At 34.7% G+C, this 72,089-nt stretch overlaps 3 protein-coding genes and 1 pseudogene across 4 annotated transcripts in view; 1 reads left to right on the top strand and 3 right to left on the bottom strand.

Moving 5' to 3' along the window:
• Positions 1-3,692, bottom strand: part of LOC132606802 (putative serine/threonine-protein kinase) — a 4,530-nt gene extending 838 nt beyond the window's left edge. The window contains exons 1-6 of the mRNA XM_060320431.1: positions 3,318-3,692; positions 2,041-2,159; positions 1,718-1,928; positions 1,296-1,533; positions 858-1,008; positions 1-86 (exon numbers count right to left, since the gene is read on the bottom strand). The exon at positions 1-86 is cut by the window's left edge and continues 838 nt beyond it. Of these exons, the coding sequence (XP_060176414.1) occupies positions 1-86; positions 858-1,008; positions 1,296-1,533; positions 1,718-1,928; positions 2,041-2,159; positions 3,318-3,381 (869 nt within the window). The 5' untranslated portion in view covers positions 3,382-3,692. The remainder of the gene's footprint in view (positions 87-857; positions 1,009-1,295; positions 1,534-1,717; positions 1,929-2,040; positions 2,160-3,317) is intronic.
• Positions 3,693-23,577: 19,885 nt separating this feature from the next.
• Positions 23,578-29,658, bottom strand: LOC132606803 (protein yippee-like). Of its 2 annotated transcripts, none has more exons than XM_060320432.1 (6): positions 29,503-29,658; positions 29,098-29,207; positions 24,603-24,646; positions 24,149-24,257; positions 24,008-24,063; positions 23,578-23,914 (listed from the first exon to the last, which is right to left on the bottom strand). In XM_060320432.1, exons 2-6 carry the CDS (start codon positions 29,191-29,193, stop codon positions 23,833-23,835), a joined length of 387 nt encoding a protein of 128 aa, XP_060176415.1. In that variant the 5' UTR covers positions 29,194-29,207; positions 29,503-29,658; the 3' UTR covers positions 23,578-23,832. The 2 variants fall into 2 exon arrangements, with proteins under 2 accessions (XP_060176415.1, XP_060176416.1); XM_060320433.1 differs by lacking the exon at positions 29,503-29,658 and adding an exon at positions 29,327-29,464.
• Positions 29,659-36,127: 6,469 nt separating this feature from the next.
• LOC132608181 (GDSL esterase/lipase CPRD49-like) lies at positions 36,128-48,040 on the top strand (annotated as a pseudogene).
• Positions 48,041-64,002: 15,962 nt separating this feature from the next.
• Positions 64,003-65,037, bottom strand: LOC132606800 (uncharacterized). Its single transcript, XM_060320430.1, has 2 exons — positions 64,780-65,037; positions 64,003-64,422 (listed from the first exon to the last, which is right to left on the bottom strand). Exons 1-2 carry the CDS (start codon positions 64,955-64,957, stop codon positions 64,295-64,297), a joined length of 306 nt encoding a protein of 101 aa, XP_060176413.1. The 5' UTR covers positions 64,958-65,037; the 3' UTR covers positions 64,003-64,294.
• Positions 65,038-72,089: the final 7,052 nt, after the last annotated feature.

Here is a 72,089-nt window from a genome sequence, read left to right as displayed (position 1 = left end):
AAGCGAAGCACTTCGGCTTTTGGATACTCAGTAAGCTCTGGATCAACAAGATCTAGAAGCCTCCCTTCTTCTCTAAGTTTCCATGCCTGCAACATTTTAAACCTTCAAAAAATCAGTATGCAAACCAATGTGAGGAATTAATACTTTTCACGTCCCATTAAGATACAAACTTTGCCTATAGGACAACTTCCAAGTAGAGGCGGAGCCAGAATTTGAAGCTTATAGGTTCAGGATTCTAGTCCTTTTAAGTTATTGGATTCTGAATTATAAAATCGTATATATTCAAGGGATTTCTTGAGACAAATACAGGGTATGGACCAAAGCTACTATATTAGGCCGAACCCGTAATCCGTATTCTAGCTCCGCCCCTGCTTCTAGGGATGGATAGAGGATTCGAGTTGCGGTAGGTTGATGGCCGGCTGAAATAGTTTTAAGTATGATCAATCCTTTGAATGTTGAGCTATTGAAGGTAAGCCCACTAATGGATACAGATATTTGTACAGCCGACTACAACTAGTTTGGCATTGAGGTGTAACCGTCTAATATATTGTCCTATAAGATCCAAGAACTTGTTCTGAGGTCCAGCAAATGCAAGTCCTTTAAAAACCCATCTCAAAGAAACAAACTCAGCCATTTTTAACTTTCTTCTTTATTTTTCAGTTAAATGCATTAGACAAGCTACTTCCTTTCTAAACATGAAATCAACAGATGACTCGAAGTTTATCCAACATGTTACAATAAAGTTAGGAGTTATGTCTACTTGAACCATGTTTAAGTAGAGGAGAGTCATTATATGATGATAACTAGCAATTTATGTGATTTGCATCTAAAAAGTTATTGTTCCTGATGAAACCTACCCATTCTACTAGTACCAAGAGATCTTCTCCAAATGCTTCATTGCTACTGCTTCTGCCACTTATAATTTCGAGAACAAGAACTCCGAAACTATAGACATCAGCCTTTTTCGTGAGCTGTCCTAACAAGGCATACTCGGGAGCAAGATATCCTCTGCCACAACAAGTAGATAACCGAAGTAAGAATAGAAAAGTAGTATCTCCTCTGTCCCATTTTATATGAAGGTGTTTCACTTGACACGAAGTTTAATAAAGAAAGGAAGACTTTTGCAATTTGTGCTCCAAAACAAGCCTTAGATATTTGTGTGGCTGTAAATCATCTCACAAAGTTAAATTGCTTCCAAATATAGAAAGGGAGTACTATGTTATGTGGAAAAAAAAGAATGGATGCAGTGCAAAATTGCTTGTACTTTCTCTTTAAAACTTTAAATTTACACTCACATTGTTCCAGCCACTCGAGTACTAACATGAGTGATATTATCAGGGAAAAGCTTCGCGAGTCCAAAATCTCCAATTTTAGGATGGAGATTTTCATCAATAAGGACATTACTAGCCTTAATATCTCGATGAACTATTGGTGGTTCTGCATCCTCGTGAAGAAACGCTAGGCCAGATGCTGAGCCCAAACATATAGCAGCTCTCTTAGGCCAATTTAATGGAATACATTTCCCTTTAGAACCTGCAATGGTAATTGTCTATGGTGATTAATGATGCACTTGGATGAAAGAAAATAAGCATATACTTGGGCCTTTTATTACCGAATTATTCATGCTCATTGGCTAATGCAGACTACTCAGACTCATTTGCTATTGTCTATATATGTTTATTTGGTTCAAATAAGCATTTAACTTTGTGAAAAGTACCAAGTAAAGCACTGGCAAGGCTGTTATTCTCCAAGTATTCGTAAACCAATATTCTATTGCCAGCCTCGACACAACAACCAATCAACTGAACAAGATTTGGATGTCGCGCATTTGAAATGATATTAATCTCTGTCAACAATTCCTTTGTCCCTTGTTTTGATTCAGCAGAAAGACATTTGATAGCTACAGGCCTTCCATCCCTCAAAACTCCCTGCGATCAAACAATCAAGTTGCTTAAGTAGTTAGTACACTAACTAGGATTTCATAGATGTATCAAACCAACTTAACTCATTTTTGTCTCTATATTTGCACTATAGTCTCACCTTATAGACAACTCCAAAACCACCTCCTCCTATTTTGTTTGATGGATGGAAATTCGCCGTTGCTGATCTCAACGAGTTATAAGAAAACAGCCTCACATTGTTGGTTGCAAGTTCTAATCCTTCAGAGTGAAAGAACGTTTAAGACTTGGAACTTGGAAGATGAAATTGGATGAGAAAAGAACGGGAGAACACATCTAAAGAATTTTGAGCAAGTACTCAAACAAATTACGAGGGAGAGGCAGGAGCTAGCTAGTCTCCTCTTCTCTTTATTTAGTAGTCTTGCCTAGTATTCACCAAATACCTTATTCTTCATTTTTACTACTACCTGTTACTTTGAGTGCTTTGTTTATCTTGCTATTTTTGCTGTCATAATTTTCTTTTGCATCTTGCTTTGATTATATTTCTTTTGAGCCGAGGGTCTATCAGAAACAATCTCTCTACCCCACAAAAGGTAGGGATAAAGTCTGGTAAATCTTATCCTCCCAGACTCACTTGTGGAGTTACACTGGGTATGTTGTTGTACTCAAACAAATTAACTCCCTTACAGTTCATACCATACATAAATTTTAGGTTTCACAAATTGGTATGGAAAAAGGCATTATTTTAATTTTCTATATATATATTCTAGGTGAAGTATTCAAACATCTAAATATTTAGCATCGGCCTCCAGGTAGAAGAAATAAACCAATTGTTGCTTAGACATGAGAATGGCATTGGCATCAGTCACTGAGATATCGATCAAATTAATGTAAAATCACAATGAAATTAAGACCAGAAGATCACCACATTTGGTGTCTTTGCTAGTATCATACATATGCTTCAGTCTACAAATGTCCATGTTGTTATTCAGAGTGCAACCTAAACAAGCTCCGTTTCCCATTGTATCGTTGAGGAAAGCGCGACACAGAAAGTGCTTAATATATGACAGCTTATGTAACTCCATTCTTTAACAACAATTTGACAGGGGTGAAGGGGTTTGGAGATTCATCTCATAGTGATTTCTTAAAAAAAAGAAATGAAAGACAGAGATGAATTTAACAACAAAAATTAAATATCAGAAGCTAGCTACAACAAATGCTAAATTCTGAAGGGTACAAAATGATTCATGTAAGATTGTAAGTGACTGATATACAAAACGAAGATATAAGCATATTTCTTCTCGATCTGGAAGAGACAAAAGAAGTCATCATGCTCATTAATTGTGTAGTTTGACATTAAAAAAGAAAAAAAAAAAACTTGAAAAGAAACAGAAATATACAGAAGGGGGATGGTCTTACCTTGTACTTGAGTTCCTCCGTTGTCCTTGCACGGTATAAAAGAACCAAAACAACTAAAAGCCATTCTTGAAATATTCAAACTTTCTAATACTAAAACCAAAACTAAAAAAGAGAAGAGGGGGAAGAAGAAAACGCAAGAATTAACTTGTAATTCAACTGTATAGGAAAAAGAAAAAAGAATTGAACTTGGAAAGCTCCAATAATATAGTTGTTCAATGTGAAAAGAGGAGCATCGTGGAAGACATATAAGTAAGTTGTACGAATTCACTGTAATTGGAGATCAGATACAAGAAATATCGCCGTGTACTGTGGAGTATGTTGTATGCAATATAATGAATTGAATACGACCACGAAATCACGAATGATATTTATAATTAATGGATGTTCAGTTTGCATCATCCCTCTGTGATGACAATTGACATATTCCTCTTGATTTTTTATATTTACTTTAATCACAGACGCTAATAATGGGGCCTGTAGGCCCTACAGTGTCCTTAGAGAATGGGTCAACGCAGAAGGTCATTTTCTCTGTTTATTTCTTTTTCATTTTCTAATAGTATCTGAATCAGCTTGTAACTTTTCTGATGTATTCATGATAATTTGTGACGATATATAGGTAAATATGTTAACTAAAGTTTGAAGCATATGACCCACACTGAATGTTGCAATTGAGATTCAAATTAAGAATTTATAATTTGTTAGAATTATTCCTAAACCTTAACCAGTCGATGAGTTACTTTGAGGTCCACAGAAAAGGTCATTTGTACATGACCACGAGCTTCCTGTGCCTCCCAAACTATAATTACTACCGTACTTTTTTTAAGTTTGGTGGCATGAAAATCTGAAAGAGCCTATAAAATGGGAAAGTTAATCTTTTTTGTTTCGCACTCCATGTTTGACATCGCTTTGAGATCGATTAATCTGAATTAGCGTCGAAAGTTTTTACTTTAGGGTAAAACTCTCCCTATCAAATGCTAGTTTAACCCCTACTCATAATTGACTTTAGTAAATAATTTGTTATAGTTATGTTGGGTGACCTGTTACAAACTATCTAACATGACCATATAAGTTATTCACTTCTATAATCATACATAGAATCCCCCCCCCCCCCCCCCCCCCCGGATACCTCTCAGTGTGTGGTATTCGCTTCGGGGGCCGGCAAATCCAGATTCACATCGAAAAGTTTCACTTTGGGGAAAAACATTCATTACTCAAAGATAATTTTATTTTCAGGATTTAAACTCGACATCTCTAATTAAGGATGGAGGAATATTTATCACTTATTCACTTTACCACAATCTTTAATGGTATATATGAAGCTTCTTGAACCAACTTAATTATATGTACGCGACATGACTCAACGTGTCAATTTGATTCACATATTAAAGCTTAACATCTCATCATTAAAAATAATCCAAAGTAAATATATGGAGTATATAGTAAATCTTAAAAAGTTTAAAATAAAAACAGGAAGTAGTAAAATGGCCGGTTCATGAACCTCATTTTGCTTGACATTTGACTCATTAAAAGTAAGAAAATGATACAAGGATTTATCGTCAGAAAATATGTGTGAAGAAAATATACAAGGATTTATCGTCAGAAAATATGTGTGAATGAAATGTGAACTGTGAGTTGATGACGTGAGTCGATGCATGCCTGCATTAGCTAGCTCTAGTTGGGCAAGAAATTGTAGAAGTTTTCTAGAAATGATTCTAATCCATATTGAATCAGAGGGCAGATTCTGTATTTCCTGTTTATGAGTTTTTGCACCAATTTTAAGTATATTACTCTCTCTGTCCCATTATACTTGTAATCTTCATTTTTTTAGAGTCAAACTAAATTAACTTTGATCAACATTTTAAACTATATTTTTTCACTATGTTGATACGAGAAAAACTGTAACTTGTAGTACTTTTGTTGTAGCTTCTGAATATATAAATTTTAATTTTAAAATGTTGAATTAATCCAATCCAATTTACCTTCGAAGATTAGCCAATTTGACTCTGAATAAGTGAAACATGACAACAAATATGGGATGGAAGGAGTATATTACAATAATAATTAGTGTCACAATAAAATATTTATAATTTTTTTAATACATATAAAATTTGAGCAAAATTTATTGAGTTCACGTGAATAAATTAGATATAGATCCGCTTCAAACAACAACGCTCCAAAACTCATTTATTTCACCCTTCATCGTATTTTGAATTATTGGGAAGGATAAGTGACCTAGTGAGAAGACAAAGTGAACATAAGACTGGACCAATGTGTGAATGTAGTCGATGTGTCTTTCAAAAGCGTCAAACTAATACCTATTTAAGAATGATATCACCAGCTGGAGAACACCTGTATTTTGTGACACTTTAACTTGAAAAAGATGGATACGACAATTATTTTATTGACTAATATTCCCTTTTGGACAATAAGCCTGTAAATAGTAAAAAGGAAAAATAAATAATGAGAGAAGCTTGGTGAATTGCTACCGGCACAATCCCTTGCTGATTATCAGAATCAGAGATAAGTAAATTAAGAGAGAAAAGAATTGGTGAATTTGCATAAGGCGACTTGATTAGGATGAATTTTATACGTTCAATAAATAACTAATTGTTTTCCATTCAAACACCATATGCACATAGAATTATTAAAACATTTACATATAATTGCACACTAATTTGAACTCATTAATTAATTACTAGATCATGAATTCGCTTATATGAAAGTGCACTCAATTGTTTGATATAGTAGTATATTTAGTAAAATGTTCTTTTACGGATGCTTATATCAAACCAATAGATGCATGACACAACAAGTTTATATGATTTAGTGTATTTACCTAATGAGGGCACCATTGAAAAATACCAAATAGGTAGTTTTTCAAATAACGTATAAAGACTTTTTTCTTAGTTCTTTTTGTTGCAACCATTTAAAAAGAGTCATCAAACAACATTATATTTGGTCGGGTACAGTGTCGGTTTGTTTTATTTTTTTATTGTTTTAGATAATGGCTTAAAACACCTGAACTTTTATTTTTTTCGTGAATTTCACGCATCAACTATCAACTATGATATCTTTTCCTATCTAAACTATCACAATCTATGTATTAAAAAAACACATTTAGTTGAGTAGTTGATGGTGTGTAGTGTACACTCTTTATATTTATTTAAAAACGGTGCCAATTGACACTTCATGTGGATAAATATTTTCACCTATGCGGAATTTCAGAAAATCAAATAATTTTCGTGATTTCTTCTCTAACAACACAAAAAAATCTAACAAAAAACGAAAGAGATAATGGTCAAAAACACACCTGAACTATCACTTTTTAGCGAGTTTCATACCCCAATTATCAACTATTCCCTTCATCTACCTGAACTGTCACTATTTATGCATTAAACACATCTCGAAGCTGACTAGGCCAAATATTTGATGACAATCTTCAACAGGCGTGCGGGTGCTTATTTTATCCATAAAAATTCATCCACATGGCATATACAACCTCTAATTGAGCTAACTAGTTTCATTTTTTTTTTTCTATTTTCACTTAATTCCTTTTAAATCCCTCACTTCTCCCCTTTTCTTTTTCATTTCTTCTTCATTTCTTAGTCATCTTTTCTTTATTTATTCTTTTTTAATCAAATTTTCTCCTTCACAAGAATTGTCATGACAACTAGAACACTGAATATTACAAAATAATGGCAACCACTTGTAACTGATTTAAGATAAAAACAAATCAGCACAACAACCGAATTAAGGTGTGAAATAAGATTTTCCGTTACAAAATCTAGAAAGTAATCTCAATCTTTATTTGGTTTTCAAATTGGGATTCTCTTCCTATCTGTAAAATTTATTGCTTCACTGTAATTTTTTTTGTATAAGAACCAGCCGTTCCTTCATTTCCCAATTGAGTTTCTCTTAAATTTGTTACTTCATTCAATGGATTCCTGTTTCTCTCCGGGTGTGGGTCTAACGGGCCGGGTTCACAATCAGATTTTGGGTTTTCTTTCCATGATAACAATTTCTTGAATTGAGTTATGAGGATTGAAATTGTATCCGACTTGCTTGAATTCAAAATTGACGATGAAGGCTTTGGTGGCATTTTTTATTGAGCCCAGAAACACAAGCATGGGAGAGAAGAAATCAAGAGAGAAAATTGGTTTGCTTTTCCGATTTTAAAATTAGGGTTTGTTAAAATTCAGAAAAGCAAATCATTTCCTCTCTTGATTTCTTCTCTTCCATGCTTGCGTTTTAGGGCTCAATCAACAATGTCACTAAAATTTGCACTTTTAGTTTTGAATTATGCAAGTTGGATACAATCTCAATCCTCATGAACCGATCCGAGAAATTGCTATCATTGAAGCCAACCCAAAATTTGTTTGTGAACCCGACCCTTTAGACCCACTCTCTGGAGAGAAATCGGAATCCATTATCGCCAGGGGATCAAATAGTTCTACGTTAGAGTTTTTCACCCAAAATTTATACAAAATTAACGTTCAGTTGATCTAGTTTTCGTGACAATTCTTTTGAAGGTGCAAATCTGATTAAAGAAGAAGAAATGAAGAAAAGGGGCTGAGAAATGAAAAGGAAGGGGAGAGGAGAGTGATTTAAAAGATTTAAGTGGAAAATAGAAAGGAAAAAAAAATAACAAGTAAGCTCAATTAGCAGTTACATATGCCATGCGGGCAAATTTTTATGGAAAAAATGAGCTTTCACGTGCCTGCTGTCGATTATTCTCAAATATTTGGCCTAGTCAACTTTGAGGTGTGTTTTAATACATAGATAATGATAATTCAGGTAGTTAAGAGAACAACGTAACTGATAATTGGAGTGTGAAACTCGTTAAAAAATGATAGTTCATGTATGTGTTTTTTGACCATTATCTCTATTTTTTCGTTTCATATCAAAGAAAGTAAACAAATAAGAAACACTTAATCAGCAAACATGGGAAGCTTAATTACGTGGCGGGATATTCAGCAATAAACTTCTTATAGTAATTAACAAACTGTATAAACATTTATTTACTCATTTTGTTATCAACTTGAAAATAAAAAGAAACCATTATAAACTCCTTTAAAGGAGTAGTTAATTCTAAGACTAGATTAGTTTTGGGACGAAGCTTCCGTTCCTCCATACTCAATCTTTAGAAGTATCCTTCACGAAATCGGTTACTTAAAAATTGTAAGATAATAGATCAAAGATTTCAAGGTTTTCCGATAAAAAATGATATGTATTCAATGTTGATATTAATTTACTCCCTCTGGTTCATAAATCATAATAAGTGGTGTTTTTACTTTTTCATTTTGATTCAAAATAAGTGATATTTCACAAGATTAAGACAGTATTTTTTTATTTTTTCCCTTATTTAAATAAATGAAGTTCTACATAACCAAGAAATCATCAAAGAGATATTTCTTTCTCAAGGCATTTGATTAAGGTATGTTAGTAAAAATACTTCTTACTTTCTAAAGTGAACAGTTTTTTCAGGGGTGTGCCCAAGCTAAAAACACTTCTTACTTAATAAGTGGTGTTTTTAAAAAACGAGGAATGTATTAACTTTTTTTCAAGGTTACCCTTCCTAATAAATGATCTAATATAATTTTCTATGAGTAAATTTGAGAAATATAAAGGTCAATATAATCGATAACATTTTCAATTAATGTTCAAAAATTGATTTTTTAATAGGTGTGCAAAAAAACTATAATTAAAAAAAAATCAACTAAAAAGGACCGGAGGGAGTATGTCATACTCTAAGGCCTCATTTGTTTGCATTTAATGGAGGTCTGAATCTGAATGGTTCGGACTATAGGTCATTAAGTGCATTTGTTTACATTAAGATCTAAGCACTTATTTGGTTTGATAGGTCTTAATCATTAAGATCTTGAACAAAGTCTTACTATCATTAAGAGGTATTCTATATGGATAATTTTTACCACCAGCTCTACCCAATCTCACCCCCACTCCCACCACCCACCCCAACCCTCCACTACCCCACCGTCTATACAAACCCCCTACCACCCACCCACCCCCACTCACCATCACCAATACCACCCCAACCCCCAACCCCCACCCCTACCCACCACCCACCCCCACCCCCACTACCTAACCCTACCCTTTATCCTACCCCCCACCAACCTCCACCCCATTCACCACCTCGCCCTACCCGCCACCACCCACCCTCCCGCCTACCCCCAGACCCACCGCACCACCACCACCCATCGCACCACCACTACCAATCCTACCACTGCCCCCACAATCCTCCCACCACTGCCCACCCCCACCCCCAGAACGCACCTACCCCACCCACCACCACTACAAAGCATCTCCGCAATTACTAGCCAACATAAATGTTTCATTTTTTTATCAAATAATATTTCATTTTATTAAATTTGTATTTATTTTCTAATATTTAGTTACTTTTTATTTCTATTGTATATTTATTATGTTTAAATCAATACATTATGCACATCAGATGTTGAAAAACAAACGGTCTTAATCATTCAGTGTTCAGATCTAGAGACAACATCTTAATCATTCAGATGTGCATTCAGAAACGTCTTAATCTAAATGAAAACAAATGAGGCCTAAAAGGGTAAAGCCCAAGTTTGAGTCGTGGCGTTTGTTTCCAAGAAAAGGTGCAAAATACTTTTGGCTAATTGTTTTTGTTCAAGTTTGATTGCGTTTGTCTGATAGTTTTTGCCAAAAGGAAAAAAGTTCAAAGTCTTGAAATTCCTTTTCTTTTTTGTTGTAAAAATTATTAGACAAACACGTTTGGCCAAAAAATTTCACCTTAGTTTCGGAAAAAAGGGGACCTATGGACTATGGTTTATTGATTGACAGATTTTCATAGTCTCTGGAAAACTAACACAATAGTACCACTATACCTCTATACGTATTGAACACACAACTCTCAAAACTTGAACAAAAATATGGAAGTTTTCAAATTACCTACTTTTGAAAAAAAGAAAAAGTTTCACCTTATAGTTTCGGAAAAATGGGACCATAATTGACCTACAACACGTACAGTGGTATTAGTTTCAGTCTATCTTTTTCTTTTCATAAAACTATAATGAGAGAGTAAGCAAGAGACCGTGAAATCAATCACTAAGTTTCAAACTAGTGATACAATAGTCTAAACCCAACATTTTAATTATTTGCCTGTCCATTTGGAGACATATTCAATCTCACTCCTGAGGGTGTGGGGGGTGGTTTCGGGAGGGGATTAGTTAAGCAGATACCATAATATTATCTCATTCATTGAATTTCTACCTTTTTTATGACTATTATAGTGGCTAGTTTAACATTTTTTAACGTGTGCCAATTGAAGTTAATAAAGAAACAAAAAAGTAAAAAAAAGGGACCTATGGACTATGGTTTAGTGATTGACTGATTTTCATAGTCTCTGGTTGAAAACTAATACAATAGGACAACTATACCTCTATTCGTATTGAACACACAATTCTCAAACTTGAACAAAAATATGGAAGTTTTCAAGTTACCTACTTTTGAAGGAAAAAAAATGGTTTCACCTTATAGTTTCGGAAAAATGGAACCATAATTGACCTGCAGCACGTACAGTGGTATTAGTTTCAGTCTATCTTTTTCTTTTCATTGGGCTAGATGTTTTAATCCCTCTTTTGTTTTCCGAAAATAAGGTCCCCTTTTTTTCCTAAAATAAGGTGAAATTTTTTGGCCAAACGCGTTTGTCTAATAATTTTTACAACAAAAAAGAAAAGGTAATTTCAAGACTTTGAACTTTTTTCCTTTTGGCAAAACTATCAGACCAACACAATCAAACTTGAAGAGGGATTTAAACACACAATCCTTTTTTTTTTTTAAGAAAGAAAAAAAAAAAGCATCCAACGGAAAGCAAGCCACAAGACTCATGAAATTAATCATTCAGAACACACTAAATTGAGGAAGATTAATTAAAGAAATAAACTAATTAGGAACAAGTCAGAGAATGAACGCAAGTTTAATTCCATTTCTAAAAAGGAAAATTATATTACACTTATTATACTAGTAATAATTAGACTCTCTTTATTTTCTACATGGAGAAATTTGACTTAGTCACTTTTTTTTGTTTGAAATACTACGCAACGCGCTGATACCTCTCTAATCAAATTTCAACCAGCACGTCTTTTTAATGAATTATGAAAATACTCTACATGAATTTTTCTCAACCTAACTTTCCAACAAGAAAAAAGAATTAAGACATAAAACTGCCTCAAAATTCCTAATATGAGTTGTAAGTTGATATTACTTGACTCTTACCCACCCCACCCAAAAAAAAAAAACTTTAATCGTAGCACATTATATATTTAGACAAAATTAGTCTCTTCAAATAGTGGAAGTATCAGTTACAAAGGTCGATGGCCAAGATTCCAAAATTTAGAGCATAGTATTACGAGTTCAAATTTCAATAAAAGTAATTTCAATTTCATTAAATGTGAAGGGTAGCTAGCTGAACATCTTTCACCTGAAAATTATATATAAGGGACAATAAAAGGGCTTTTGTAGTCCTCATAAAACTTTCCTAAAAAACAAACTTTACAATTAATTACTTTTAGGTCCTAATCTTATTTTTTAAATCAAATTTATTTTTTGTTCTTATGGTCTACTTTTTAAAAGCTATCGAACATTCTGTCTTATTTAATTGTTGTTTATCTGGTATCTGGTACCCATTGGAGCTCGCATAATCCAGATTCCTGTCGCATAGGGCTCAATCGAGGGAAGCGCTCCCTACCAAGGATTTTTTCATACCCAGGCTCGACCTCGAAAACCCCGGTTAAGGGAGGAACAACCCCATCCGCTACACTTTATTTTCCCTGTTGCTTTTTTCTATTGATCTTATCTATTAGCCTAAAAAATAGTTATTTCTTCGCTAGATATTCTTGCTTCTTGTTGCTCTTTGTTTTCTTCGTTTTCATTTGTTGTTTATTATAGATTTTTACATCTAAGCATTTCTTTTACTTTATATTTATACTAGAATGAGCTCATATGTGTTTACCAATATTAGTACAAAAATGATTTTCAGATAGTTTTAAAAATTATTAAATGATGCCATATAATGTTAAAATAAAGACAATATTATCAGTTAAGATCGGGTTATCTTTAAAATCTCTTGTTTAGTTAACTAAAATTAATATTTTAAACACAAAATGAGTTTGAAGTAGGGCAGAATTAGAGTGTCAGCTACCGATTTGATCGGATTCGGTAGCACTTTGGTCCAAATTCTATATTTGTCTTAAAAGTTCATTAAATATGTACAAATTATTAATTTAGAACTAAATAACTTACAAAATTAGGATTCAAAACTCATATATTTCAAATTATGGCTCCGCATTTAATTTGAAGTAAATAATTTCATCAAAATGAAAGTTAAGATATTAAACGAGTGAAATGAAAGTTTTGCTTTTATATATTGAAAATTTACTTATTTGAAGTTTAATTATTACCAACATAAATTATATTTCTTTAATTAAAATATTACTTTTATATCTGGAGTTGGGTCCAGGCTTACCACGGGCCTCGTAAAACTAGTTGTGTATATAAGTCAAAAAGTACTTTTCAATGCATGTACATTAAATCTTGAATATTTTTAGTTAATATTTTTTATTCTCCAGCCTCGTTTAGAACTCTGTAGTCAAACATTATCATTGGACTAGATGTTTTAATCCCTCTCTTGTTTTCTTCTTAAAAAGCTTATAAGAAGTCTTTCGGGGTGACTTATAGGAGAAAGGGACAGTCACTAACAAAGGCTTGAAGAAGTAAAAAGGTCAAAATCAATGCCTCTTCGTCTAATAATAAAAGTAATCGCGTTGAAAGATATAAAATTGACTCTGTTATAGAACTCAACTCAGTTGTTTGATGAAATGGTCAGCTACCTAAGAAGTATGGAATATTTGTCAAGTTACGTGTAACTCTACTCTGTAAGCAAACCTTAAGGTAAATATAATATAATGAAATACTAAGCAACGCGCTAATACCTCTCTAATCAAATTTCAACAAGCACTCTTTCAAAGAATGATGTAAATTGTCTACATGAATTTTTCTCAACCTAACTTTCCAACAAGAGAAAATAAATAAGACATAGAACTGCCTCAAAATTCTAATATGAGTTGTAAGTTGATTTTACTTGACTCTTCCCCCAAAAATAAAAAAACTTCAATCTTAGCACATTATTTATTTAGACAAAATTATTCTCTTCAAATAGTGGAAGTATCAGTTAGAATTGGTCGATGGCTATGATTCCAAAATTTAGAGCACCGTACTACAAGGTCAAATTTCAATAATAAAAATATAATTTCAATAATATTACATGCCGAAGGGCGAAGGTGGTCAGTTGAATATCTTTTGAAAAATTATATTATGTATAAGTAAAAAAAAAAAATTATGTGTATACATTAAATCTGAAATCCCACAACTCTCTGATTAATGTTAATATTAATATTTTTTATTCTCCACCCTCCTGTAGAACTCTCTAGTGAAAAATTATCATTGGATTAGATGCTCTAATCCCTCTTAAAAAGCTTATTAGAAGTCTTTTGGGGGTGACTTATAGGAGAAAGGGACAGGCACTAACAAAGGCTTGAAGAAGAAAAGTTAAAGGTCAAAATCAAGGCCTCTTCTAGTAATAAGCAATCGCGTTGAAAGATATAAAATTTGATGAAATGGCTACCTAAGACGTATGGAATATTTGTCAAGTTACGTGTAACTCTACTTTGTAAGTAAACCATTAATCTATATATATTATAAAGCTAGACATATATAAGGTGATGTGGCACCTTTGTATAATCTTCATTCCTATTTATCTTTTATCTCTTTTTTTTTGACATTTTTTTCTCCATTTCTCTACTAATCTACTCATTAATTAATTAACAAAAACAAAAACTTAATACTTATTGCTTTATTAGAGTATGGCCAAAGTCAGCCCACGTACAAAGCAACCCTCTAATCAACCCACGACAGCATATGTATTGCTACATCAAATTTGTTCACAATAAATTCAAAAACCGTTTTTTCCCATTTCTTTCAAAAGTACACGTTCGTGCAGCAACTCCCAAGGCAGAAGTGAAAAGCCATTTTAAGCGTCAATGATTTTTAATCTGTATCCCATGAGTGATTCTCACAAATATTAATCACTATTAATTACAGTCATTTACTCCTCTGCCTCTACTCTATTCCCCCCCCCCCCCCCCCCCCCGCCCCATATGTGTGTCTTCTTTTTCATTTTCTTTGGGTACGTCATTTCCATGTGTTATACCCTTATGCCTTTTTTTTATTGTCTAAAAGGTATTTAATAACAAATACGTTTTGTATGATCTTATTTTTTAAGATTTTCATTCAGTAAATAGTTTTTGATATCCTATATTGATCCTAAGAAAGAATCTAACATGTAGAATTTTCCTTTGTTTACTTACCATTTTCAGTCGTAGTACTGTATTGTTTCTTGCAAGGACAAAGAGAAGATCAAATTGTGAATATATGAAAAAGACTAGAAGGATGACTAGGGGAGCTTATATATATATACAAGGTGATGTGACACCTCTCCATGATTTAGAAAACTATTCATTTTTTTCTTTTTTTTTTTTGGTCCTTTTTCTATTTTTCTCATTTATATTCTATGTAGAAAAAACTCAAAATCACTCATTTAACTCTCTTAATTATGTTAAATGTTCTCAACTTTTTATCTTCCAAAGAAATGAATGTTACGTTTTTCCTGTTTAATTCATCGTAAAAATATCTGTAATGGAGAAACATTTTTGTGAGCATGAAACATTTCACCCGCTTCTATCACAATTCAATTCACCAAAATTATTGTTTATGATAATGGAGAATTTAAAGCCATTTAGTCGACTATTTAATGTATAAATCTGTGCAAGCTAATTAACTTCAAATTCTCGGCAGGCATTTAGCCAAATTTTTTTTTTGTTGCAGTTAGAACTTTTCTGCAGGGGAGCAGGTAACACATGATATAGAGAGGATACGTGAGCTATGAGAATTTGTGACATCTTATGGTCTTTCCTCTATATGTACCTGTATAAGTTCCTATCAATTGGCATCTTATTCGGTATACAAAGCACTTATTCTTGAGTAAGATTCTTTTTTCTTACATGAAATTTCACTAGACGAATGTCGGATCTTGCACCAGTTATTTTAATTTAATTTCTTTTTATAATTGTATTATATCACGAAAAAGTTTGAAGTGGATGTTGTAGGAGCACATTTGATGGATGTCAAAGAGTTATCAAAGATTTAAGACTTCAGTTAATTCTCTTAATTCATACGAGGTTCCAATAAGGTATTTGGCATTTAAATTACAGTCCACTTTATATCCGAGATGGTTCAACTTAAAGCTATAGGTTCGTGCACCTATTTAATTTCTCAGATATCAAATTATGTGGAGATTTTATAATATAAATTTTGCCTAACTAGATAAACGTCATTAGGGATACGAAAAATTATTTGTAGTAGGTGAACTACATATAATTTAAGATTTAAATATCATTTAGTTGAATACTAAGATTTAAAGTTGCTCCTCTACATGCGACTTTGGGGGGGGCGGGGGGCGGGGGGGATGATGATGATACATAATTGTTATTCTGCAAAGTAATTTTTGGTGATACCTGATTGTCATTCTCTTTCATTGCTGAAAAGTTTTAAAAAATAATTATATATTATACTTAAGAAAACATAAACTGAGTAATAAATGAGCAATTATAGAAGAATGATAAAAGGTTTTATGCCATGAAGACCAAAAAATGATTCTTTTAGCATTTAATCAAAACCAATAGCTATAGTGGAAGAGGTTAACTCAATAGTTATATTTAGACTCTTGGGTTTTTTAAAATAAGGTAAATACAAAACAAATATTATTCACAAATAAGAGGAATATTTATGATTACTAATGGTAAACAACATTCTTGTAAAATAATTAACTATAACAGTTGAAGAGAAAAGTTAAGTAGGTATATTCAGAATAACTATTACAGTGAAAAAGAAAAATTTAAGTAGATATATTTGGAGTAACTATTACAGTGGAAAATGAAAAGTCAGGTAGATATATTTAGAGACTTTGGGCTGCTTAAGAGGCAATGCAAAATATGTTGTTCAAAATAATATTAATCATTATAAATAATGTTTATTAGTAGCAGTTTATTTAGAGACTTCTGAAATTTCTAAAAAAAAAAGTAAACATAAAATTATGTCCTATAATAAATTTAAACTACCAAAAGTGGGAGGCTTTTATTTAGATAATGCTTTCCTATTTTATTTTATTTTATGTATTTTTCCTTATATTCATTTTTTAATTTGCTTATATGTATGTAATATATTATATATTTACTTCTGTTTTGTTTTTGACGGTATAAATTTTTGTCTTTATTTTATCTGGACTTTAAAAAAATGTCATTTTGTTACATTTTTCATTTCTAACCGCGCGAGGCGCGGATAAGTTAACTAGTGGTAGTATAATGTAATGGTTTGCATTATGCCACATAAAGCAATTTTACTGCCCAGTGTCCTGTGTAATGTCTCGGATTATCTATTCATTTTGTAAAGGCATAATACATAATTACACACATTAACTTACCTCAACTAGAACCTGATCACTCCAATTTTGAAAATGCACATATAGACATCTCAACTCGTTTTGTATCTAGTGAACACCCGACACTGACGTGACACATCAACTTTGAAGGTATCTTAATGATCATTTTGTAAGTTGGAGTACGTTCAACTAACATAGTGGGGACGAGTTGATGTGTCTAGATGTGCATTCTCAAAGTTAGAGTATTTAGTTGCCAGTAGAGGAGTCAAGGCTCACATCGCCCTAATTTGTCAATCATAGCTGTCTCGTCTATTCTATTCTCAAAAACGTGTAGACAGAAGGCTCTTTTTTCGGACTGTCTTGTTTTCAGGCCGACGATTGGGCTTCGAAACATTTGATTTGGAAGGAATGCTTTCACAAGCGGTAGAAAGAGACCATGTTCGATCCTCACATAGATAGACAAGCAGTCAACCTTGATTCCCTTAACGTAACGGAGTCCTTTTTTTAGTCTAATAATCAAGAGGTTATGAATGGCATGTCACGCGATCACTGTTGCTCAATTGACATCTAATAACGTTAATTACTTTGTATTTATGTCTTATAGCTAAAATCTGAAAAATAAGGTTAATTCTTTTTTAATTTGATAAGCAGACACTATTTTTTCATAAAAAAATAAGGCTAAGTGCATATTTTTTCGAACTGAAGGAGTAACTATGTAAGGATGGCATCACGGGGGAGAACTTCACCTGTTTTTGTGACACTTTTAAGTTGAAAAGGCTGGCTACTACTATTATTTTATTGACTAATATTCCCTTCTTCTGTTTTTTTACCCTTTTTTTTTCTATTGGACAATAAGCCTGTAAAATAGTGAGAAGGAAAAATAAATGATGGGAGAAGCTTGGTGAATTACTACCGTCAGAGTATAGCACAACCCCTTGTCGGTTATCAGAGATAAATAAATTAAGAGAGAAAAGAATTGGTGAATTTGCATAAGGCGACTTAGGATGAATATTGTAAATTCAATAAATAACTAATTGTTTTCATTTCAAACGTTATATGCATACACAAATAGAATTATTAAAATACTGACGTATAATCGCACACTAATTTGAACTTATTAAATCTAGATCATGGATTCGCTTATATGAAATTGCATGCAATTGTTAGATATAGAGCCCGTTTGGATTGGCTTATAAGTTGACTTATAAGCTGTTTTCAGCTTTTTTGAGTGTTTGGCTGGCCAGCTTAAAGTCATTTTATGCTTAAAATAAGCTCAAAAAAATAATTGAACCCATTTGACTTAGTTTATCTAAAGCAGCTTATAAGCTGAAAACAGCTTATAAGCCAAAAAAAATAAGTTGGACTACCCCAACTTATTTTTTTCAGCTTATAAGCTGCAAACAGCTTTAAGCTGTAAGCCAATCCAAACGGGCTCATAGTAGTATAATTAGTAAATTTACTTGTGGGGTCGTTATATCAAACATGACACGATCACTACTAGAATTAGAAGTTTTTCCCACCGAAATTTGGTGGGAAATTTGTACTAGAAAACATGATTTTTCCACCGAATCAGATCACTGGAAAAACGCATGCATGGTGGGAAATAGGTCCTCACTGAAACGCTAGAAAATTTTCTAATTTTTCCGTGTGAAAACACTATTATTTCAATATTTTCCACCGACATTAAGTGGGAAATACCCATTGAATATTTTTCAGTGAGAAATTTAGTAGGAAAATAGATTTTTTAGTAGTGAATAAGTTTATATGACTTAGTGTATTTACCTAATGTTGGTACCAAATAGGTAGTTTTTCAAACATCGTAGAAAGCCTTTTTTTTTTCTTGGTTCTTTTTGTTGTAACAAATTTAAAAAGAGTCACCAGACAACATTATATCTGGTCGGGTACAGTGCCGGTTAGTTTCATTAATTTTTTTTTTTATATAGATAATAGTCAAATACACACTTGAATTATCACTTTTAACGGATTTCACACTTCAGCTATCAACTATTCTCTTTTCTTATATGAACTATCACAATATATGTATTAAAAAATACACTTATTAATTAAGTAGCTGATGATGCGTAGTGTACACTCTCTATATTTATTTAAAAAAAGTGTCAAGTGACACACCATGTGGATACATATTTTCGCCTATACAGAAATTCAGAAAATCAAATAATTTTCGTGATTTCTTCTCTAACAAAACAAAAAAAATCTAACAAAAAATGAAAGAGATAATGGTAAAAAACACACAAAAAAATATCACTTTTTAACGAGTTTCACACCCCAACTATCAACTGTTCCCTTTATCTACCTGAACTATCACTATCTATACATTAAAACACGCCTTGAAGCTGACTAGGCCAAATATGTGAAAACAATCTTCAACAGGTGTGTGGGTGCTTATTTTTTCTATAAGAATTCGTCCACGTGGCATATACAACTGTTAATTGAGGTGACTAGGTTAAATTGTTTTCTTCTATTTTCACTTAGTTCCTTTTAAATCCCTCAGTTCTCCCCCTTCTTCTTAATTTCTCAGTCCCCTTTTCTTTATTTATTCCTTTTTAATCAGATTATCTCCTTCACAAGAATTGTCATGAAAACTAGACCGACTGAATATTACAAAACAAAGGCAACTAATTGTAACTAATTAAGATAAAAACAAATCAGCAAAACAATTGAATTAATTTTTATTCTGTTTTAAATAAGATTTTCCGTTACAAAATCTAGAAAGTAATCTCAATTTTTATTTGGTTTTCAAATTGGGGTTCTCTTCCTATTTGTAAAATTTATTGCTTCATTGTAATTTTTTTTATTTTTTTATAAAAGCCCCCTTCTCCTTCATTTCCCAATTGGGTTTCTCTTAAATTTATTACTTCATTCAATGGATTCCGATTTCTCTTTGGGGTGTGTGTCTAACAGGATGGATTCCAATCAGATTTTAGGTTTGCTTTCCATGATAGCAATTTCTCGAATCCGGTCTTGAGGATTGAGATTGAACCAACTTGCCTGAATTCAAAATCAACAGCGAAAGTTTCAGTGGCATTTTTTATTGAGCCTGGAAACACACTCACTAGAGAGAAGAAATCAATAGAGAAAATGGTTTGCTTTTCTGATTTTAAAATTAGGGTTTGTTAAAATTCAAGAAAAGCAAACAATTCCTCTCTTGATCTCCTCTCCTATGCTTGCGTTTTCGGGCTCAATCAATAATGTCTCTAAAATCTTCACCTTCAGTTTTGAATTACGGCAAGTCGGTTACAATCTCAATCCTCATGACCCCGTCCAAGAAATTGCTATCATTGAAAGCAAATTCAAAATCTGATTGTGAACCCAACCCGTTAGACCCATGCTCCAGACATAAATCGAAATTCATTATCGCCGAAGGATCAAATAGTTCGACGTTAGAGTTTTTCATCCAAAATTTATACAAAATTGAATAAAGCTGGTATTTTATCAATTTGTCTCTTCGTTATTCTTAGTTTTTTGTTATGTTTGATTGAGTAAATAGTGCATTTACTATGGTTTACTTTAAGTTTACAGGTTTATGTGATTGAGAAGTGATGGGAAGAAAGCAAATGAAAAATTAGTCAAAAAGAGATCAAATTAAAGAAAACAAGAAAATTGACTAGAAGCGCAAAAAGTGGCTAAGAACGCCGATTTGAAACTCTGAAGGCTAGTTTTGTTATTTTTTATTAGGAAATTTTTGACACTATAAAAGCAACACATGGGAGATTTTATTGTCATCTTTGGCCATTTCCAAAGTTTAGGGAGCAAGAAGTCATCATCCAACCATCATGGATCGAAGATTAGAGCAAAGTTTATGGAAATTTCTTACTCCTTTAATTTCTTTGATTCCTTGCATTTGTATTGAAATATTTGGTGTAGTTTGTGTATTTTCAGATTTGAATATTGTGTCTAGAGATAAAACAATATTAGGATTTTGATTATCATCTTCTTGCTTTTATATTAAGGGAAAATGACCTAATAATACTACTTAAGACTCTATATTATAAAACATAAGGATATTTTTCCTTACTTACAAAACATACCAACAACATTACAAATTATACCAGATTTGAGTTTAATGAGATCTCACGATTTTAGGCTTTTTCTAAGGAAAAGAATCTGATTTTAAATGTGGGCTTAATTTTAGGATAGTTACCAATCAATTTCTTCTTCTTTTTTAAAAGATTTCTCTCTCTCTCTCTCCCTCTCCTTCTATGATAAACACCATTTCCAGACCTAAAATTCATCATCTCTCCTAGAATAAATTTTCAAACCAATATTACAAAGTATTTTTTATTAATGACCTATGTATTAATTGTATATAAAAATTGGTTTATATCGTTTTGAGATATGTGTGATCATTGTGTGTTTGAAACCTTTATATATTATATAAACTGTAGATTTCAAAAACGTTGAAAACTAATATATGTATGAAATCTGCTTTATATCATTTAGATATATGCGGTACAATGTGTATGAAATGCGAATAAATTTTATATGAATTAATGTATGAAATGTGTATGGAATCTGGTTTGTATCAATCAGAAAACTTATTATACATATATACTTTTTCATAATCTATACATACTTTGATCAGATTTTATACAATTTATATGTACTTTATCATAATCAAAATATACATACAACTTTTACACATATTTCATACATAAAACTTATAACGAATTTATACAGTTATACATATTGCATACAAAAATTTATACATATTTATTTTCTGGTGTATGAACTTTGTATGAAGTTTAGTTTGTATCAATTAGAGATTTATTATACATATTTTCTCAAAATTTATAAATACTTTGATTATATTTTATACAATTTAAATGTACTTAATCATAATCAAAATACACATGATTTTTATACATGTTTCATACATAAAAATTATAACGAATTTATACGGTTATACATATTGCATACAAAAATTATACATACATGTTTTCTGGTGTATGAACTTTGTACATAAAAATTACCGATTAGAATGGACTTTTTGAGTAAAAGTTGGAGAAAATTAGGGAACAGTATCTCTTAATTTTGAATGGAGAGAGAAAAGTGGATAAAATAAGGAAAATAATTTATTTAATGTATTTTATTTACTTCTTTTTAATTTACTTGATTCGTAGTTTTTGTAACAAATCTATTGATATATTTTGTAAACTAAAAAGCATCGTCATGTTCTATAAATATACCCTCTTACTATGTACATATATGTTTTTTGCCCTATTATTAATTGGGTGCTTAGTAGTCTATCAATGGGTCTTCGTTTGTCTAACTAATTTTGTAATATTATTGTTTTTCAAAGTAAGTGATCAACCTTAGGACATCCCCTATTATCTTTAATTAAACTCGACAGAGGAAATTAGGGATTGGGCTTTAGATTAATTAGTGCGATTTGGGGCTTTAAATCTAATCTAATAGATTTAACGTAGAGATAGGAAGAATCTAAGTGTAGCCTCAAATTGGAATATGCTATTAACTGGTGAATTTTAGCATTCACCCTCCAAATCGAAGCTTTTTTTTTTTTTTTTTTTTTCAGTTCCAGGAGATCAAAATGTCCATTGGTGAATAAAGTTGGTAAAATGCCCCCAGCAATTGAGCACTGAAATTAAAGGAAAAATTTACTTACATGAGAATGTTGGTTAGTACCGATAATACCTTCTATTTCTATCCCTAACCCTCTGTTTGGATGGTTGGTTCCCGTGGTTCATTAATGTACAGTATGGTATGGTACAGTATGGTGTTGTATTATATTATACTGTATTAATGAACACAATGTTTGGATAGACTGTATCGTTTGTTGTGGTTTAATAACATTTATATTGTTTAGTTTGACTGTATGCTACTGTATAATAACTTGCAAGTTTACTAAAATACCCTTAACTCTTAATTAGAAATTAATTTATATATATTAATAAAACAAAATAGGAACTTTAAAAAATAAGTAGGTAGTAGGTGGGGGTGGTGGAGAGGCGGGTGGTGTGAGGTGGGTGGTTATGGGATGAGGGTGGGGGTAGTGGGTGGTAGGGTGGGGGTGAGTGGTTGTGGGGTTGGGTGGTGGTGAGGTGTAGTGGGTGAGGGTGGTGGAGGGGTGGGTGGTGTGAGGTGGGTGGTAGGGTGGGGGTGAGTTGTTGTGGGGTGGGGTTGGGCGGTTGTGAGTTGTTGTGGGGTGGGGTTGGGCGGTTGTGAGTGGGGTAGTTAGGGGTGGGGATATGTGACAGATGAGTGGGGTAGTTAGGGTAGGGGTGGGGGTGAGTGGTAGGGTAGGGATGGGTGGGGTGGATGGTGCAGGGTGGGGAGGGGTGGGGTAGGGGTGAGTGTGTGAGTGGTAGAATGGGGGTGGGGTGGGATGGATGGTGGAGGGTGGGGTATAATAGGGAAATAAAATACGTAATCACGGAAAAATCACCAAATCCGTGATTATAAAAATTGGGACTTTTCATGGTTATATAACCATGTGATGAACCACGGGTTTACAACACCATACCACATCATTCTAAGAACCAATAGAAACAAACATGGTCTTATACAAAACCATACATTAATGAACCACGGGAAACCACCATCCAAACAGGGGGTAAATGTAGTTGTCAGTGTGATTAAGATCAAACAAAAGCCTCAGCCAAAATACTGAATCTTTCTGGTTGCTTGAACCAGCCCACTGCTGAATATTTCACTTCTGTCGAAACAAGTCAGAAAGGGAAAAGCAAGATATACTAACTGATAGACTAGAAGAATAAGAGCAAATTTTCCAATTCAAATTGTTTAGGACGAAAAGGATGACCGTTCTAAAAGCATCCTGCAAAACTTGGCTACATTGGCTATTAGCATCTAAGTTAACGAAAAATCAAGATTGCTTGTACCAACAAGGGCAGGAAGTTAGAGTATGTACCATTGAAAAAGAGATATTTGATTATTTAGGGATGAGTAGTGGTATGCCAGGATAACTACTCAAGGTTCATCTACATCGCTACCAAGCTGAGCATTGTGGCTTACTGTATAGAGGCTTCCATCTGGACCCGCGACCTTAAACCTATGCAGTAGGACAAAGAAAAATTAAAAAAAAATTAGACTCTTGAAATAGCAAGACGCAATACTTAAGCTAGCGCAAAAGCACACTACATACCTCTCGAGAATGAATTTCCCTTCCTTATACTTTTGGGTCTTGTCATGTGCAGCTTCCTGGAATATTTTGAGAGTTGTCAGTAGGAATATCAGGATAACTAGAGATCAGATGAAGAGTTAAAAATCAGATCAGGAAACTCACATATTTCCAGCCCACAATTGAGCCACACCCCACACAGAATATGTCAACAACAGTGTGCATTCCGGTCATCATCAGCCGTTCTTCTTTCTCTCCAACGGTGACATTCACACTGCAATGCACAAAAAAGGAGAAAAACATAAAACACAAAATTGCAAGTGCGAATCATGAAGCATTGGATGGAATGGTGGTTGCTAAACTATCACATCTCCAGAAAATGCAAAGAGAGTTGTGACCTCAAGTAGATTAATTGTGTTGCTAGTACTTCAAGCAATTGAAAAAGACTACCAGCCAAAAAAAAAAGGTTACTGGAGAATGCAGAGATGCCTGAATCAATATAATACAAACATTCACTGCCAAATTTAAATTTATTATAGCTTCAAGGTTTTTAAGTGTAAAAGAATATCCATATAAAATGGCAGGTATATTTGAGCTTCACAAGTCAAAGAGCACTTACACGTTATCAAAGAGGTAAGCCTTCCCATGACTGCAGTGGAATGACTGTAAAAAACTCAAGGGTCATCTTAGAATACATATATGTGAAGCATTCAGAAATCACGCAAGTGTAATGATTTGTAAGCGACCCAGTTTGCAGTTAGTAGCATAAAGACAACATAATCCAGAAGCCCAGGAATAACCCCAGTACGAACTACTAATAGTGTCAGCAAAGCTTATTAGAATGGCCAAGGTGCTCTTTTCGAGGGAATAGCCATTAGAAGTGAATAACTCCACTCAAAATTCGAAATAACCTAGCGAGCTCAATATTCACTGGGATAGGAACAAGGTAGCAATATATTGAACATGAACGTTCAAGGTGGTCTTTTCAAGGGTGTAGCCATTAGAAAGTGACAAATTTCGTTTATATTCCAAACCTAGTGAGTTCGATACTCACAGAGATTTGAATAAGATAGCAATAGATTGAAAAGGTTAGGCTTAAGGACCAGTTTTTCTGGGTGTCTTTATATAAAACTGATAACAACAAATGAAAAATTATCCAAACTTCATCATAGAAAAATGGACCGGACCCACTAAGACTGAAGGCAAACCTTCAAGATGAAACAAATCAAATAATTACCTACAAATGTAACTTATAAACACGAACCATTACATCCATCAGGTACCATAGGTTGTCAGTACAAGAAGTATGTTCACTTGCTCTATTTGGTTGTTACGTCTTTTCCCTAACAATATCAAATAGCTGATGTTTTGCATGTCTTCGTCTACCATGGTTAGTATAACAAAGTTTCACTGGTGATAGTATTAGAATGACTTCGATATACTACAGAAAACATCCAGCAAATTCAATTCAGACCAAAATATCTTCTATAGATATAGGATAGATAAATGATAATGAAGTATTAGTGTGCCAGTGTAATCAGTCATGGTTATTCGAAAAAACACAGACGTGAACCCAGCAATTTGTGGTCATCTACAACTTAACTCATTTAAAGAAAAGAAAACTCTGTAGCAGCCTTATGCCAAAAAGACCAGACTAGGCCCAGTAATTCTTGCCCAGGGTAACTGATCTATTGCAAGCTACACTAGCCTCTACTCCAGAGGTGCAGATTATGAGAGATAAGCCATGTAAAGCCAACCTCAATGATCCATACTGGCGGGATCCATTTCATTGTGGATCCTGCCAGGGTCAACACATTTGCACAATCCTACTAAATCGACAACTACAATTTTGACCAATCAGAATGGCATGTCTAGGCCCCAGAGAAAATTAATAGATAAGACGCCCTTGTATCTGAAGTCCGTTATGAGCGCCACAAACTTGATCTCAGAACATTGGCTTCACTTAGGCTACCCAATTTATTTTTTGCACAGTTTTCATCTCTCTAAATGTTTGTTTTGGCATGAAAAGGAAATTAATTGATCCTTCCCTTGTTTGATATCATTGAATCTGATCCTGCTGCTTAAAATGGAAAAGAATCATTTGTAAATTGCATGCACATTTAAGGATTTAACAAGTTAATAAAACCTACAATAATAAGGTAAGTAAATAATAGGTCCACATGAACTGAGACCAACATATTCAAACTAATAGTAGGATCCCCCTTTCCTAACTAATCCCCTTACAGTAGTGACAGATTCACGAATCACAAAGATCCTATAACTTCATGATTCTGAACTTTTTAAAGCACAAATGAGAACTTCCAAATTCATTGTATCTTGAAGATCCTATAATTTGAAGAGACTTGTATTTCTCTAAAGCACTGTTACTCAAAGTGCAAAAGCGACAATGAGTCCATCATTATTAGTTGATGGGAGACCCCTACAAGAATGCAAATGAATACAGTTTGGGCTAAACATAGTCTAGTCCTACATGGAGGCAAATCAAGTAACTCTTAAAGAGAGAAGGTTGCCTACCAAGTTGGATAACGGAGAACTTCTGAGGGACACTTATCATCTCTCCAGCCTTTGCTTTTTCCCCATATCAAGACTCTAGTACCTCAAGATGTTTACTCCAAGATAATAGCCTACATTTTTACTGGGATATATCTAGCTAGGTTTCTTCTCATAGTCCATTCCAAGTTTCCAACTAGTAGCAAAGGCACCAATTTGGTGGGGGTGGTGGGGTGAGAAGTGGGGAAAGGGAAAGGAGAGGGGGGAGAGAGAGAGAGAGAGAATTATAATCATGCGATGGTTAAAATCAGAAACTGATCCATTTTCCATTCCGAGGATGATATATCACAGAATTATTGACTCTTTTTTCTGAATAGAACTAAAAACTTCACTTTTTTTAATAGTTGATAATCGATATAATAAAGAAGTTGGTGGAAACACCATAACTCAATCAACTTTACCTCAGCCCCCAAATTAGTTGGGTCAGCCATATGAATCCCTTATATCCATTCCTCATTATTCGAGCCTATTTCGTTCAAATACTGACATATTTTAGACAACTTAATGGTTCCATAAATTATAGGCTCTATAAATGTTACACTTATTCCTACATGGACATACAAATATTCAACCAAACTAAAAAGACTCACACTGAACCTCATGTATGTATTGTGGGTAACAATTAGGCCTTAATCCAACTAGTATTGTCCAGATGGATCATTTCCTTCCATTTTGTTAGCTCTTAGCAAGATCGACAATGATTCGAAGGGATTTAGGTATTTTGAGACAATTTGGCTGCTTGCAATTTTAGTTCTACCTTGTCTTCTTTTAGAACCTTCAATCATTACGGTATCACACATCTTGATCAGCGTATTTTCAAGTTTACAAAGAACATGACACTATCTCAATCGTCCCTCTCTCTTTTTATCCTATGTGAATGTTGCTTGTATCCTCTATATGATGTAACCATTTCTCATCTGGTCCAATCTTGTATAACCCTATATCTATCTTAAGATCCGCATTTCCAAACTACTCATTTAGAATATATGTTTGAGGCTCAGCATTCACTTACATATAACATTGTTGGTTACACAACCATCACTAGAACTTGCCTTTAGCCATTCTCCTCAAAGACCACCTAGATTTCTAAACTGTCTGCATTTAAGAATCCTACCCAATCTTACTTCACCTCCCCTTTGTTCCACTTCTAGGAACTAAACTTATAGTGCAATATTCTATCTTACTTCTAATTATCCTAAAACCTGTACTCTTTAATACTGCTTCATGGTTCCATTTGAATTCCGAGCTACTTTGTCAATATTAACATTGGTGGAAACAGCTGGCCCTGACTCTCAAGCAGGCTCATCCACAGCATGGCCCACACCCTCCGTCTTTCGGTCTATCCTGACTCCCACTGTATAGAAAGTTTCTTCTTTTTTCTTTTGAGCTTCAGAGTATGGAAATATACTAGACAAGAAAATTATATTCTTTCTCCATTTGCAATAAGGTGTTAGATATCATATAGCTATGATGGAAATAAGGAGCTTGCAGTAGACTGCAACTAAGTCCCTTCTAACAGAAGACAAACATTTCGACCAAGTATGTCCAAAGTTCCAAGAAACAATATCGGCACAAAAGATCTATAAATCAAGTATGCCTCGATCCAATATTAGTTATGACCAGTTATATGCATCCTCTGTATTCATTCCACTCTGATCAAATCAGTTCCCTAATAGGCAGAACTAATATCAGCACTGAAGTTAGCAGGATATATATGGTAACGCAGTATCTCTTCTAGGCACCCGGTGGAGCTAGAATATTTAGTTTATGGGCTCCAAATCCTAGAAAAGGCAACTTAGTGGGTTCTCGATAAATTATTTATACACAGTAAGTTGATCTTTTAACACAAATACAGGATTTGGGCCTAAGCTACGGGTATGGGACCCATTAGTAGAATTGGAGCTCCACCCCTGCTTGTAGCTTACGAAAATGTCAATAAATAAAGCATCTTTTTATCCTTACAAAAAAAATGAATCTTTTATGAAACTTACAAAATTTCAAGTCCACCTGCAGATTCCTAATACAATCTTAATATAAAATCACAAAAGACATCATCCATAAAAATAAAGGAATCCAGGCAATCAGTAATACATGTGTATACAACAACAACAACATAACCAGTGTAATCCCACAAGTGGGGTCTGGGGAGGGTAAGATGTGTGCAGACCTTACCCCTACCTAGTGGCAGAGTCAAAATTTTCACTAAGGGATGTCAGAGTATAAAAGGGTAAACCCACGAAGAAGCCAAGGGGAGTCAATATATAGTATATATACATAAAGAAATTTACCTAGCTACACAATCCAGTGTAAAATTGACACCCCTTGAGTACATGTGGCTCTGCCACTCCCCTATCTTTGTGAGGAAGAGAGGTTGTTTCCAATAGATCCTCAGTCTCAAAATAATATAAGACAACAAAATAGCAAGATACAAAACAAATGCAACAACAGAAAGCAATACACATTGAAGAATAAGAAACTACGGGATAACTAAATATTACTACTAAAAGTTATACATGGTGTATTATATGCAGATAGATATATACCTTAGAAATAATGTGATCAGCCAAAGCTAGATGGGTTTGACAGTGCTTGCATTTATAGCTGTTTCCTTCAAGAGTTATCACAAATAGCCGACCCATCTTCTCTAATTACCCTTCAAAACCACAAAGATCACTGTTTTATCACTAATTAAATCATCAATAAAAACCCAAAGAAGAAATAATAGAGAAGAACCACAAGATCAAAATAAGATTTGTGTAAAAAAAAAATTACATGAATTGGTGTAAGTATCCTGTACGACAATTTTGTAAAATTAGTACTACATTATTGGTACAAAATAACCGACCCATATCATACCAGTTCGACATGAGTACGTAAATATCATATGATACAGTATACTGTACAATATCGAAAATACAGATGAAAGGAAAAAAAAAAAATGATCTCACCTAATCAATAATTGGAAAGAGAGAAAAGTATTATTAATATTTACAACAATTGAGGCATGTGTTATGTCACTTATAGCATGGCTATGTGATGGAAATTTTGAGAAACCCACTAAGAATTAAACTCCGGATTTGCAGCTGCCATATTTCCTCTTTTTTTTTTTTTTTTTTGCCAACAATTTGCATGATAAATATTACTAGTATATCCCTCCATCTTTTATATTTAGTTTTTTTTTTCACATAATTAAATTGAGAAACGGTAAAATAGATTTATGAGACCTAAAATGTAAACTAGACTTATGAGTTAACTTAAACTAGCAACATTATTTCTTGAATTGTATATTTGGGGTGTGTGTAGTATATGACTGGAAAATGTATTTTTTTTCCTCGTTTCATTGCGCACTAAATATCTTGAAATATGTTTTTCTATGAAAAATGTTTTCCTCAAAATAGTAGAAATGTTTTTCCTAAATGTTTGAGGGAAAATATGCTTTGGATAATAAAAGCAGAATAATGCATCCCAACCCACCCCCGCACTATCCACCCCTACCTGCCCCTAACCCATCTAGCTCCACACCCCTGCCTTGCCTACCCCCACGCTACCCCACCTCCGCCATGCTAACCCCTGTCACTAGAAGTTGCACTCTGAATTTAAAAACCTAATGGTGTTTTGCTTTGAATATATGCAAATGCCCTTAAAATAATATTTTTCAACTTACGTACCAAACACAAGAAAATGAGTAAAAAAATCACTTATTTTTTGAAAAAAAAAAATTCTTGAAAAACATTTTCAGCATGCCAAACACACCCTTGACTTGTAAATTATCTCCTAAGACCTGTTTACGAGTAAAGAAAATCTTAAATTTTGGCCTGTGATATTAGCATTAATAATGTTAATTATTCGTATGAAAGCATGTTAGAAACCAACCTATATAATTTTCATATATCAAAATTGGGATATAAGTATCACAAAAATTAATTATTATTGCATCAACGAATAAGTTCTTTCGATTTTTGTTGAAGTAAATGAACATATTGTTTCTATATTATCATACGTGTTTCGAACTAAATAAGTTTGTTGGAGAATTAGATATACGTCTTTTGATAATTAGGTGAGAGCCACAACAACACACAACTTTCTGGTAGCATAAACTATAAACTTATAGTACATAAAACCGTCCTTTTTCATGACAAAACTGGTTTGTAGTTTGTAAATATTTAGTTCCAGTTGTTTTGTTTCCTTAAGTCCAAATTAAAGGATCGAGGAGAAAATTGAAAATCATCAATCTATAAAATTATTACTCAAGTACTTGCTTGTAATGAAAGCTCAACAAATATTATGTCACATCTGACTTGGTTCTGATAATGCCGTTCTTTTCATGACTCTTACGTATTAAGCTTCTTTTTTCTTTGGAGGGGGTTAGCTAGATATACTTCGAAAGGCCATTAAACTTTACATAATGTTTAACACAAAGGCCATTAATGTGAAAATAGATCAAAGAATAACCCTCATGGTAGTCAATTCTCATTGGACAACCAAAGGCCGTTTATTGGAATAGAAAATTTCGAAAGAGTTAGGTTCGAATAAATTTCCTGTGTTTGAACTACAAACATGTGTGTGTATATACATACATGCATATATATATATATATATATATATATATATATATATATATATATATATATATATATATATATATATATATATATATATATATATATATATATATACCGTTTAATTGGAATAGAAAATTTTGGAAGAATTAAGTTCGAATAAATTTCCTGGGATCCTCTTCCTTTCGAACTACAAACATGGGTGTGTGTGTGTATATATGTATATCATGTCTTAAAATTGGAATGGGTTTGGGACCAAAAGAAGCTTAACGTATCGAGAGTTGTCGTGTGTTTTTTGCGCGGATTGCTTTCAAAGGCATTGGTCTTTAATTTTCGCCCCTCAAATTGCTGGTCTTTAATTTTTTTTTTTTCCCTTTCGTTAAAAAAATGACCAAAGATACTCCGGGATTCTGGGTTCGAACCCCGCTCAATAAAAATAAAAACAATTTCGCAAGGCAAAGCTTCAAGAAAATTCTGCCTTATAAGGCATAAGTAAATTCTGCCCTATAAGCCAAAATTTTGAATTTCGCAAGGCAATTTTTTTTAAGGCAATTTTTTTTTTTACATTGCTAAGATTCTACAGAAGTTAGGCCTTAATTTTGACCGAATAGGCATAATTTGCTATTAGATTCTGCCTTGCGCTTTTTCTTTTATACTATGCTAGGGTTTGAATCCAGAATCTGAGAGATATTTTCAGCCACTTAAAGTGTCGAAGGATAAAAATTAAAGACTAGCAATTTGAGGGACATAAATTAAAGACCACCCCCGAATAAGGATATTTGTGTGAATGACCCTTATCCAAGTGGATAGGCCCAGTAGTTAAGTGGGCCTTTCACAGTTACAGGGCCAATTAGCAGTAATGTCCTTATATTGGGGTGGTCTTTAAGTTTTGGCCATCAAGATGAAAGTATTTAACTTTTGCCCTTCACTTAAAACCTTAGAGTTTCGGGTTCGAATTTCTGCTCAGTTTTTTTTTTAAAAAATAGCTAGGCAGAGGTTGCCAAAAACTCTACCTTGCGATTTCTTTTTTTAATGAGCTGAGGTTCCAACCCACAACGTCGGGGTATTAGGCGAAGAGCAAAACTTAAAGACCACCAATTTGAAGGGAAAAAATTAAAGACCACCCCAAATGAAGGTCAATCCGTACAAAAAAAAAAAAAGTAGTTACAGCATCTTTGGATAGCAAAGCCCAAAAGGACAACCATGGTAAAATGTCTTTTTTTTTAAAAGAAATACTCTCTCGTTCTAATTTATATGATACATTTTCCTTTTAGTCTATCTCAAAAATAATAATACATTTCTATATTTAAAAATAATTTAAGTTCAAATTTCCCCTTTTACCCTTAATGAAATGATTTATAGTCGCACAAATATCTATGACTTGTTTTAGGCCACAAGTTTCAAAAAATTCCTTTATTTCTTAAACTATGTGCCTAGTCAAAGTATATCACATATATTGGGATAGAGGGAGTAGCCATTTTTTAGACCTTTAGTTAAGTTGCAGCCAGTATTTCAAAATTATTTTAATGTTTAATTATTTTAATGTAAAAATAAAATTTTAACAAAAATATCCCTATAATTAGAAACAAGGAAAAAATTCCAGAATTTGTTTACTGGAGTTCGAACATTTACTTGTTGGAACTCCGTGAACTGTTCCTGTAGTTTGAATTTTGAAATTCTAGCAATTTATTACACTTAGATTATGAAAAGTTTGAACTCCATGGATCATCTAAGGAGTTTGAACCTTCAGAAAATTTCACATTTAGATTGTGAAAAGTTTGAACTCCATGAATCGTTCCTGGAGTTTGAACTGATAAAAGTTTGAACTCCATTAATTGTTCATGCAGTTTGAAACTCCAACACATTTGTCGGAGTTCCACTTATCAAAGTTTGAACTCCAGCACCATGTGTTGGAATTTTTTCATGTTTTAACTAAGGATATTTTTGTTTAAATTTTATATTCGCATTAAAAATTTGCCACTTTTTACTAATCATCCCACTTAAATTTTACCTTTTTTGTGTGGATCAGCAGCTAAGCCCAATGGGCAGATGTTTATACACTAACATAAACTCACAAAGTCCCTTTTCAAGGTCCAGCTCTGCATTCCTTTGGAATTCGATGTACTAAGTGACAAGAAATTAATTAATTCCAGAATCCAGATCAATACCAAGGCTGGGAAAATGGAGGTGGCTGTCCAAGCAGGATGAAAGACATCTCAACCTGCCCAATTTAATTCTCTTGAATTTATGATTGTATTGGTCAAAACCATTTGTATCACATTACTAGTTGGGGATAGCTAATAGCTAGAGGTAAAACTAGTAACTAAATAATATCAAAAATGAGTAAATACTCCCACAAAGAATATTATTTAGATTGCAGCTGGCAAGATTCTGGTTTTGATGTATGAACGCAAATATGAATGTGCATGTAAAATACAAAGTAAGCTTGCTAAGATGCTTACCTTTTCGTACCCAGTTGTCATGGCCTGATTTTGGGATTTTCCTTTTACCATAACTTAATTGTGTCTAATAGATATGTACGTGTTTAATATTTTATATGTATATACCTATTTACAACATACTAAGTAGGCGTTTGGCCATAGACACCAAAAATAAATTCGCTTTTTTTTTGGAATTTTTGAAATTGGAGTTGGAGTTGATTAAAGTATTTGCAAATAGTATTTGCTTTTTTTTAATGTACTTTTTTCAATAAACATGAAATATGATTTATACCCCTAATTTTTAAGAACTAACAAAATCACCAAAGATAGAAAACAATAGTTTTCAAATATCTACATAGATGTAAATACTGATATTTTCTTCACAAACACAGCCAAGAATAACTAGAATGTTCGTAATTAAACATTACAAAGCACTAACTAATGAATAAAAGAGCGAGCAACTCATGACTAAGGAAATATTGACAGGAATTAATAAACATAATTACAGCAAAACCACTGAACATGATTATTAAAAATCAACAACACTATTAATTTGCTATTCTTTAATATAATTCTCCCACATTCTGTGAGCAATCTGTTCTCGTCGAGCATGCATTTCCCGATCAGCTGACCGAGAAGACGAAGATGCATTGTTAATCCCCGTTCCTTGTTCATCGGTGCCATCAACATCTATATCATCGTGTTCATACTTTATAAATATTCCATCACTGCTTTGGTGTTCCCGTAAAAATTATGCAACACAGCACAATCAATTACAATCCTAACTTGTGTGTCTACATCATAATTGTTCATGACATGTCAGAATATTTTGAATCTACTTTTCCATGCTCCAAATGTTCTTTCAATCACATTGTGTAGAGATGAGTGTCTATAGTTAAATAACTCTTTGCCGTTTTGAGGCTCTCTTTCACTCCCTCTGTAGTCATTCAAAAGGTCCGTATCCCTTTGTATGGCGCTAAAAATCATTTCGTGTTCCGAAAACCAGCGTCAACAATGTAATATTTATCTATTAAAATAAAATAAATGTAACTACTCAAACAAGGTAACAACAAATGAAATATAATGTATTTCAGGTTATATACCTTGTGGTGGAAAAGAAAATTTTACCTCCGGGTCAACAATTGCATTCTCAAGCACTCTACTGTCATGTGCAGTACCTTCCCAACTTGAAGGGTAAACTTTGAAAAATGAAAGAGAAAAGTAACAGTCCAAAAAGTGAAAATTGTGAAAAAAAAAAAAAAAACTGAAAAAAAGTGGAAAAAAAAATAAAAATTCCCGTGGCCAAATGGGTCCTAAATTATGCTTAAAGTGGGTAGCCCCAGTTGCATTTCCCTAAGAAGTTAATTTCAAAAATTGAAAAATTTGATATGCCCCACCCACCCCCACGATTCTATTGTCTTACTTTTCAACGTACCTATAGCAATGAAGCAATAAGTTAAAAATTGACAACTGCGGTTGCAACTCGCAATGAGTGCTTTTAAAAGAAGAACAAATCCATACAAAAGTTTAGCATTTGCCGAGGTGGAAAGAAATCTTTCTAATACAAGAATATACAATAAAAAGGGGACATGCAACGGTGTAAGAATGTTGATGTTTTCCTATTTAAATAATCGGAAAATGGCCAAATATACCCTGTATTATTGAAAAAGATCTAAATATAACCTTCGTTATATTTTGGATTAAAATATATCCTGTCATTATATTTGGGTTTCAAATATATCGCTTCTTTATACTTTAACACAAATATACCCTTCATTTTAATGGAGGGACACTTGTCATCATCCTATTTGCCTATTTTAAACTATCCACTAATTAATTAAAATTCAACGCATAACCCGGTATCCAATTAAAAAGACTCATGACCCGATATCCTATTTTTCAATGGCTGCTTCTTCAAATGCCGGCACCCTGTTCGCCGGTACGCCGGAGCTACTCAATGCACGACGATAACTACCAAATGGTGGATAAGAGGTCCTGCCCAAGCAAAAATTCTTCAGTCTGCCTTACCTCGTCAGAAATCATAAAACCATTCTAACTTCTCAGGATATAAGGGAGTGTAAAAGAAAAAATTAATTAATAAAGCTCAAATGCAAGAAGTTTGAGTTCACTCTAACTAACATTTTGTTTGGATGATTCTAAAAGGAAGTTCCCATTGTATAAATTCCGATCATCTAGAATTCCATTTTCATGTTCTTCTTTTTTCAAAGCATTGAAGCGGATCGAAACACAATTATTTTCAGTCAAATAACGAACCAAACAAATAGATTTTTTTAATTAATTCAAAACCGAAAGAAAATTAAAATGCACCATTCAAAATTTTCGGGTCATGGATCTTTTACTTGGATACCGGGTTATGAGTTGATTTTTAATTAATTAGTGAATAATTTAAAATAGGCAAATAGAATGATGACACGTGTCCTTCAGTTAAAATGAGGGTAATTTCTGTGCTAAAGTATAAGACAGAGATATATTTAAACTCAAATTATAACGACAGAAATATATTTGGACTCAAAATATAACGAAAGGTATATTTGGCCCTTTTTTCAATAAGGATGGTTGGACCAAATAGACCACAAATAGTTCTATTTGGATCATCAATAGTACAGTTCAGCTATAGTCATGAAGGCTGGGGTGCTATTCTCACTGATTTATACGCTTGCAAGGTATTTATCTCTTCTTCTTCCTTTAATTTGTTGTTTTCTTTTCCATGTTTTGTTTCTTTCAGTTAGTTCTGCAAGTAGAGGATAAAATTGTTGAGTTTGGGTTTTAGCATCCAGTTAATGATTGTAAATTTTAATTGAAGAGCTCTGAGAGAAAGCACTAGTATTAAATACTACTTTTGGCCCTTTTATTTTATTTCAAATTGCAGTGTCCGCTCAAAACTTGAGTCCGGAACCAAAATGACCCAAAAAAAAAAAAAAATTTGAACCAAAATATCCCAACAAAAAAAAAAGTGACATAAATATCTTTAGCGCAGTAATTTAATGCGCTAAAAGACTTAACCGTAACGGCGCGGTTAAGGAACCCATTTTAAAAAAAAAATTGGCAACACTTAGTGTTTTTTTCCATACTTTAACCAATAATTAGTCATGTGTCAAGACTCCGAAACATCAATATTTTATATAGAACCTGATATTTTTTTCTGCGTACAATAATATAGGCTCAATACATCAAGGATACGTAAACGTTCGAATCGTCATTTTAGGGGTTGAAAAGGTGTTCGAAGTAAGTTTTGTTTGAAAACTTTAGATTTAAGTGCTCTATTTTTATAAGGTTATTTTAGTCAACTTTATATGTCGAAAAAATTAGTCAGCTTTATTTTGAAAAATTGAAACCACAAAAGTGAAATTGACATTCACAGCTACATTGCCCCGAATTTTATTTTATTTTTTTACCGAACATTTTATTGCTTTCCTCCTCTTGTATTTACATTAAAATCCTAGTTTGTCCATCTCTCAGACAGTGGGATCTTCTCTAATGAAAACAAAACCCCTATGCACATATCCGCTACCCACTTTATCTACCTCCCTATTTTGATTCTCGATGCATATAATTTTTCTATCCAAGCCTTATCTTTGCACTTCTTCCTATACATTAATTCAAAAATTCGCTGCTTGCATTCCAGTTGTACTTGGCTACTTACCAGTTGGGGTCTAGGTACTTTGTTGTTCCAAAGTGCTCCATTCCTTGCCGACCATATGTGATATATTGTTGCTTTGACTACAGCCCATTGGAAAGCTCTGCTAATATTCCCCTTTGCTTTTCTTGCAATGCTTCTCCATATTTGTTGTGCATTCTCACATCTTGTCTTTACATTTAACCATTGCATTAATTCCTTCATGCACTGTTTAGAAAAGATACACCTGAAGAAAAGGTGGTTAGTGGTCTCTGGGTGCTCTCCACATAGCAGGCATGCTTCCTCTTTGATTATTCCCATTCTCTTCAGCCTGTCCCTTGTCAGCAGTCGCCTTTTCATTGCAAGCCAGCTAATAAAACTGTGCTTTGGGATGCTTGCAGTGTTCCAAACTCCTCTCCACCATGGCCACTCAATACCAGCTCCCTTTCTCCATTGGTAGCCACTTTTGATAGTGTACTTGCCATGGGCTGTGAGCCACCCATTTTGTGTATATCCAGCTTCAAATTTGCTCCTTAACCTGCATATTTTCTTCCAATACCAGCTACTGTTTTGTGGATGCTGGTATTGCCACCAGTCTGTCTCTTTTAGATAGATGTGATTCACCCATTTGACCCAGAGGTTGTCAGTCTTGTTTGCTATATTCGACATATATTTTGCTACCGCTGCTTCATTTCATATATGGCAGTCTTTCACTCCAGTCCTCCCTCTTTTTGTGGTTTGCATATATCGTCCCAAGCTACTAGTGGTGATTTACCTGTTGTAGCATGCCCACGCCAAATAAAATTTCTGCAAATAGCAACTATCTCCTTTATAACTCCCATTGGTGGTAGAAAACTGGAGGACCAATACGCATGAATGTTCATCAGTACTGAATTTACTAGCTGGACTCTCCCAGCATAATAGAGATTCCTAGAGCCCCATGTCCTAATTTTGGCCACCATTTTTTCCCCCAGCATTTCACATTCTACTGCTGAGAGCCTTTCGGATGATATGGGCACCCCTAGGTATCTGAATGGTAGTCTTCCTTTTGAGTATCCAGTTAATTCACAAAGGTCATCTACCATCTGAGCAGGCATGTTGGCTGAGAATATATTTGATTTAGCATTGCTGGTGGTTAGACCTGATGCCTCTGAGAAGGTTTTCATTCCCCTTAGCATCAGTACCACTGGTAGGAATTCCCCTTTGCTGAATATGAGCATGTCATCCGCAAAACAGAGATGGTTAAGCTTTAGGCTCCTACATTTTGTGTGGCATTCAAATCCTTCTTGTTCGGATACCCACTTCATGATCCTTGTGAAGTACTCCATACATATGACAAACAATAGGGGGGATAAGGGATCACCTTGCCTGAGGCCTCTTTTCCCCTCTATATTGCCATGTAGTCCTCCATTTATAGCAATAGTATACTTAGTTGTGGACACACACTCCATTACCCATCTAATAAATTTATGAGGAAAGTTCAGCCCATGTAGCATTTCCTTCACAAAATCCCATTCCACAATGTCATAAGCCTTTCTCGGGTCTATTTTTATTAAGCAGCTTCTAGTTGTGTTTTTCCTGTTGTATAGCCTCACTAGATCTTGACATATAAGTATGTTTTGCACTATTGTCCTCCCAGCAACAAAAGCACTTTGATTTTCTGACACTATCCCAGGTAATACTTCCTTCAGTCTGTTGCACATTATCTTGGATATTATTTTATATAGGGTGTTGCAGCACGCTATTGGTCTGTAGTCCAACACTGAATCAGCATGGTTGCTTTTGGGAATCAGTGTTAGGACTGTATCATTTACCCCTTTCAGCAGCCTCCCTGTATCAAAGAACTCCATGACTCCATCCACTAAGTAGTTTTTCACAGTTTCCTAACTATCCTTGAAGAACTAACACCCATACCCATCCGGGCCTGGGGCCTTGTCTCCATGTATTTCCCATAGGGCTGCTTTAAGCTCTTTCTCTGTGAACCTCTCTATTAGCCTGCTTCTTTGCTCTTCGGTTACCAATGCTCCACTTCTGATTATTTCACTATTAGCATGCTGCCTTTGATCATTCCTGGTTCCCAGCAACTGCTTATAATAGTCAATGAAAGCATTTGCAACCCCCTTTAGATCTGTTGCTGGGCTCCCATCAGCTATTTTAACTGAGAAAATTCTATTTTGGGTTCTTCTTGCTTTTAGTGCATTGTGGTAGAACCTTGTGTTTTGGTCCCCTTCTTTGAGCCATTGTATTTTGCTTCTCTGTCTGAGAAACATTTCTCTGGCCTTATCCAGTTTAATACACTCCTGGTTTAGTGTGATCTCTTGTTCTATCAGTGTTCCATTCTTGGGATGTTGCTGGATTTTTTGTTGACATTGTATTAGCTTTTCCATTGCTTCTTCTACCTGTATTTCAATTCTACTAAACCTGTCTTTGTTTAGTGCAAGTAGCACTTTCTTCAATCTGTTAAGCTTTCCTACCACCTGGAACAATTTCCTTCATGTTGCTCTTGCTTCCCAACTTGCTTTCACGTTTTCTTTGTAGTCAGGTACCATGTTCCACATATTAAAATATTTGAATTGTTTCCTTCCTTGTGTCCCTCCATTCTCCCATATGATGATACCAGGGCAGTGGTCAAAAACACCTTCATTCTTGCAATGGACCTCTGATGCTGGGAGTTGATTGATCCAATCACTGTTCACCAAGACTCTATCTATCCTGCTTTGCACCCTATTTTCCACTCTTTGCTTATTGCTCCAGGCAAAAAATGCACCAGATGATTTCAGGTCTTGTAGCTCTGTATCTGCCACACATTTCCTAAAATCTCTTAGTTAAGCAAGTGTGACTGGGCTTCCCATTCTTTCCTCTCTGTGTAGTATGCAGTTGAAGTCCCCCATTATTGCCCAAGGTCCTTGGACTTTACTGTGTATATGCCTGATTTCTGCCCACAACTCCCTTCGTAGTACACATTCATTGAACCCATACACCATAGTTATATTGAATTTGTGACCAGTACCTCTGTGTTTCACTTTACAGTGAATCAGCTGCGCTGTTACTACTTCAATGTCTACCTCATTTATTCCCGGCTTCCAAAGTACCCATATTTTACCTCCAGGGTGTGCTGAAAGGTTTGTTGTAAATGAGCATCCTTTATAAAGATTAAGAGCAGCCAGTTGGGCTTTTGTTCTCTTAATCTTAGTTTCCAGAAGTCCAAATAGACTCACCTTGGAGTTCTGAATAAACACCTGCATCTCCTGTTGTTTAGGTCTTCTATTTAGACCTCTGGTATTCCAGAATCCGATGTTATCCATGGGGTATGGGGTTTCCCCCTTTTCTCCTCATTTCAGGTACCCCTCTTTCCTCTTCTGGTTTATTATTTTGTGGTGGCTGCATCTCCTGTGTGTTTGCATTCTTTTCATGCCTTGTACTTGAGCTACATTGCCCCTCTTCTTTCTCAGCTGATTCTGCTTGGTTCAAAGGTTCAAAAGTATTTTTCGTATTCAGCAGCCGCTCAGGTATGGTGTTCTGTTATCTCTTTGGTGACACAACTTTGTAATGTTGTTGTGGTGGCTTGTTGTGCCCTGCTCATGGTTTTTCCTGATTGTTGCATTGTTCAATTGTGTCCCCTTGTTGTTTGCCCAAGTTCAGTCTAGCAGCCCATGCTTCACCCCTCTTCTGTCTCCTATAGTCTCCAATTTCATGGCCAAATTTTTTACACCTGGTATACATTACTGGCTTCCATTCATACTCCACCTCTTGTTCAATTATTCTTCCATATTCATTCTCAAACATTATCTCAGTTGGGTATGGTTTATCTAGTGGCATTTCCACCAATATTCTAGCAAATGTAAGTCTGTCCTTCTGTGTCGTTGCTTTATCTGCTTTCAATGGAGTCCCTACCAGGCTTGCTATCTTTGTCAATGCTCCTTTACCCCAATATTTAATATCAAGCCCTCGTAATCTGATCCATATTGGTACTTTGTTCATTGTTTCTTTTGTGATGTCAATTTCAGGCCTCCATAGCTTTACCACTATTGGTTTTCTGTCAAACATCTGCACTCCTTGTTCCACAGCTTGCCCTCTACTATCAGCACAATGAAATCTCACTAAGAACACACCCCTGTTCGCCATTGCAACTTTTTCTATCCCCAATCCTTTCCATATTCTCAAAAAATACCCCTTCATGACACTTTGGGGGAGGGGGGTTTCGATCCTAGGACATAGCATACAACTGTTGTGCTCCAATAATCTACTTCCTCTTTAATGTCATCTAGGGTTATTTTCACATTTGTGGTCTCCGTCGCATTACCCGTTAAGTCAAATCCCTCTTCTATCGGTGTTTCCCCAACTACTTTACTCCATGGAGTTGCCAATTTCAAGTCTAGGGTTTGTATCTTACCTGAGATTTGTTCCCCATTGGCTTCATTTTCCACTTGATCTGCCCATGCCTCTTTCATAGGGCTTTGTTGTATCTCCGCCACTCCCATGTTTTCCCCCACTGGCGTGTTCACCGGAGTTTTGTTCTGGCTTAGCGTGAATGGCACTATTCCTTGCCCCGAAATTTTTACGTTGAAATCTATTGCGTATCATCATATTATAAGTAACGAAAACTAAAAACTTCAAGCCAATTTGGGGAAAAATTGAAATTGAATAGGATAACAAGTGTTTTTTAAAAAATTGGCTCGGCCAAACCACCTTGTGACAGTTTTTCCGCGTAGATCTCGAAAAAATACACAAAGATAAAAAAAAAAAATCGCATAAAACGGACATTCCAGCGCAACCATCTAAAATTTGACCACTTTACAACTAGTTTTTCTCCCTATATTTTTAGAATTAGATTTATATTTAAAATAAAGTTATGTCTAGATTAAAAAAATAACACGCTTAAATCAAAACCTTAAAAAATAAAACACTTAAACCTAAAGTTTCCAAACAAAACTTACTTCGGGTACCTTTTCAACCCCTAAAATGACGATCCGAACGTTTACGTATCCTTGATGTATTAAGCCTACATTATAGTGCGCAAAAAAAAAAATATCAGGTTCTATATAAAATATTGACGTTTTGGAGTCTTGACACAGGACTAATCGTTGGTCAAAGTATGGAAAAAACACTAAGTGTTGCAAAGAAAAGATTTATTAAAATAAGATGTTGCGATCTTTTTATGGAAAAAAACACTAAGTGTTCCTTAAGTGAGTTATTTTTTAATGAGTAACTTTATTTAGAATATGTTGCAAAAAAAAAAAATCGCGTAAATCGGACATCCGAGCGCAAAAAATCGCGTAAATCGGACGTTCGAGCGCAAAAAATCGCGTAAATCGGACGTCCGAGCACAAAAAATCGCGTATATTCGAAATAAAGTTACGCTTTAAAAAAATAACACACATAAATCTAAACCCTAAAAATAAAAAACTTTAAGCTAATGAAAACAAAGCCAATTTTTTTTTTACTGTTTCTATAACGCAGTAAAATACTGCGTTATAGATTTTTTTTTACTGGGTTCTATAGCGCAGTATTTTACTGCGTTAAATGACTTAGCCGCGCCATCACGGTTAAGTCCTTTAGCGCAGTAATTTACTGCGCTAAAGGGCGCAGTAAATTACTACGCTAAAGATACTTATGTCACCTTTTTTTTTTATTGGGGGTATTTTGGTTCAAATTTTTTTTTTTTTTTTGGGTCATTTTAGTTCTGGACTCCTCAAAACTTATAGGCCACATAGGCAATTGCCTAAGGCCCCACAATTATGGGGGTCACACATTATTTTATAGGTCAAATTACACCCTATGTTAATTAAGGTAATAATACAATCAAAATTGACCCATTTTTTAAAATTTTACAAAATATGACTCACTCCCTCCTCCTCCTCTCTCTTTCTACATAGGCACATGAACTCCCTATCTCTTCTTCCACCAGACAAGCCTATGTGTGACAGTGCCTTTAGTAAAATTTCAACAATTCAGAGAAAATAATGAAGTACACAAATATTAGCAACAATATTTGGAGTAATTCATTTTTTTTAAATACAAGCCAAGTATATGACAAAGCTCAATTTTAACATTTATAGATTTCGAAGTTATCTTTAATTTGATTTGAGGAGTTCGAATTTGTTGAATAGAATCTGTTGTTTGAAGCTAAAAAAACGTGATTATCTATTGATTTAACATGAACAAGAAGCAGAAACTCCATAAGCGGCCATTGTTAATGCTCGAAGCTTCAAAGTTTGAAATCAGGTTTTTATAAATAAGCTCCATTTTAAGTGGATATTGTTGCAAAAGATCGGGTACGTATTGAAGAACCTAAATATGAAATTTAGGGTGATGTGGTGTAGCTTTTGAGGTGTTTTGGATGGATTTGGTGCTTGGATTCAAGAAAGAAGATGAAGTTAGTTTTTGTATAATAGTATATAATATTGTATAATAGCGTATAGGAGTGTATAAACACCTCTTATAATTTTGTATAATGTTGTAGAATACTGTATAATAGAGTATATGTGTATATAAACACCTCTTATAACTTTGTATAATGTTTGTATACTGAGTGTATAATATTGTATATCGAGTTTTTAAACATTGTTGTAAAAAAAAAATCGGAGTTTTGTAAAATGGTGTATACCATGTGTATAATATTGTGTACCCGATTTTGAATGATTGTGTATAAATGTGTATACGCGATTATTTTCGCGTATAATATTGTATAATTATATTTTCTAGTATATATACCTACACATTGTACAATATTTGTATAATTGTGTAGACGTTCGTATTTTCGTGTATAATATTGTATAATAATATTTTTTTAGTGTATATACCTACACATTATACAATAGTTGTATAATTGTGCATAAATGTGTATACATTCATATTTGCTTGTATAATATTGTATAATTATATTTTTTAGTGTATATGCCTAAACATTATACATCTTCAAACACTTATATATATAATGTACCTATCTTTTGTATATAAGTGTATAATACTATATAAAAGTGTTTTTGGGCAAAAGCTTTGCAATGTAAATTTTGGGCTATTTTTTTGCAATGTAAGTAAGCAAATTGTATATTTATGAAATTTTTCCTATTTTATATGAACTATTTTTTTTTTTAAAAAAATATCTAGTAGTTTAGAAAAAAATTACCACCTATTGGGTTGTTGCATAAAAAGGGGAATCAGCAACCAAAAAAAAAAAGCATAAAAAAGGGAAGAAAAGTGACCTTTTGGGATTGGAAGAGAATAAGAAAAGTTGGTGAAAGAAAGATGAAAAGTACCATTCATAAAGACAATATTTTAGGGACACGTAATTTCATACTAAGAGTGTAGCACTATAGCTGATACATCTTTTCTCTATTAAATTATTGTACTTTATATTTAACTTTTTAGTTTTTTCTAAACATTTTTTAACTTTTTCTCAATATTCATTATTTATCAAACACAAAAGTTTTCTTTGATTTTTTATTCTTCAATCTCAACTAAACTCTTTAATCTTTCTTCTCCATATGCTCAAAATCAATTGATCAAACACTATTTTGAGATGAAAAAAGAGTCTAAGATATACTTTGGATTTCGTTTTCAAGTTTCAAGGGTTGTGGATTTGGAAGAGCGAAAATTATTTTAAAACAAGTTATCCATCTCTTGAATCAGGCTCTATCTTTCTACTTTTATTAGTTTTCATACTTTTTATTTATATTAATATTTCATTTGTATATGTATCAAGAAAGATTGAACGGATTAGCTATATTGTCAATTGAAAAAGAACTATTAGACGATATTGATATAAAAAAAATTATTTGTAATTTTGCGTCTCAAAAAGCTAGAAAAAGAAATTTTAATATATATATATATATATTATTTTTTAAGTTAAGGCCCCTCATTAGAGTTTGGCCTTAGGCCCCTGATATGGTTGAGCCGCCCCTGGTTCAGAATAGGTGTCCACTTACATAATCAAGATAGCATTAACTTTGTTTTTTTTGGATTTGCACTTATTAAATGCTATGTTACCAAATCTTAATGTGTCAAGTTAATAGTACTCATGCAAATTTTAATTAAGAGTATTTTAGTCAAAATACCTATTTTTTCTAGAAGTTAGTATTATCTTAAGGATATGCTAACGGCTAAGTGAGTACTTATTTTGAACCAGAAGGAGTACTTACTTGCGCCTTGTGTTTTTACCAAACGAACAAATGCAAGACACATAGCTTTTGTTTACATATTTTCACTTAATCATGATTAACTTATATGTAATTCTTACTTTAATTTGTAACTGCAAAGGTTAACTTCTTGATTGGTGTAACTGTAAACATGCATGCTCAAATTAAAATTGAATGTCCTATGTGCTTAGTTGAACGATAGGAGAACACAAAAGATGGAGATAGTATATTAGGGGATCAAAACATTTTTTTTTATACCCCCTGTTATATTAAAACCAGTTTGGTTATGCTTTGTTATAGGGATAGTGCTTCGTGGATATGGTGGTTGGAACACAAGGCTCGCTCTTCAAGTCTTGGACCAAATATTTCCCAAGGTATTACAATGCTGATAATTTCATCAAAGGTCACTCATCTGTAACAAGAAAATCCTTCATTTTTGCCTAGGTATCACAAAAAAGTTATTAAACAATTTTTTTTGTAAGGAAAAAGGTATTCAACTTTACCTACTTCTCAAATAAAATGTCTCTTTTGTTTTTCCTCCTAATGACTTTCGGTGATACTTACAAAATTGAATGACTTTTTTGTTATAAAAATAGTTTAGTGACTTTCGTGATATTTAGATAGAATCGTTAAAAAAAAATAGTTTATAGAAAAACAAAATAACAGTTGAGCGACCATCCATATAATTAACCCAGTAGATTGTTGAAGAAGCTATCGTATGCTTAATAATATTTATTTGTTCATATAATTAAGGATGCAGCTGTACAACATCACTTGTAATTGTATACTTTGGTGGGAATGACTCAGTGAGACCTGATCCAAATGGTCTAAGTACTTCTCACGTTCCTCTTCTTGAATATGTACAAAACATGAAGAAAATCATACTTCATCTCAAGGTAACCATTTTAATTTGAACTCAACTGTGTGTCCATCATTATATTATTCTTGCCGAATGAAAGTGTAAAAAAAATAAAAAAGAAAAAAGAAAAACTCCGAGCAAATAATAAACACAAAATATTATAAAGATTAAAATTATACGCTATCAAATTGAATTTTTTTGATTTATTAATTGCTTGCAGAGCCTATCGGAAAAGACTCGGATAATAATTCTTAGTACTCCAGCAGTGAATGAAGAACAGATCATCAAAGTATACGGGTAATATATAATGATATTTAACTAAAACAGGGCTTTAGACTAATTTTCATAACTCAGCAAGGAAATTTGTCGGAAATTGGCTGGTTGGAAATGATTCCAAACGAACTTTATCTCACATTTTTAATAGCATTCTGATGGAATGTCCATCTGAAATGTTTTCGACGTACTTTTCGTCAAAATGTCATATTTCCAATAACAGGATGCCCGTCGGAAATTCACGTATTTTAGTTCTTAGCAGGGAAATTCGCGGTAATTGGCTCGTCAGAAAGTGTTTTGACAAACTTTTCGTTAGAAATCTCACATCTTTGACAGCGTTCTAACGGAATGTCCGTCAGAAATTCACTTGTCGGAACATTTTCAACGAACTTTTCGTCAGAAATCTCATACTTTTAACAGCGTTTCGACGGAATAATTCGCATTTTGTTAGTGATGGCTTGCTATTATTGTTTGCTTTTGGAAACCAAAAATTCTCGGCGTTCGAATGAGTCATCACAGAAATATTCAGAAGCTTGCATAAAAATGTGCCAAGAGTTGGGCATCAAGGTGATAGATCTTTGGACTGCACTTCAAAATCGAGACGATTGGTTAACTGCTCATTTCACGTAGGTTTGCTATCTTAATTTAAAGCTTCAATTATTAGTTAGTAGTAAATAATTGATTGAAAAATTAAATTCGTGGCTTAAGGTGTATAATATTCTTGCAATATGGTTGAACCTCACCTAATTCTTGGACCAAACCTTCAATATTCTTGACAAATCCTTAAAGGCACAAAATTTTTGATTTTTAATTTATATGAACTCAGTATATATTTTCTTATATGATCAATGCAGTTTAATCTATTAATATAGCAAGCATAATGCTATAAAAGGATTTTTCTTAAAATATAGCAGACCTAGCTAGGTATTACTTTAATTATTGCAGTATAACAGTATTTGTGCATGAAACCTAAACTCTAAAATATTTACTAGACTTATGGTGCAAAAACATGATTACTCCTTTTTAGAGCTTACTAGGAGAAAAGAACTCTTGAATCCTAACTCTTGCGCGACATTTCCGTATTGAGAAACCTTAATTGCCTCACAAGTGCAACCCCCACAAGTGATTTTCTTTGGTGTTTGTCAGAGGATTTAGTTGATATATACTGATAGTGTAGATTTTTTATACCATTTAATATAATATATCACTTCTTAGTAGGTAAACTACCTTATATTCCAAATTTAGATTCACTTGTTATGAACAATAACCTATTACTAGCTTATATAAGCTAAAGTGCTTATATCATCAGTGTATATAAGTTAAACTCAAATCAACTCTGACTTCTTCTTATATTTGGGTGTGAAGGGATGGGGTTCATTTATCAGCAGAAGGAAGCAAAGTTGTGGTTAAGGAAATATTAAAGGTTGTGAAAGAAGCAGAGTGGGAGCCAAATCTACATTGGAGATCATTGCCCACTGAATTTGCAGAATATTCACCTTGTATCTTTGTTGGGCCTGATAGTAAGACTGCTGTTAATGCTGCTGATATGGACTTTGACTGGCAAGCCCAGTGGATCTGATCAATTGTTTTAGGACTTCTAAAACAATGAAGCCCATCATTGTGGAAAAGCCCACTTTTCTTGACCCGTTTCAGAAATAATTTGAAGTTCTCTTCAATGTTCACGTTATCAATTCTTGTCTTCAATCCATATTATCTGTTTGTTAAGATTTTACATAGCTTGAACTGTGATGCCATAATGTTTAGCTATTCTTGATCCCCAAGACGCCTTTGGTTGATGTTCACACTTGATTCACCATCTACACTTACTACATTCACTTTCGGAAATTGAAACAAAAATCATAACCTTCCAGTCTGTAGTCAGCCTCACACTATGCCTGACTAACGAGTCTGACGTGCTCACGACTTTCCCTCTTTTGTGCTGTTCCTCAAGTCTTTGAGTGTCAATCTTCGTTTGGGCCAACTGCGAGGTTCTACCTTGACTTTTCATTGGTTTCTCCCCGTTGAAAGAGAATTAATCATAAGATAAACGTAAGAAATGTCATTCAAATATCACAAATAAACATATATTTTTAAAAGTAAATCCTTGTGTCTCAGTTCTTGGATATTCAAGTTGCATCAAATGGTCTCACCAGTTTACCTATTGTACACAAAATGCATGCATGCATAACCTGATGAGGCATTATGGTAGTATCAAGATACATATATGTTGTGTACAGAGTCATTTTGATCATTCACAATTCTCAGGTTTATAGTGCGTCTAATCTTGAATGCTGTTAATTAAATTTCTTTTCCATTTCACTTCGTTACAAAGCACATTCATAAAATATTCAGTATAGTACTATCGAAGAAAGTTGGTTCTTCTTTCATCTAAGAATAATATGAGAATGGAACATTCAGGAAATACTTCGTAACTTAATAATACGAATGAACTCTAAAATTGTTAGAACTTAAAATCTATATAATAATATAAAGCAGGGCACTAGCCCCGCCACGTGGCACCTCTCATTGATGAGGAAACATACTTATCTATTTTGTCAATTTTTTGGGCTTTATCCTTTATTTTCAACACAATAAACTCAATTTTATTATTATATATATATAAAAAAGAGTTAGTGTTCAGTTACAACTAGGGCTGTTCACAGTTTTGGTTAAAACCAAAACCAAACCGAATAAAAAAATCGACATTTGGTTTGGTTTGGTTTTAAATTTTAAAAACCAATAATATTTGATTTGGTTATGGTTCTATTAAAAAATAATCGAATAAATAACCGAACCAAACCGATAAATTATATACATAAATTTTATACCTTTTGATCATTAATTTGATTTTTGGTCTACTTATTTACATGGTTATTTAAGGCCATGTTTTTAAGAATATGTCCAAGCCCATTGTAGACAATAAAATTCGCGTCGAGAAAATAATAATCAAGACAGGAAAATATCACAACAACTTTTGTATTTGATTTCAGAATATGAGTGTTACAATCTCTATGATTCCTCTGATTCGCCTTTTCTATAGTAAATTCAAGAGCTTTTGAGCTTGATCTTAAACTTGATGGATTTAATTTTGACTTGGACTTGAATTCAAGGGCTTTTGAGCTTGGTCTTGAATCTTCGTCTGGATCTCTAGAACTTCTAGAGAAATACTTGAGTGCTTGAATGCTTTCAGCTTGTAGAGAAATTGCGGTGTTTGATCCACGAGCTCTCCCTTGCTTCTTGTTAAATTTCAATCCTTTTTCTGAATTATGAGACCTCTATTTATAGTTGTAGGATGGAGGAGTTGTGATAAGGATAGGCTTCTGTCGACCAATCAGAATTAAGCTGACATGCCGATATTTGATTGGCCGGAACATGTCACTTGTACACATGGTGCATCTTCATTGGCTTTTGATTTGACTAGACATGCTGCATCATTTTGACACGTGGCATGACCCTATAGGCTTCTTTATTTGACTTGGCGTGCCACGTCATTTGACATGTGGCACCAATTTGGGCCTCTTGAATAAGATGACATCTTGGACTTGACAAAGTGGGCTCATTATTTATAGCCCAAATTAATGGACTAGCCCGTAAAAATTGGATCATTAATCAAATCCATATTTATTGGACTTAAATAATTAATCCAATTATATTAATCCATAATATTTCTTTGGACTAATATATCTTGAATTTAATATAATCTGAATTTCTTGCGGATTTAAATTTAATACAATTTCACTATCCACATCCATGTCTTTAAGTCTTTTAACTCTTTAAGTGTTAAGTGTGAACCTACTAACAGAAGCTCACGTTAGATTCTAATGTCTTTAACTTAAATTTTTAGCCTTTCTTTGTCAGCCATTTGATTTTAGGTTGTTTTTTTTTTCTTTTCGAATTGATACCTTTCTTTTTTCTTGTCTGAATGGGTCCTAAACTTCTAATATTTTTCATATGAAAAGGACAGAGGTCGTAGATTTTGAGGTTCCTATAGAAGATACTTCAGTAACATCAGCATTTGCTGCAACTTGAACACATGGTAATGCCCTAATACTTCTTCCGTGGGTAATTCTCCTAAAAAGCAGAAAAGAACAACTCCTTGTAGTCGAGACCCTATCCTTGGGGATAATGATAGAAAAACATCTGAAGTTTGGGATCATTATACAAAGTTGTTTTTAATAAAATGGGAGAATTGAGGGCAAAATGCAAGTACTGCCCCAAAGTTTGGGATCATTACAAAAAACAAAAAAAAAAATCATATATTTTCATTTTAATTTTAGGTAGTTTGTATGTTTAATTAATATATATGTTTGTAACAATAACTAAAAGCTCCTATGCTCTACTTTATTTCCAGGTATGTGTATTAAGATGACAAAAACTTAGATCTATATGTAATAGTTTAGCAACTTTGGGTAACTTGAGTACTACACTATCACTAATAGTAAAAATGTCTCTATGATGTATGTTCCACCTTAAACTATAAATAAAAGTTATCGTTTGAACAAAAAAAAAAAGACATGTCTTTTTCAACTTTTTAATGTTTTACTGATAAGTCTCATGGCTGTTAGTGATAAACCGAAAAATCGAACCAAACCGACAATAACCAAACCGGTGGTTATTATTTTATTTAGTTTGGTTATGATTTTAGACATTTAAAAACCGAGTAAATTGATATGGTTATGATTTTAATCAATAACCGACCCAAACCGAATCATGAACACCCCTAGTTACAACTTCATCAAATATGAAACGCAGTGTCTTCAAAAAAAAAAAAATTGCAACCCGTTTCAAATCAAAATCCTCACCACTTTATTTATAGTGTCTCGAATTAACCCCTAAATAAAACCAGAACATAACTCAACAACCAGCAATTACCAAAGGATCACGTCCATGATTCAACCCAACACCCCTGTGAAACAAAAACTTCAATTCTTTTGTTTGATTGAAGGCAAAGAAGAAATCACCATGGGGAAAGGCATCAGAAAGATCTGAAGGTACGTACAAAGCTTCATGTTAGGTTGATATTTGCCTTCATGTATTCCTATATTAAATTCTTTTTCTATATTTTACCCGCACACCTTATATTGGTTTTTCCGATCCTTCTCCGAGTGTCGTCGGATCAATAATTTATTCAACCATGGAATTCCACTGTAACTTTTTCCTCCTGTACATTGTTTTTCCTTCCCACCGGGCTTTCACATTGTTTGTCCTAATAGTGGAATATATGACTTATGTTAAGAAAAAAATAGCGAACAAGAAAAAACTGAAAATATCATCTGCTATTGAAACTTAACAAATATATCTCCATATCTTATATTATTGATTTTCCTTGATTTAGGTTGATTGTAGTAATAAATTTTGGATCTTTTGGTTATTTTGTCGTCCATTTGTGCAATTTGATTAATCTTCAATGTGTTCACTTAATAAGTTTTCCATCTAATGTTTTATGCATAGATAATGACACTAATGTTTTTTGCCATTTTTTATATGTGTTTGCTCGATAATTAGCACCGTAACTTTAAAGTATTATTCGAGTTCCGTTAAAAGCGTTTGTAGGGTAAACTTGAAGATTCGAACTTCTATTCACTGATTTCTTGAACAATATCATAGAAGAAGTTTATCATCCTTGACTAAAGGTACAAATTCTTCATCTTTCCTTTTTACATCGGGTTTTGATAGAGTACGAGTCTAAGCATGAGAATTCTGGTGAAAACTATTTCTCTCTCTTTTTTTTTTCTTTTTACATCGAGTTTTGATACAGTATGAGTCTAAGCATGAGAATTCTGGTGAAAACTATTTGTCTTTGTCTTCTTTTTTTTCCTTTTAATTTGGCTTTCACAATATATGCCTTAAGAGTGATATTAGGCTTCAACGGAGTAACTTGAGTTCAGAAAGATCAAACTGGTTATTATTTGCTCCTGTGCTCTAAATATTTTGGTGTTGCTTGATTTTCGTCTTTATATCTTTGATATTTTATCAAGATTCCATCATCAACAATTTCAAAAGTTTTGGTTCTTTGTGCGCTGCACCTCAATGGTTTGATATATTGTTGTCCGTGTATAATTTAGTTTATTTATTCTTCCAATCTTTGAAAAGAAAGAAATAACACCAGTTAAAACTGACTTTCTCTTTCCCTTTCATCTTTCACGGTAAAAAACAAATATCAACCAATTGTAGAAAAGTTTGGTGAAGAAAGACTATCCTATTATTCACTTCTATTTTTTTATTCACCCACCCTTAGATTGGTTTTTCCGTTCTTTCTATCATTACCTCTTATTGGTTTGTTAGGTTCTTGACTATTTCGACGGCAAGAAGGAAGGAAGACAGCCAGTCAGTTCTTAGTTTCCTTATATTTTTACAGCTTTTTCTATGTGAATATTTAGGCTAAATTCTGTTGACTATAATGTTAATGTACAACGACTGAAATAGCTTCAGGATACATGGATTAGTTTAAATCTGTAATGTTCCTGTAAATTTATATATTGAATACCTTATTATTTAGCTATGAGAATAGTTCTTATCCCTATATGTAACTTCGATCAAAGTTGTTAACATGCTCATCAGAAGTGCTGAAGTGACTAATTTTGAGTCTTGAAATACAACTTCATCTCCTTAAGCCTGTCCAATATTCAAAGCTTTTCTTTCTTATTTTGAGTGTTCCATTTTTTTTTTAATTTCATGGAAACTCATATAAAACAGGGACATATTGGTTTTTAGAAAGTTCATGAACAAGTGACATATTCTTTATTTTATGTTCATCCATCTTTTACTAAATTTTTTCTATCCAACTAATACTTTCGTTTTTCTTTCTTTCTGTTACTACATTTTTCTCTTTTTTTTGACATGATTCATTTGTAGATGTTATGTTTTTCCTTGCACTAATGTCTCTGAGAAGTAAAAGTTACTATATTCAAACTTTTCCCCGTACCTCACTTACACATCTTTAGATGAAATTATCATACATTCTTCCACTATACTTTTTAACCCCCATTAAAAGATTAACTCTTCAGGTCAATCTAATCTGTTTTCGAATCAAGTCACGTCGTATTTCAAAACCACAAGCAGGTTAGTCTTTCGCCATCACTTTCTCATAAAGCATTTACGTTGTACTTATTATTCTTGAATTGAAAATTTTGCAAACATGATCAATACTTAATTTCCATTCTAATGGTTTCGATAATTATTCTTAAGAGATTTGTATAGCAGGGTATTACATCATTTAAAAAGATATAAATTTAACTGGAAGACTATTCTAATTGTTGGTGCTTATCCTTAAAACATTTTTGCTTCGCGAATTAAGGTTTGCTTACGAATATGTTATTGATCTCTAATTTGTTAACATTGTGAGTGATTTTTACTAATCAGTAAAAAAAATAAAACTGAGAAAGAGTTATTGATTACAGGAATGCATTTTAAATTATGTAGTCTTGGCACCAACAAACTAAAAAGGGAGGTTTAAACAAGTATGATACCTATAGAAGACCTTGAGAGTTTGGGAAACTAACACATGTACTGATTAGATAGCCTACATCACAATGAAATAGATGAACATTCTATCTTATAGCTAGCTAATATTTAGTTTTGCGCTTCTCTATATATCAATTTTTGCATTTGTAATTGGCTTTTGAAGGTACTCTAAAGCTCTGTATGATGTGATTTTCGTAATAGCGAAGGTTGGCTAATAAGCCGGAGACTCTAGCTCTAGCTTTGGAGACTATAGTTCTTGTTCACCGGAAATAATGAATTAATATGCGCTTGAAGTACTTGCTGATGTCTCATTGGATAACTTGGAAGACTCTAAAGAGGAAAAACATGTAGATGATGGTGTTACGAGCAGGAAGAGAAGAAACTTAATCATATATGACGATGAAGTTAGTGATGGACATACAAAAAATCACAAGATGTAGAGTGTTTATTGTTTGTTGGACCGTTTAATGTTGTGTGAGCTAAGACAAATATTTGGTCCTTTTATGCTTTTATCTTTAGTGTCTAGAGTAGATTAGAGTCGATGTGTGCTGATGAAGAAGTTGCTCTACTATTGTCATTTAACTTTTACTTAAAGCGCTGAAAATGTATGCATGTTTGAAGGTAGTGTTGTTGGTATGCCATTTCATTGTTCTGAGTTAACTTTAACTGCTTATGCTTGATTCTAGGATGGAAAGGGCGAGAATTTATACTCAGTCGCTTGATGGAGGTTTGTATCCTTTATCCAAGTAACAACGTGAATTTTGTAGCTTCTAAAATAGTTATGAGGCACGATAATCAAGTTTTACACCTTCTACTATCTATTTTCGGTCAAACGAGGTTGCAACTAAGCCAAATTGGAAAGTGACGGTTGGAAGATCATACTATTTGTGCTTATGTTAGCCGGTTTGGTTCAGAGAATACTTTTAGTTTCTTCTCAAATCAGTGCTCGTGTTCAGCTTATTAAACTCACTATTAATCTTAATCGGTGATGATTTTAGGGAATCTTTACATGATGAAATTTTTTAGAACGGTATAGTGTATGCCGTGAGGAGATTGAGTATTCTAATACTTTTCCTTTACACAAAAGCAGAAAAAGATGCTTGATTATTTCATAAACAATAAATAAATATTGAGAAGGCAATTATATCAAAGATCTTTATTTTTTCATCATTCTTAATATTCAAATTCGCAAGCTTAATGAAGTCATTTTCGCGCGGGCAAATTATCTAGTTATAAATATTTGACATTCTTATGTAATTGGGTTACTGATAATTCAAAAAGATGTTGGTTTAAATACAAAATCATAAAGGATAAAAACTTACTCACACCGAATATTTACACTAAATCAATAGATACACGACGCGTGTTTAAATATATACAATCATCACTTGACCATGGTTAGTTAATATATATATTCTACTCATTAAATCACTTAACCATGATAAATTACATTGATTTGGTGTAAATACCCAATGTGAGTAAGTTTTTACCATCATAAAGTTAAAGGCAACTTAAAGTAGTTAATTAGTAGTGAAAGAAACAATGACATCGAGCACTCCTATCTAGAGATACTAATTCACAAGGCCATCCAACTATGAAATGATCTTTCAAAGTCATGTATTTTTTATTTATTTTTTTGTAACAATAAGGACATTCAACTTTTTTTATATCATATCAAAAATCACTCAATTAATATTTGGCGAACAAAATATGACATGACATTTAATTTAGTCTATATGAACTTTTTTTTTCTCAATTCACATGGTAATAAGACCCGACCAGATCCGAATCGATAACCCAAATTAACTCTTATTAGTACTATTCACTTCGATAAAATCACGAGGGAAACTTTTTGCTCTCACCAAAAATTCAGAACTTGGAAACTACCAGTGTAAACCGGACATCAACTGTATTTTTCTACATTATATGTCTACATTACATAAGGAACAGTCGCCACATTGCATTCATGTCTGACAGGCAAAAGGTGAGACATCAACTGTTCTAATTAAATGCATCTTTCCAGTTTATTATTTATATATTTAACTGTTTAAACTATTATTTCAGGGACTAGTTGCTGGATGTTTACTGAAGCAAGGTTAATCTGGGTTATGGGTTTGAGTCGGGTCGGGTTAGGTCTTATTTTCATGTGGATTGAGAAAAAAAAAATGAAAAAGTTCATGTAGATTGAATGTCATGTCATATTTTGCTGGCCTAATATTAATTGGGCTACTTTAATGTGATATATGAAAAATTAGATGACTTTGTTGTTAAAGAAAAAAAAATGATTTTGGAAGATCATTATCCATAATTGAGTTACTAAATAGCTAATGGAGTATACTAGTAGTGTAATTTAGAAGACCATCAATATTATATTTTTCTTAGCCGTTGTACTAAAAAATTATAAATTTTCTTATTAGATATAAAAAAAAAACATAATTTTTCTTATCCGATGTTATAAAAAGGAAATCATAACTCTTCTTTATACCGATGTACCACCAGAAAAAAAAAAAAATCATGAATTCTTCTTTCCATAACTTCCTGTTGGGGATAATACAATGAAATTACAATTACAATTGAAAAATAAAATGAAGAAATAAAAATATTTTCGGCTGAGGCGCGGATATCTCATTCTTTTTAAGGAGATTCAAGCCCACTGCAGCAAATCTACCGGTCCAGCAGTAATCTTTCTGACTTGTCCCCTCCAGGATACAACAGCCCAATCACGTCGTATAACTCAACAAACTCTGGACAAGATGTTGAGTCCAAAGCTCCACCAAAAAGAAGAACACCTTCCTTCAACTAATAAACTTTTTTTTTTACTTTCCTCACTTTTTAAGAACTCTCCAAAGTATATATCTTCCTCTACCCTCTACAAGTTAAGGATGACTAACTATTTATAGCTAGGAAAATCATCTTTGAATTAAATTGATATGAATAGGGTAGTAAAATAGGTAGATAAATGGAAGAATAATTATTTAGAGGTTACATAAGTTACAAGAAGAATGTGGGTAAGTTAATGTGATAATGGAGAAATGAGTTACAAATAAACTTATGGCATCATTTTTCCACCAGAACGTGAGGGTAAGAAACAGACCATTCATTGCTTCTTAATGCTACCAACGTGAATGACATGGTCAAAGGAAGAAAATGAGACACTTTAACAAGTCAATTAAATAATATTAAAATGCTCAAAAGACCTATCAATCCCCCACTCAATTTAATACTATACAAGAGAGTTTACAGCTGAAGGTAGATTATTATGCGTAATGAAGATGTGCTTTGCATTGAACCTTCACTTAGTAAAACAATAATCTTTACTCCAGAGTCGTAGTGGTCTCAAACTTGAACTATGACTGCTTAAGGGAAATAAAGAATTATTGCTCACACATAATAATCAAGGTGTTGACATGAGCTTTCACAGCAAGCACATTACGGCCTTGTGTTATCCCGATTTCATGAGTGCTTTTGAGAACGAGCTCAATTCTCATAGGAAGCGGCCTACTTCCACACTCACATAGGTGAAATCTGTCAAGGATGCTTCTGTAATTTAACACCCCACTCATCCGAGCTACAGAATTTCATTAAGAGTTTATATACTCAACCTCCACACACTGTTACAGAATAATGCACTTACACCATAGGGAGGGAATAAATAAAATAGTGCATTTTTCTCAACAAGTCATCATATAATTCGTTTTTTCCATTGAACCTGGTTATAGGATTTCTAGTCCCCAGGTTGGGTTTCCTCATATATGACTCATGAATTTATGGGCTTCAATCCCATCCCCCTCGATGTGCTCCAGACCTTTTCTCTTGCCAAGGCCTTGGTTAGTGGATCTGCAAGATTATCACAAGATTTGACATAATCAACATTAATGGTACCATTTGTCAAATATGATCTCACAGTACTGTGTTTTCTCCTTATAGGTCTGGATTTACCGTTATAATAAAGGTTTTGAACTCTACCAATCGCAGCAGTGCTATCACAATGAATTAAAATACGAGGAATTGATTTTTCAAAATAAGGAATTTGAAATAATAAATCTCTTAACCAATTCGCTTCTTCACTAGCTGAAGCTAAAGCAATTAGTTCAGCCTCCATGGTAGAGTTAGCAATAATAGTTTTTTTTTTTATTTCAACAAATAGCACCACTTGCCAACGTAAAAATATAACCAGTGGTAGAACAGGAATCACCAGATAAAGTGTTCCAATCTGCATCAGAAAAGCCTTCAAGCACAGCAGGATATTTTTTATAAAACAAGCCATAGGTTTTTGTACCAACTAAGTATTTCATAACTCTCATTATGGCATGCCAATGTTCACTACCTGGCTTGCTTGTAAACCTGCTAAGTACTCCAACTGCATACGCAATATCAGGCCTAGTGCAATCAATCACATATCTCAAACTTCCAATTAAGCTAGCATATTCCTTTTGATTTATCACATCATTTTCACTTTGAACAGGAAACAAGTGAACACTTGAATCAAAAGGAGTTACAACATACTTGCAATCAAGAAAGTTATATTTTTTCAAAATTTTCTCAACATAATGTGACTGGTCAAGGAATATTCCATCACATGTTTTAGTAATTTTTATTCCAAGAATTAAGTTTGCCTCCTCAAGATCTTTCATGTCAAAATGGCTTCTAAGAATATTTTTAGTTTCACCAATACCATTCATGTTAGAGCCAAAGATCAATAAATATCAACATAGAGGCAGACAATAACATGTGAATTATTCCAAGACTTATGATAGATGCACTTATCACATTCGTTTGTTTTAAAGCCATTTTCAATCATGTAGGAATCGAATTTCTCATGCCATTGTTTTGGTGCCTGTTTCAAGCCATATAGGGATTTAGTAAGTTTACACACTTTGCTTTCTTGGTCTGCTTCAGCAAAACCTTCGGGTTGCTCCATATAAATTTCCTCATTTAGGTCCCCATTTAAAAAAAACAGTTTTTACATCCATTTGGTGAATATGCAAATCAAAAATTGCAGCAATAGCAATTAAAAGCCTTATGGATGTAATTCTAGTTACCGGAGAAAACGTATCAAAAAATTCTAGGCCTTCTAGTTGTTTAAAACCTTTAGCAACCAGTCTAGCCTTATATTTATCAACAGAGTCATCCGGTTTTAACTTTTTTCTAAGGACTCATTTACACCCAATTGTTTTACAACCCGGTGGTAAATCAACTAACTTCCAAGTTTTATTGGAAATAAGTGATTCCATTTCATCATTTACAGCCTCTTTCCAAAAAATAGCATCATGTGAAGATAAAGCTTCTTGTAAATTGAAAGGGTCATCTCCAACATTAAAAACATAAAAATCAGGACCAATATTTTTTTCTACTCTAGCTCTTTTACTTCTTCTTAACTCAAAATCATCACTTTCTTTATTTTTCAAAACAGAAGTAGAAGAACTAGGTAGTGATAAAATATTTTCGTTAGTCCTATGACGCCCACTATTTTTAGAACCAAATGAAAATTTATCTTCATGAAAAATAGCATCACCTGATTCTATTATTATATTATCTTCAAGACTAAAAAATCTATAGGCTACTATTTGAAGCATAACCAAGAAAAGCACAAGTAGTAACTTTTTTACTCAATTTACTTATTTTGAGATCCATTAGCCTTAAATAAGCTAGACAACCCCAAACTCTTAGATATCCCAAATTTGGCTTGTGACCTTTCCACAATTCAAATGACGTTAATTTTGTCTTTTTATGAGGCACACGATTCAACACATAACAAGCAGTTAAAATAGTTTCACCCCAAAAATTTAGAGGTGCACTAGACTCAATAAGCATGACATTAGTCAACTCAACCAAAGTTCTATTTTTTCTCTCCGCTACACCATTAGACGCAGGAGAATAAGGTGGAGTAGTTTCATTAATTATTCCCAATGATCTAACAAAAGAATTAAACTCATTAGACTCATATTCACGGCCTCTATCACTTCTAATTCTTTTTATTTTTCTACCAAATTGATTTTCAACTTCATGGAGATAAATTTTAAAATTTTCAAAAGCATCACTTTTATTTTTCATCAAGAAAACATATGTATACTTAAAAAAATCATCAATAAAAGTAATAAAATATCTATTTCCTCCACGAGTTAAAATTCCTCCAAGTTCACAAATATCAGTATGAATTAACTCTAACAATTCAGTTTTTCTTTCAACTTGAAAATGAGGCCTTTTTGTGATTTTGGCTTTACTACAAGCCTCACATTTTTCAAAATCCTTTTTAATCATTGGGATTAATCCTAGACTACTCATGATTCTCACATAACGATTATTAATATGACACAAACGAGCATGCCAAAAATTAGTAGAAGAAAGCATGTAAACAGAACTAGTAACTTTATTCATCTCAACATTCAACTTGAACATCCCATCACAAGCATACCCCTTTCCCACAAAAATATCTTTTTTCACTATTACATATTGATCAGACTCAATAATTTGTTTGAAGCCTGCTTTATTAAGAAGAAAACTAGACATCTTTAACCATTACAATTCTCTAGGCATATTCTATTATAGATACCACTCACTACACCAAAAAAACACACGCGCATACTATAAAGAGAAAAGGAGGAGAAAAACCTAAAAAAAAAATTAAAAAAAAAGGACAAAAAATCAGCCGCCACCTCCTTGGCTAAAAAACACCCTACCCAAAAGAGAGATCTCCTTTGCTAAAAAGAAAAACCATTGATCAGCTTTAAATTAGAGCAGCCCCAAACCCAAAAAAAAATATACGTACAACAACCCATGTGAAGGAAGAGACATACATCACCATGTAAGCTCCATCAAAAACACCATTTTCACTATCGTTTCACTTTTAAGTGTTGAAAAATCGTGGTGGGTCTTGTTCGAGGTTCCTATTGGCGTTAATGGTCTGTTGAGGATTTTCTTGCTGCTTCGTTTTCTCTGTATCAAAAGAGTTTCGAAGTTATAGGTCCAATTCTTTAGTTCTCTCTTCAATTTATGTCCTGTTAAATTTATATCTGCGATTTCTTGGAGTGTTGTCTCGTTTGTAAATTCTCGTGATTAAATATTTCATTATGAATGGGGAATGTTTCAGTAGTGATTTTAAACATCATAGTTGTTTTATTGTTGGAAAAAATAGGAATTCAATGGAGATGAATAATGTGCATAAGCTATGGTTTATACTTATCATTACACCGTGGTTGTTGGGTTGTAAATGAGATGACTTGGGTTCCAATGGTTTTTTTTTATATAACAATGAGCTTCTTTAAACATTAATGGGAATCTTAATTAAATGGATTTGGGACTATTTGGTACCATTACTCTGTTTTCGGTTTTCCTCTTATTTTCATCGTTAGTTACTGCCTCCTATTTATTTAAATGGCTAGAATCATATAATCTTGTTTAGTGATCTTTGATGATTAGCTGTAGCATGTTATTAGTAAATTGCAAGTATTTGTTTTTACTTGGAATTCTTGTTTTGGAGTTCAGGATATTATAATATACTTAGTTAGGCAAATTTTAATTGGCAGTGATTGGGTTCAAGAATTAAATGATCGCGGATTGGGATAAGAAAAGAATAAATTTGGGTCTTTATTACTATCATTAATTGGGCCAGCCATGACATAGTAGGCCCGATAATTAATTAATTTTTAGTGCGAGATGAGCGAGACGAGATTGCAAATTTATTTCCATATGGTTGTCAAGTATAAAAGAAAAGAGCGGAAAAACCAATTGTAGGGGAGCGAGATGAGTTGCGAATTTATTCAAAATTCATTGTCGAAAGAGTGAAAATTAATCAATAATAATAAGCCTCGGATTTTAGAGACAAATAATTGCCTTTAACGCTAGATGAGCTTTAGGCACGTTTCAAGATGTTTGTTTCGATTAAGAATGCGGTTACGCATCTTATTTCGAGACGTTTTTTTATAACTCAAGGATACGGTTACGCACCTTGACCGAACTCGTTTTAATAATTAATTTTGTTTCGAATAAGAATGCAGTTATGCATCTTACTTTGAGACGCCTAGAAGATTCGGAATGCGGTTACGCATCCGGTTTAAAACCAATAAATGTTCAACAATAAAAGTACGAGCAAATCAAGGCTCAAATACATAATATATTCAAAGATTAATTTAAGCTAAGTATAAAGTCAATAAAGTGACCGTGCTAGAACCACGGGACTCGGGAAATGCCTAACACCTTCTCCCCGGTCAACAGAATTCCTTACCCGGTCTTCTGTTTTCGCGGACCATAATAAAAGAGTCATTTCCTTTTGATTAGGGATTCATAAGGTGACTTGGAACACCAAAACTTAATTCCAAGTGGCGACTTTGTAAAATAACTAATCCCTATTCAAAACCGTCACTTCAAATGGAAAAAACCCAAAAAAAGGGGTGTGACAAAGCTCAACTCGACATCTCCCTTTCCAAGCACTTGAGCAGTGTGAGAATCACCAAGCATGATGGTTTTGGGCTCCTCAAATGGAGTATACACTTTGAACCAATCTTTGTCATAGCAGACATGACGGTTTGCACCAGAATCAACCCACCATCCATCAACATTTTCAACCATATTTATGTCTGTTATCACCGCCACAAGTGGCTCTTCGGTAACGTTCGCCTGTGGTGTAGGACCACGTTTCCGAAACTTGCAAAATCGAGCAATATGCCACTCTTGCCACAGACAAAGCATGGTCCTCCATTTTGTGCTTGTTGATTTTGTACTTGGTTGTTACCACCATTATTTTTCTTGAGAGGTCTACCATTATTTTTCTTAAATATTTTCTTCTTAGGCTTCGTAGAGGTATTTTTGTTAGCATTAGAAGCAGCATTATTTGAAGTAATTAAATTTATCTTGTTTGTGACGGGTTGTAAGTTGCTTTCTTCCGTTTGCAAAAGTGCATCTTGGCCCCTTGCCTCTTCTTCCATGCGGATTCGCATAATCAACGTCTCAAGAGAGGTTTCCTTTTGTTTGTGGCGCATAGTTTTTTGAAATTCCTTCCATGAAGGTCTATTATGCCACAAACAACAAGGTTATCCCCAATTTTGATCTCCTCGGATCTAAGCTCTCCAACAATCATTATAAAGTCTTGAGCTTGATCTACCACTGATTTGTTGTCCATCATTTGAAAACGAAAAAATCTACTAGCAGCATATTTTTCGCTCCAGCCTCCTCGGTATCATATTTACTCTGCAACACTTTCCAAATTTTCTTTGCAGTAGAGTAAGTTCTATCATAATAATCATAAAACTTATCTGATAGACAATTAAGTAAATAATACCGACACTTGTATGAATCTTCATCGTACTTTTCAGTTTTTCCTTGAAGAGAAATAAGTTCTTCATCATTCATGGAAGAGTTGTCTACTTTATTTGGATTCTTCTCAGTTAACACATATGAAACATTGAGAAGACTTAAGTAGAAAAGTACTTTACCCTTCCATCTCTTAAAATGAGTACCGTTGAACCGAAATGGCTTGTTAAGATCTCCTACTTTGACATCCGCCGATTTTTCAACTGTAGCCATATGAATCTCCTTAAAATTGATGGTGATATTACAATGAGATTACAATTACAATTGAAAAATAAAAACGAAGAAATAAAAATATCTTCGGCTGAGGCGCGGATATCTCGCTCTCTTTAAGGAGATTCAAGCCCACTGCAGCAAATCTACCGGTCCAGCAGTAATCTTTCTGACTTGTCCCCTCCAGGATACAACAACCCGATCACGTCGTATAACTCAACAAACTCTGGACAAGATGTTGAGTCCAAAGCTCCACCAAAAAGAAGAATACCTTCCTTCAACTAATAAACTCTTTTTTTAACTTTCCTCACTTTTTAAGAACTCTCCAAAGTATATATCTTCCTCTACCCTCTACAAGTTAAGGATGACTAACTATTTATAGCTAGGAAAATCATCCTTGAATTAATTTGATATGAATAGAATAGTAAAGTAGGTAGATAAATGGAAGAATTATTATTTAGAGGTTATATAAATTACAAGAAGAATGTGGGTAAGTTAATGTGATAATGGAGAAATGAGTTACAAATAAACATATGACCTCATTTTTTCACCAGAATGTGAGGGTAAAAAACAGACCATTTATTGCTTCTTAATGCTACCAACGTGAATGACATGATCAAAGGAAGAAAATGAGACACTGTCGATTAAATAATATTAAAATGCCCAAAAGACCTATCCCTTCCGAATCCAAAATGGCACATACAATTCATCTCTCACTTGCTAAAGCAACTGATACAACCACAACTGAACGTTGGACTGCCACACACAACAACCATCACACATTAATTCACCCAAATCAAACCACAAAAAAATCAATCCAAATAAGCTGAAATAAATTGATCACTTCAATTCATTCTCCTCCTCCGCCACCACTGTCGCCTCCACCGCCACCACCACCGCCATGGGAACTACCATCCATGTCAGCTATATGTGACGTGGCAATGACCGCTACTGCTGCTGCTCCCGCATCGTTGCCACCTGTTTTTAAGGGAGTGCAAAAACCAGTTTAACCAATAAACTGATAACAATTACTCTCTTTGTAATAAATTTTTCTTTTTAGTCTATCTAAAAAAGAAATGATACATTTTTATATTTAGAAATAATTTAACTTGAAACTTCAACGATTTACAACCACATAGATATTCAAGATTTGTTTTGGACCACAAATTTCAAAAATCTTTCTTTCTTTATTAAACTTCGTGTCCAGTCAAATACACTCTGTATAAAATGGGAGGGATAAATATATTATTGGTTTGCTTATCGATTTATCATGCTTACAAACTGATACTAGATAATATAAAAAATTGATCCGAATTGATCGATAAGCATCCCTACCTGGATTGGTGGTGGCTCCGGCGTGGTTACTATCATAACTGTTGGCTGACGTGGTGTTGTTGATACCCTTACTTCTGTGACTTGATTTTGAATGTGAAGATGATCCTTCTTGCTTAGCTTTGCTGCTCTTACGGTTTAGGAAGCAAAAACACAAGCTTTTATTAACCATTGTAAACATGATTGACAAGAATAATGAATTATGAATGGTTAAATATACTTAGTAACATGTTTTTGCATCGAAACAGTAACCTTTTGCTTAATGGTAAAGAGAAAACGACAGCCACAATTTTCTCTATGGGGCCAACTTGGGATTCTTTTTAATTATCTTCCTTATCCTTCTTACATCATGACAATTGACAGCTAACTGCTAGCAGCAGTGTAATTAAAAGGTGCTTATTTAATTATTTAATAATATTCCTTTCTATGTAAATTATCTATCCATCTATCTATCTATATATATATACATGGCTACATTTATTTATCTATCTACATATATTAAAAGCAGATAGATATTACTACTTTAGTAATATTTGTTCCTACGTCTAACAACTTTAATTTGGTTCAATCTACATATATTAAAAGCACAAGTATAGGCAAGATAGATATTACTACTTTAGTAATATTTGTTCCTACGTCTAACAACTTTAATTTGGTTCAGTACTTAACATATTTATTCTTTTTTCTCTTTTTTTTCAATATTCTCAATTAATAGTTTGTTTGATAGTTAGTTTTTCTTTAAATTTTTGAACTTTTATTTTCAATATTCAAGTTGCCGAATTGAAGTACATTACGCGCGTTGAGTTTATTTTCTTTATTAATCAGGTGGGTTATCAATCCTGTGTTGGTTTTGCTTCTTGGTGTGTCTCATGAACGAATATTGTGTAAACTACAGTAAGTGGATTTGAAATGTATCCCAGAGAAAACTACACGATACTCCTAAGAAGTAAGAAGAAATGTTTTTAAATAGTACTCTCCCCGTCCCATTTTATACCAAGAAATTTGACTTGGTACTAAGTTTAAGAAATAAAGGAAGATTTTTAAAACTTATGGTCCAAAACAAACCATAAAAATCTGTGTAGCTAAAAATCACTTCATTTAAGGTAAAAAGGTAAATTTAAAGTTAAATTGTTATTAAATATAAAAATGTCATTTTTTTTTTACGGACTAAAAAAAAAAGTGTCATATAATAAATTGGGATGAAGATAGTATTATTTTCTCATGGCATGATTTTGTAGAGTGCACAGTTCAAGTTTCCTGGTAAGTTGGGGCTCAAAGAGTTGGTAAAACTAAAATTCAACTGATTGGTATGGCAAATACGTGTCATTGATAACATGTATAAGGACCTGATCATTTTCAGATCCTTCCTTACTGGTTCTTGGGCATCTACGATTGCAATATCGATGAGGTTGCAAAACTGGCCTGTAAAATCAGTTATGATGTCCTATGAGTCAAACCTAGAGTCTAGAAGCAACAGTAAACGCTAGAGTGGCTAAGCAAAAATTTAAGTATTAATCACGACAAACAGAGAGTCGGGAAGCAAAGATGCTTGGCAGTTGGCTTTCTTTGTTACCTCGTCATGCAACTGAAATAGGCAACTAAGGTATGCTAAAGCAACTATAGAGCACTTCACATCAATTATATATCAATCCCAAACCGGATAGTAGAGTGTCAACCATGAACCCTCCATATTCATTCCGCTCTATTCACACTCAATTTGTTCAAACATTGATAATTGTCAAGATAAAGTAGGAATTAGCTGATTTAAAGCAGTTTTATTCCATCTCTAAAATTAGGCAAAACCCTATCACTTAGCCGAACATTAACACATTTTCGACCCAAAATACGTCACTGTATACGGTGAAAACCGGATGAGGGCCAATCCGGGGTAGCCGTGGCTCGGAGGAGGAAAAGGAGGGAAAGTTCGTGTATAGGCATCTGGTTTCCGGATAAGCATTCGGATCAAAGCCAAGCGGAAGCATCATCGGTCCCGGTTTTTAAGCTACCGAAGGTTCGGATCTCTTTCCGGGGGGTTACCGCCGGAGGTCCGGTACCCGTGAGTCCGTTGGTCCGTTATGACCGTTACTGGGGCGCAGCAGTGGTGTCACATCATGGTCGGCTATCAACTATGCGTGTGTCAGACGGCGCCGTAAGTCAGATCCCATCACATCCATTCAGGGGTTGTCCCTTTATTATTATTTTATTAATTCATATTGAGGAAGGCCCATGGGTTCATCACTATAAATAGGGCATTCCCTCCTCCCTTTGGGGGTTGGTTCATCTTTATTCAAAAGAACACTTGTAACACAATACCTATATATATATACAGTTCTTGCAATCTCAATATTGATATTTTCCATTGTAAGTTTGTCATCTGTATCATATTTCTTCAATCAATTGGCCATACGCGGAGTCATCCGTCACTTGCGCTCCTTGCTCGCTTATCAATAAGCATTCTCATCCACGGTTTGTAATAAACATTGGGACTCAAGCACATATCCTATACTCACACACAAATTCAATTGATTACCGAATCCGGGGTAAACAGTTTGGCGCCCACCGTGGGGCAGGGATAATAGTTCTTGGTCCTGATTCTTGTCGTTCTCACCTCCAAACCGTAACACTCCCACCCCGTTTGTCTCGTCAAAAACGGACTAATGGCTGATGTTGAGCAATCTGGCCATGTCAATAATACCGAGATTGTGGCAGAAAACGAGGAAAGCGAATTACGGGGACTACCGAACCCCGCTGACCCGAACCGCGTCGACTCGAGGGAGGGCCTCAACCGAAAAAACACGGTGGATCAAATTAATGCCGCCCTACCGGCCACTGATCCTCTAAGAACTCGTAACTCCGTCACATTGTCTCGGACCCAAAGCCAGAGAGAGCCGGAGGAAGCGAACGACGACATTAATTTGCGTTTGATTTTCGAAATGTTGCAGGAACAAAGAGCGGCAATCGCCGAGCAAGGAATGGCGATTGCCCGGTTGCAGAGCGGACAAGGGGAGGCTGGGCCGGAATAGGCCAAGGGAACAGCAGAAATCGAGAGAAACGGGCCGCGGATAGTCGAGAGCAATGATTCCGGAGCCGGTTCTTCCACCGAGGTACTGAAGATGCTTGAAACCTTGGCGAAGCGAGTAGACTCTACCGAAAAAAGGGTAGAGACTTACAATTCTCGGGTAGATCAGATACCGGGGGCTCCACCTTTGCTAAAAGGGTCTAACTCGAAAAAATATATTCAAAGGCCTTTTCCTCCGAGTGCAGCACCCAAGTTAATCCCGAAGAGATTCAAGATGCCGGACATTCAGAAATACGATGGCACCACGGACCCACATGAGCACGTGACCGCGTACGCCTGTGCTATAAAGGGCAATGATATGGAAGAGGATGAGATAGAGTCAGTACAGTTGAAGAAATTCGGGGAGACTCTGTCAAAGGGGGCGTTGACGTGGTACGACCATCTGCCCGAGCATTCGATCACTTCTTTTGAGATGCTCGCCGATGCCTTTGTGAAAGCCCACGCCGGTGCAATAAAGGTGCAGGCCCGTAAGGCTGACATTTTCCGGATAACCCAAAGGGACGGCGAGTTATTACGGGAATTCGTCACCCGGTTCCAGAGGGAACGAATGGAGCTACCCCCGGTGCCGGAAGAGTGGGCCGCACAGGCCTTCACAAAGGGCCTCAACATGCTAAGTTCGGTGGCCTCGGCAAAATTGAAAGAGAGCTTGCTGGAATACGAGGTCGTAACATGGGCCGACGTCCACAATCGGTATGAGTCAAAGATTCGGGTGGAGGATGATCAATTCGAGTTCTCTCCGGTAAGGACCAAAATAAGTAGAGGTTTCGAGCCGCCAAGGAAGGGATACGAGGCCAAGTCTGAATCATCGAAAGACAGGTTTCGGCCATATCCCTATCCGGATAAGCAAAGTTTCAGGTCGGAAAAGGCAATAGAGAGCCCGAGCCATTTCTCAGGACGGGGCAGCAAACGAGTGGAGCGGCCATCGAACAGTCGGGGACTCTCGTTTAGGAGCGATGCCGGAAGTTCCGCCGGCAATAAAGTTCCTCCAAAAATTTCATAATACAACTTCAACGTTAGTACTTCAGGACTTGTCTCGGCTATTGGACGTGTCCCCGATGTAAGGTGGCCTAAACCATTGAGGTCGGATCCGGGTCAGCGAGATCCGGGTGTAGTGTACGAGTATCACCGGACCCACGGGCATCGAACCGAAGATTGCCGTCAATTGAGAGACGAGGTAGCCCGGTTATTGAAAAATGGTCACCTCCGAGATCTGCTGAGCGACCGGGCCAAAAATCACTATAAGGAAAGGGAATCTTTTCAAAGGTCCGAGCCTGTCGAACCCCAGCATACGATCAACATGATAGTGAGCGGGACAGACGCCCCTCGAGGGCCGGTAATGAAACGGACGAAGATCTCTATTGTTCGTGAAAAGCGCACCCGAGGCCATTCGGCCGAGGGATCCATCTTCTTTAATGACGAAGACGCAGAGGACATCGTTTAACCCCACAATGACGCATTGGTAATCTCTATACTAGTCTTTAAAACTAAGGTTAAACGTATTCTGATTGACCCAGGTAGCTCGGCCAACATCATCCGATGGAGGGTGGTTGAACAGCTAGGACTGCTCGGCCAAATCGCACCAGTGGCCCGGGTGCTAAGCGGGTTCAATATGGCGAGCGAAACCACAAAGGGGGAAATCTCATTGCCTGTAAATGTGGGTGGCACCATTCAGCAAACGATGTTCTATGTGATCGAGGGGGACATGAAATATAATGCATTATTGGGCAGACCTTGGATACATAGCATGAGGGCGGTGCCCTCAACACTACATCAGCTATTGAAATTCCCCACGCCGGAAGGAGTGAAAACCGTCCGGGGCGAGCAGCCCGCTGCAAGGGAAATGTTTGCAGTAGAAGAAGCGGCACCTCGGCCCGAGGGGCCGGAATGGAAAAGTGCAACCGGAGGAGAGATTCCCAAATAGCAATCAAAGTGCGCCGGGTTGAACCCGGTTCATAAGGAGGAAGATTACGAGGTACCCAGATCGTTCGTCATGCCAGATGACTCGGATGCAACTCAGTCAACTGTGGAGGAATTGGAGCAGATCATCCTGTTCGAATATCTCCCGGACAGAAAGGTATACCTGGGCACGGGGCTCACCCCGGAGCTCAGGCGTCGATTAATTGAATTTCTTCGTGCTAACGCCGATTGCTTTGCATGGTCGCATATAGATATGACAGGTATATCACCAGAAATAGCAACTCACAAGCTCAGCCTGGATGGGAAGTTTACTCCGGTGAAACAGAAAAGGAGACCCATGGCGGAGGCTAAACACGCATTTGTGAAGGACGAGGTAACAAAACTTTTGAAGATAGGATCCATCCGAGAGGTAAAGTACCCGGACTGGCTGGCCAACGTTGTGGTAGTACCCAAAAAAGGTAACAAACTTCGAATGTGTGTCGACTTCAAAGATTTAAACAAGGCATGCCCGAAGGACTCGTTTCCGTTGCCTCATATCGACAGAATGATCGATGCGACGGCCGGGCATGAGATGTTGAGTTTTCTCGACGCTTACTCCGGCTATACCAGATCCGGATGTACCCGGAGGATCAAGAGAAAACATCCTTTATCACCCGGTACGGGACCTACTGTTATAACGTCATGCCTTTCGGACTAAAAAATGCCGGTGCAACTTACCAACACCTAGTTAATGAAATGTTCGAAGAATAGATAGGGAAAACAATGGAGGTTTACGTTGACGATATGGTTGTTAAGTCCCTGGAAACAGAGGACCATTTAAAGCATTTGCAGGAAACCTTCAATGTGCTTCGCAAATACAACATGAAGCTTAACCCGGAGAAGTGTGCATTCGGTGTAAGATCTGGCAGATTCCTAGGTTTCATGGTGTCAAACCGAGGGATTGAAATCAACCCGGACAAGATCAAAGCCATCGAAGATATCGAGGTAGTGAACAGCATAAAGGGGGTTCAGAAACTCACCGGGAGAATCGCAGCACTAAGTCGCTTTATATCGAGATCCTCGGACAGGAGTCACCGGTTCTTCTCCTTGCTCAGAAAGAAGAATGATTTTATCTGGACACCGGAGTGCCAAGAAGCTCTGCAGGATCTGAAGAAGTACTTGTCTAACCCCCCTCTACTGCACACGCCGAAGGCAGGTGAGACACTATTTCTGTACCTAGCGGTCTCCAAAGTTGCGGTAAGCGGCGTTTTGGTCCGAGAAGAATCAGGTACGCAATTCCCTATCTATTACGTGAGTAGAACATTGGGGGATGCGGAGACCCGTTACCCCCATCTGGAAAAGTTGGCGTTGGCACTAGTAAGCGCCTCCAGAAAGCTTAAGCCTTACTTTCAAAGCCATCCCATATGTGTAGTAACTACTTATCCTTTGAAAAACGTCATGCATAAACCCGAGTTGTCGGGTAGGCTAACGAAGTGGGCTGTAGAGGTCAGCAGCTACGACCTCGAATACAGACCCCGAACGGCCATCAAATCCCAAATCTTAGCCGATTTCATAGCAGACTTTGCCCCAGCCATGGTCCCCGAGGTCGAAAAAGAGTTCCTGCTGACCTCGGGAAAGGACACGGGCATTTGGTCTCTGTATACAGACGGGGCTTCGAACCTTAGAGGTTCCGGGCTTGGTGTTGTCCTTAGGGCCCCGGCCGGTGATGTCATTCGACATTCCATCAAAACTATCAAGCTAACTAACAATGAAGCCGAGTATGAGGCTATGATTGCAGGATTAGAATTGGCCCGGAGTATGGGGGCAGAAACTATCGAGGCAAAGTGCGACTCGCTTTTGGTCGCAAACCAGGTGAATGGCACGTTTGAAGTCAAGGATGAACGGATGCAGAGGTATCTCGAGAAAACCAGAGTGATACTTCACCGATTTAAAAAATGGACCCTGCAGCATATACCGAGAGAACAGAACTGTGAGGCCGATGCATTGGCAAATTTGGGATCTGCGGTCGAAGGGGTCGAAATCAACTCCGGAGAAACGGTGCTACTGACAAGAACGGCCATAGAAAGCGGACACGCTGAAATATACTCGACAGGTCTGACTTGGGATTGGCGCAACAAATACATTGACTACTTGCGTGATGATAAGCTTCCAAGCGACCCGAAGGAGTCGCGTTCGTTACGAACAAAGGCAGCCCGATTTTGCTTAGTGGACGGCCAATTATACCGACGCTCTTTCCACGGACCCTTGGCTAAATGTTTGGGCCCTGGGGAAACGGAGTATGTGATGAGGGAAGTACATGAAGGGACCTGTGGCAATC

The sequence above is a fragment of the Lycium barbarum genome, chromosome 8, assembly GCF_019175385.1.
Source record: "Lycium barbarum isolate Lr01 chromosome 8, ASM1917538v2, whole genome shotgun sequence".
In the NCBI taxonomy this organism is placed as follows: domain Eukaryota; kingdom Viridiplantae; phylum Streptophyta; class Magnoliopsida; order Solanales; family Solanaceae; genus Lycium; species Lycium barbarum.
This window is presented reverse-complemented; position numbering and strand designations above follow the sequence as displayed.

Coding starts and splice junctions, on each gene's coding strand:
- LOC132606803 (XM_060320432.1), bottom strand. CDS start 29,193: ATGGGTCGGCTATTTGTGATAACTCTTGAAGGAAACAGCTATAAATGC. Junction 24,647..29,097: donor CTGATCACATTATTTCTAAG/GTATATATCTAT, acceptor AGTTTTTTACAG/TCATTCCACTGCAGTCATGG. Junction 23,915..24,007: donor GGGAAATTCATTCTCGAGAG/GTATGTAGTGTG, acceptor CCTACTGCATAG/GTTTAAGGTCGCGGGTCCAG.
- LOC132606800 (XM_060320430.1), bottom strand. CDS start 64,957: ATGTTTACAATGGTTAATAAAAGCTTGTGTTTTTGCTTCCTAAACCGT. Junction 64,423..64,779: donor CGGAGCCACCACCAATCCAG/GTAGGGATGCTT, acceptor CCTTAAAAACAG/GTGGCAACGATGCGGGAGCA.